The 72,089-nt window shown below is 31.3% G+C and overlaps 7 protein-coding genes, 1 long non-coding RNA gene, 1 other non-coding gene and 2 pseudogenes across 11 annotated transcripts; 6 read left to right on the top strand and 5 right to left on the bottom strand.

The window, feature by feature from the left end:
* Positions 1–767, top strand: part of LOC107954970 (cytochrome b561 and DOMON domain-containing protein At3g25290-like) — a 1,888-nt pseudogene extending 1,121 nt beyond the window's left edge.
* A 7,861-nt stretch (positions 768–8,628) lies between these two features.
* Positions 8,629–11,602, bottom strand: LOC107954968 (ras-related protein RABA5e). Of its 2 annotated transcripts, XM_041097848.1 has the most exons (3): positions 11,336–11,602; positions 9,943–11,068; positions 8,629–9,183 (listed from the first exon to the last, which is right to left on the bottom strand). In XM_041097848.1, exons 2-3 carry the CDS (start codon positions 10,280–10,282, stop codon positions 8,870–8,872), a joined length of 654 nt encoding a protein of 217 aa, XP_040953782.1. In that variant the 5' UTR covers positions 10,283–11,068; positions 11,336–11,602; the 3' UTR covers positions 8,629–8,869. The 2 variants fall into 2 exon arrangements, with proteins under 2 accessions (XP_040953782.1, XP_016746152.1); XM_016890663.2 differs by having other exon boundaries at positions 9,943–11,596.
* Positions 11,603–13,639: 2,037 nt separating this feature from the next.
* On the top strand, positions 13,640–15,075 carry LOC107954967 (cysteine-rich repeat secretory protein 55). The gene has a single exon (XM_016890662.2). It carries the CDS (start codon positions 14,002–14,004, stop codon positions 14,875–14,877), a length of 876 nt encoding a protein of 291 aa, XP_016746151.1. The 5' UTR covers positions 13,640–14,001; the 3' UTR covers positions 14,878–15,075.
* A 353-nt stretch (positions 15,076–15,428) lies between these two features.
* Positions 15,429–17,948, bottom strand: LOC121219548 (asparagine--tRNA ligase, cytoplasmic 2-like; the record flags this gene model as incomplete). The annotated part of the gene is made up of 6 exons (XM_041097847.1): positions 15,429–15,972; positions 16,146–16,204; positions 16,329–16,458; positions 16,566–16,630; positions 16,890–17,075; positions 17,259–17,948. Coding segments are annotated over 6 exons (1,314 nt in total), but the record flags the coding sequence as incomplete, so codon positions are not given.
* A 1,845-nt stretch (positions 17,949–19,793) lies between these two features.
* LOC107956869 (uncharacterized) lies at positions 19,794–21,014 on the top strand. The gene is made up of 3 exons (XM_016892357.2): positions 19,794–20,247; positions 20,426–20,493; positions 20,570–21,014. The coding sequence occupies exons 1-3, from the start codon at positions 20,184–20,186 to the stop codon at positions 20,762–20,764; spliced, it is 327 nt and encodes a 108-aa protein (XP_016747846.2). The 5' UTR covers positions 19,794–20,183; the 3' UTR covers positions 20,765–21,014.
* A 7,468-nt stretch (positions 21,015–28,482) lies between these two features.
* On the top strand, positions 28,483–29,398 carry LOC121219546 (dCTP pyrophosphatase 1-like; annotated as a pseudogene).
* A 414-nt stretch (positions 29,399–29,812) lies between these two features.
* LOC121219547 (uncharacterized) lies at positions 29,813–30,716 on the bottom strand. Its single transcript, XR_005916392.1, has 2 exons — positions 30,594–30,716; positions 29,813–30,233 (listed from the first exon to the last, which is right to left on the bottom strand). It is a non-coding gene; the product is annotated as an uncharacterized lncRNA (long non-coding RNA).
* Positions 30,717–32,335: 1,619 nt separating this feature from the next.
* LOC107955383 (uncharacterized) lies at positions 32,336–34,072 on the bottom strand. 2 transcript variants are annotated; one of them, XM_016891161.2, is made up of 4 exons: positions 33,636–34,050; positions 33,288–33,491; positions 32,869–33,042; positions 32,336–32,725 (listed from the first exon to the last, which is right to left on the bottom strand). In XM_016891161.2, the coding sequence occupies exons 1-4, from the start codon at positions 33,639–33,641 to the stop codon at positions 32,672–32,674; spliced, it is 438 nt and encodes a 145-aa protein (XP_016746650.2). In that variant the 5' UTR covers positions 33,642–34,050; the 3' UTR covers positions 32,336–32,671. The 2 variants fall into 2 exon arrangements, with proteins under 2 accessions (XP_016746650.2, XP_040953780.1); XM_041097846.1 differs by having other exon boundaries at positions 32,353–32,740; positions 33,636–34,072.
* Positions 34,073–43,043: 8,971 nt separating this feature from the next.
* Positions 43,044–43,116, top strand: TRNAK-UUU (transfer RNA lysine (anticodon UUU)). The gene has a single exon. It is a non-coding gene; the product is annotated as a tRNA-Lys (tRNA).
* Positions 43,117–59,051: 15,935 nt separating this feature from the next.
* Positions 59,052–59,549, top strand: LOC121219187 (transcription factor IBH1). Its single transcript, XM_041096883.1, has one exon. It carries the CDS (start codon positions 59,052–59,054, stop codon positions 59,547–59,549), a length of 498 nt encoding a protein of 165 aa, XP_040952817.1.
* A 6,222-nt stretch (positions 59,550–65,771) lies between these two features.
* LOC107954974 (probable sodium/metabolite cotransporter BASS3, chloroplastic) lies at positions 65,772–69,504 on the bottom strand. Its single transcript, XM_016890666.2, is given in 6 exon segments — positions 65,772–66,494; positions 67,544–67,791; positions 67,885–68,033; positions 68,036–68,190; positions 68,306–68,401; positions 68,954–69,504. Coding segments are annotated over 6 exon segments (1,275 nt in total). The 5' UTR covers positions 69,337–69,504; the 3' UTR covers positions 65,772–66,250.
* Positions 69,505–72,089: the final 2,585 nt, after the last annotated feature.

Here is a 72,089-nt window from a genome sequence, read left to right as displayed (position 1 = left end):
ACAGTGCAGGTATTTCTTCAATTACTAAATCTTTCATGCCCTTTTAACATTTTGGGTCATTCTTAGAATTGTGCGAATCAAGTTTAATTATGGTGGTGTGACACTGAAACTTGGGAACTTATTGTGTCTTTACTTGTTAGATTTTTGCCTTGTTTATAAGGCCCAAGAAAGATCACAAGTATAGATTCTACTGGAATGTTTACCACCACAGCTTTGGATACGCCATCCTTGTCCTTGGCATCTTCAATGTATTCAAGGGTATCAATATCTTGAAACCTGAAGACAAATGGAAAACAGCTTATATGATTGTGATTATTGCCTTGGGTGGTATTTCATTGCTGTTGGAAGCCATTACTTGGGTTGTCGTTTTGAAGAGAAAATCTAGAAAGTCCACCAAACCTTACGACGGATACAACAATGGCCAAAGTTGATGGCATCAGCAAGCCTCCAATTGCAGATTTTGTAACACCCTTGTCCTTTCTCATCCTTGTTGGGATGTTCTATTTCCAATTTTCAGTCTCTTGTATAATTGCTTGGTTCCAAATGTTGGTTTTTTTTAGCACTCGATCCTTAGTACGTGTTATATAGTTGTAGTATACCACTGAGTATTTCTGCCATCATTTTGTGTGTTTCTACTATTCGCCCAGACACCAATACGCACCATGTTCACCTAACCAAATTACAAGTCACCAAACCCTATTGTAACTGGAATTGAAAGATTGTTTTGACTTGAAGTGGTTTTAGACAGGGGACCCCCTCTTATTCCATGATTATAGGACTATACTGCTTTCGCTTTTTGGTCATTTTGGTTGCTTGCTTTGTGAGATACCCATGGGATGGGAGTGACCAAGTTTTAATTTCATTCCTTTACAACTTTATTATACAACCATTCCGATCAAAATCAATCACTACGACTATTTATCTAACTGACCTAAATAAGACTCGAACAACTTAAGATGTCGACATTTTCAAAACCTTAATCTTTACTATTCAACTACATATTTTCATATGATATAATAACCCAAAATAAAACTAAAATCAACGTGATTTTGACGCCAAGAATCAAAGATTGCATTCAAATCTAAAAAAACTTAATGCGACGGCCACGGTGGGGAAAATGAAAAGAGTTGGTAGGATATTGCTTGGATCATTGACGACGCTAAAAGTGGAAGATTAGCAAAACCGACAAAATAGACCCCCTAAAGATGTTCTTGATTATGACTCTTGACCCACACTTGGCCTGTCTTTTCTCCTTTGCACACAAAAATTAAATGCAAAAAGAAAAGAAAAAATAATAAGTTCATTGTATTAAGAATTAAGTATATGCTGTCGTCGCTAAAGCTGAGTTGACGTGCATGTGAACCGAATTGACAATGCACAACGCTTCTTTGAAGTTATTTAGAAAATGTTTGCCGTGTACAACTAAGCAAAGGCTAGGCAACAAAAATTAAATTTGTCGCTAAAGGGTCTGAGTTAGCGAGTTAGGGAAAGGTGTGTAAACGTGAATCTTGCCCAGCTATTTCTAGTCAACTCAGTCACATGGTACTAGCTGTATATATTGAAACGAACCCGTCTTTCATATTGTTTTTCTATTTTTAGCGACGAATACTTTGTTTTCATCGTTGAATTTTATAATAATAATAATTTGTTTTTGTAAACCAAAAATTTTCTCACAATGTAATTATTTTCTTAAAAGATTACATTTGTATAAATTAATTAGACAGTTTTCACGTATTGTCTCGACTTCCCATCAAAACATATTAAACAGTATTGATAATTAGACTTTTATTTTGAAGTCAAATAAAATAACTTTTAAAATACAAACATCAAATCTCAATTTTTATCAAAATTCAGAATCCAATTACATATTTTGATATAATTTTTAGACTACCATTTTCATAATGTTAGTGGATTGTAGAAAGAGTTAAAAGTCATCATTCTTGAAAGGGTTAATTAATTTTTCGCCATTCAACTTGATAATTAAATATGTTCTAATATTTGTATTTTTTATCCACTTTGATATTTGAACTTGACAATTAGATCCATCTCGATCTCTAAACTTAGGGTGGGTTTGGCTGGGCGGTGAGGTGCAGAGCGATGTGTTTAGCTTACATTTTTGTCTTACGCTACAGTATCGTTACAATATTTAATCTCACCGCCATCGTTGTTTTTATACTAACTGCAAATAAACGCACCACCTATCCAAACACACCTTTAGATTCTATCAAAAATTGATGATGTGTCAATTCGAGATTGTGTCATATTATCAAACTTTTATAATTTCGAAATTTAAAGATTAAAATGGAAGTATCAAAGAGAAATAAAAAAAAAATTAAAATAAACCTACTTATCAAGTTTAGAATAAAAATTTACGAAAACCCAAAACCCGAAAACAATTAAAAGAAAAAAAAATAAAATATGGAAAGAGGTAAGACCTAACCTAGGCGTTACGAATTGATTGATTGAAGAGAGAGGAGGAACCGCGACGGAAATTCAAAACCAAAGCGTTACTGTTTGTAGTCTTAAATGAAAGTGAAGTCATTATCTGTACTCCCAACAAGAAAAGTAAAATAAAATAGGGTAAATTCTACAGATAGTCACCAAATTATCAAAAATTTTCATTTTAGGTACTTAAAATAAAAGTTTACAATTTAAGCAGTCACGTTATATAGTTCAGTAATTTTAGTCACTCTCGTTAAAATCACAAATGACAAGCTGACATGGCAGTTAAAAAAATAGGGAGTGACCAAAATGGTCGAGCTATGTAACGTGAGTTCTTAAATTACAAATTTTTTATTTTGGGTGCCTAAGTTGAAACTTTTTTATAATTTGGTGACTCTTTGTGGAGTTTACCCAATAAAAGAAAAGAGGATGGGGCCATATGTCATAATGATGCCAGGATGACTACATAAATTATTACTTTTTTCTACTTTTATTGGCAAAAATATTTTAATATTACATCATAGCAGCGTCACTTTATTTTCATGATCATGAATCTATTTTGAGTGTTTCCTTTTCTTTATTTTTTTCAAATTGTATATATTTTACTTGATTTGTTAAGGTTTAATTCTGCTTTTAGTCCCTGTCTTCTACAAATGTTTGAAATTTAATCTCTTCTTTTTAAATCCAGAAATTTAGTCATCCTATTCTATTGATTTAATAATTAAAATTATTAACAAGCATCGGGTATAATGATCAAGTACATGTTATGATAGATGCCGATAATGACAATAGAATGACTGCAAAAATAAAGAAAAATAAAAACACACAAATTTTACTTGGAAATCTTTTTGGAAAAAACCACGAGCAGAGAAAAAAAAATTTACTAATGTTGAAAAACGTATGATACAAGAAGAGTTTCGACTACATCTATTTAAAAGGTTGAAAAAAATCCTATTCTAATCAATGTTAAATAGAAAAAGTGTAGTTCTATACGGATTCTACATCTATACAAATGATACAAGAGGAGTTTCGGCCCTCGGCCTTAAACCCTACACAAATCCCCTTATTTTGCCACTGTACTTTCTTTCTTTAACAAGGATTCAGGTTACACAACCCTAACAATATATTTCTCTCTTAAAAAGAAAACCCTTAATATTTCACTAACACTTTACTAAGCCACTATATTTAAGTAGGTTATTCTCTTTTATATGTTTGGATTCAATCATAACCGTAGCGATGAGATGATAATTAAAAATGACCATTAAAGATAATAAATTAAATTTATATATAAATAAATTGTATTAATGAATAATTAAAATTTTATAAAATATTTATTAATTATATTCATATCTATTTTTAATCACTCACACAGCTACTAATTGATGATTATTTCATTTAAGTTTAATGAAGATCAATTTCAGTTTCAGAAAATGAAAATATAGGTGAAAGATTAAGGACTAATTCGAATATAATTAAAGTTTAAGGATATATTTTGGATTTAAAAATGGTACAAGAGCTAAATTTAGGATGGATTTGATGTGAAATTACATATTTTATTCGAATTATTGTTTAATCGATAAAAATGTATTTTTAATTCATTAAATAATTAACTTCAATATATTTTAGGATGTACCAAACTGTTATGGATAAATTCGAATTAAGCAACAAGCAAAAACAAATAGAAAAAATTAGACACAACCAAGAGTACAATATGAAAAAATAAACTTAAATGTATTAAACGAACAAATCCAAATCCTGAAAACGAAGCCTGAACTCTCATAGAGTCCTTTCAAAAGGGGTACAAAATTCTCTCCATAGTTACCATGAAAACTCTCACCCAAACTCAACTACGACCACATCTTGTCACCCCCAAAAGAAAAGTTCTATAGTACTACATCTTTGATTGTCTCTTTGAAATAGGGATATAAAACCGCTTTAAATAAGCTAAGTTTAAGTTTTAGGGTTGATGAGTAGGATGCACAGAAAGTTATAAATTTGTATATAATTAAAGTGAATTTAACATGTTTTAAAATATGGGAAAATTTTAAAACCTACCAACCAGACCATGCATGAGATTTATTTGGGATGAATAAAATAATAAATTAATTCTTTTGATGTACTGCTTTTTCTTTTTAGTCATAGAATGGCAACGAAGGGGACAAAATTGTGCTACTTTACCACAACTTACTGTGTGGGATGGGAGACAAACATACATTTTTTTTAAAATTAAATTTGCTATCTTTTTCACCTAAAATATCTACTAAAAATTTTCAACTTACTTTTAAAAAATTAATATGAAATTCTCCATGTTCCAACTTGAGATATGATATCTGTAAAGATTTAAGTAACGCAACTCTCTTGACTACTTGACAAAAGTTGCTGGAATTGGTGAACGAGTTTTCTTGTTAATGGGGGAGGCTCAAAGATTCTTGCTGACTCTCCTAAAATGGTGGAAGTCTTGGATATCAACTTGGGTTTGAAGTAAGGATATCTAAGAATTATTTTGGCTACGGACTTACTGATTGTGTGTAAGCAGATTTTAAAGAGAGATAAGCGTAGTCGTTGAGAACTCAAGCCTATCTTGCAGAAATTGAACTCTTGTCCTGGCCAGAATTCCTTATGTGCATTTTGAGTTTGTAAGGAGATCTAGCTGATTGGGTGGCTTCTTATTATAGGAAGGAAATGTGTATTTTTGACTGATTGCATCAACCACCATCTTCTTGGGTCTATATTCTAGGCAAGAATGACGTACCAGTCCCGTCTGATTAAGTTTTCTAGTTTCTGTTATTTGTCTTGAATTAATGCTTGTTTGACCAAAACAAAATTAATAATCTAATTTTATCTCTCTTTGTTTAAACCATTTTAATACAAAAATTTTAACTTTTTAACTCCTAAAATTTTTGATTTTATCTCAATATCCCCATTACATGATACTTGATTTTGTCCCTTCGTATAGGTTAAAGTCTTGGCAACCTGGCAAAAAAGCAGAAGGAAAAAGGCAGACTTTAAAGTCATTAGAAGTAATTTGTTGGAGGTTGGTGGGAGTGGTAGTGTACATCTAGAACCAAACATGAAACTTCCCATGTTCTAATTTGATTTTGCCTTAAACTAAGAGTCAATGTCAATGGCGACTACTATAATGTAAGTGTGTTTTACACTTACCATTCAATGACTTCTTTCTTTCTATCTAATCCACCAAAAACACATGATGGTTGGCATTAGATTCTTTTGACCCACTTCCTACCTTTTTTTTTTCTTTTAATTGTGAACACATTGGATTAAATAAAATATTTGATTGGTATCGTTGCATATAGATATTTATCTATGTTACATTCACATGATTCCAAAACTCATCTTAACTGTTATTCTGGATTGTCGTTTGGGAGATAATATATTTTAACAGTAGAATGGCCATTTTATAATAAAACGATAATTTAAGTGATTAAAACATAACTTGAGACAAACAAAAGTGACTATTTTGCTAATTTACCCTGAAATAAAATGCTTGAAAAAAAAAATCTCTCTTTTACATTCACATGATTCTACCGAGAACCCTTTTATATACACTTTGAAAGACATGAAAAAAGGCAAAACTTTTGACCCTTCTCTCAATTAAACTTCTCATCTTTCAACTAATTCTCCAACTTCTTGGTCACATTTTTGTATGTAATCAGATAGACAAGGCTAAAGCTAAGGGCTCATCATTGCCCAAAATCAAAGATCCAGTTTACTCTTCACAAAGCCAACATTTGTATGCTGATTTCCCCCACCCAACTTGTTGTTTGTTTTATTGATTCGGCCTGCTGAAGCTATTGGGGGTGGAGGTGAAAGGACATTGACATAATTTGGGCTGAATCTAGATTTGTTTACTGATGAAAATGGGTTGGTTTTGTTATTATGTCAATTATTAATTGAGTTATTTAGTTTGTTTGTAATTTGTTCATAATTTCTTTTAAAAGAATTTTGGCACTACATCATAACAATAGGAAATTCTTGGCAAACATCTCTTATGAAGCGTTGTCCGTTGCGGTGGAAAATCACTTTTTACCTGAATGTGTTTTTCTGCCACAAAAGTAATGTACAACACTTGGTTTTTACAATTAAAAATGGGGTTAAAAAGTGTCTTTCTATCCAAATGTAAAAGCTTGAATTTTGGAAGTGAAAATTATATTAAAAAACACTTTTATTTATATTAACTATTTAAAAGGTATATGAAAAATTAGATTAATTTATATTTTATATATAATTATATTAAATTATTTAAAACGTATTTAAATTTTATATTTAATGTATCATTATGTTAAATTATTTAAATATTATATAATTTAACTAATTTTTTACTTTCTATTGCTACTATTATGTCTAAAAAGGGCATTTTAATTTTCAACTACAATTTTTTTGCAACAACGAAAAAAAACTAATTTTTTTTTAATTTCTACTACTACTATTATGTTTGTCAATTAAGTTTTAGCTCGACTGATATCGATATTGTTGCCAGTGTAAAAAAACGTAAATTTGAGTGCGCAGGAGCGCATTATCCTCCTATTTAAGGGTTGAGAAGGGGCTATGAATAATTATAAGCATTGTATCAAAAATAGTAGATATGATAAGAATCTATACCCAAGCTTAAATATTGGGTTGCTTCCTGTCTTATAGTGTTGTGTGACGGCCTATATAGTGATCTCTATATGGTTGTGCAGGTTGACCAAGTGTCAATGGTCAGGTGTCCAATGAGTACTATTGTTATAGATCAGTTGTCACCATGGTATGCATTGTGTATTCCTGTCTGTGTCGTAAATTATCCTTCTTTGACATCTTTATCCTTGAGATCATATAAACAATAAAACTTTATTGGTCCCTCAAGGGGTGCATCACAAGATGTGAGTTGCGGATTGTTTGCAAACTAGTCCAATGAAAGGTCTACAAGATTCATAATAATTTTTAGGGTATTTTATAATTTAATTCAAGAAATTGAAAATTTATTCCTTCTTTCATTTTCTTAATGGAAACAAACAAAAAGGAAAAGGAGTAAAACTACAAAAGCATTCATAGATGCCCATTGCAGAATTCAAAGCAACCATTGAACATAGGGTTTGCGATTAGGTACTGCAAAACATGGGAACTGGGCAGAGGCATAGTGGGGACTGGGGAGCTAAACCGAAGCACTCAAGTTTTAATTTAGGATCATGTGTTTTGGGGGCACGCCAGGCAGATGAGCTCTAAAAGAATCATACTCTGTTTTCCCCATTTCGCCAAAATGATGTTGCTTTCCTATCCAGTCATGAATCCACGCTTGTGGTCAGTGGACCAATTTATATTGAAACTGAAAACAATTTTTTGTACTCCATATGAAAGTGACCACTAACAATAAATAAAAATAATTATCAATTTAAATAAAAGGATAATGCGTTTTAACGCACTCAAACTCAAGTCTTCATGCATTGATAATTATGCCCATGCCAATTGAGCTTAGACTCCATTTGTTTTATTGAAAATGACTTCTCAAATGATTTCTGGAAAAACTAATATTTTTTAGTTTTTAGATGAATCTGTGTAAAATATTTTCTGTTGTTTAGTGGATTTCCTTAAAATATTTCGTAAAAATTGTTTTCAATGAAACAAACATACATTTGATATTTTATTAATCATGTTTTAGTTTTATTAAATCTTAATTTACTTAATTAAGCTTAATTATTAATTTTGTACGTTAGGGAATATAAATTTATATCTATAAATTTATGTTTAATTAAGTTGAAAATATTTATTTTGAATATTATTTGGATGAGTAAGTTGAAAAATGATTTAATTTCATAAAAAATTGAAGTAAGGACCAAATTGTAAAATTTTTAATTTTTTTAATTCTAAGGGTTTGAGTAGTGAAATATGAAAAATTGATGTAGTAACTAAATTATATGATTATGAAATATGAAAATTTGGAAAATTGAGCACAAAATAGTAATGTTTGAAACTATAGGGGTTAAATTGTAAAGATTTGAAAACTTGAGTTTTAGGACTAATTTACATTATGTAAGAACTTACAATTCTGAAAACTAGAATATGAAAGTGTAACTGTTAAAAAATCAAGGACTAAGTATGTTATGGATGTGAATTTAAGAACTCGACTGTGTTCAAGCCTGGTTCTGTTTTTGGTGTTCTTTAGAACATTTGTGTCTAAACACATTCGAATTCAGATATAAAAATATAATCCTTCAAATATATGTCATCAATGTCTGGGAAACATGGGCTCTACTTTATGGAAATCTTTTGGCTTGTAAAAGAGTATATATATATAAGAACATAAATGCAGTCTTATGTTTTAACTATAACAAACCTTAAAAAAGAAAATTTGAGAAAGCTCCAAAATTGACACACCAGGACTTAGAAGAGTGGAAACAGGTGGCTTCTCTGCAATACGGAGGACCAAAGATCATCTGGCACAGCAGGAGAAACCCGTCTTGGAAGCATTTGCCCCATCCTTGACCAGGGTGACTTTATTCCCAGACAACTCGCCTTTATATGAATCAGAGTTTAGGGCTTTTCGGCTTACATTGTTGTAGATTTCCCGGATAACGATCTCGAAAGCAGTCTGAACGTTAGTAGATTCGAGGGCAGACGTCTCCAGGAAGAACAAGCCTTCTTCCTCTGCGAGGCTTTTGCCTTCCTCCACACTTACATCTCTTATGTTCTCCAAATCACATTTGTTCCCCACCAGCATTCTTGTCAATGTAGTATCACAATGAGCTGCAAGGATTAATTACAATAAGGTTCAATTTTTTTTACTTGAATTAAACAAATGAATGCCATTTAGTTGAGTTTCCTAGAAAGTGAAAACTTTTCTGGGAACATATTTTTTCTCATAGCTTAAACAATTCCTCTTTTTCCTAGACCAAGAAGAACCATGGGCAGGTACTAACTTTTTGCATAGAATCTAAAAAAAAGAGCTTTTTGGTATAAAGATCTTAAATCTAAGAATAGATAAAGAAAATGTAAATACTAAAATTTTACATTTTAGGGATGATTGCACGAACCAACTGAATTAAAAGTCGTAAACTGAGAAAAGGGGCATTTACACAACAGACCCCACCAAAATGCGAAGGCACAATCACTCCAAAAAGAAACAATGGTGAGTATAACGCATTTTCCCAATCAAAAGAAAAGTAAGCTAGACATTAAGAAAAAGTTTATAACAGTCAGAACTCAAAAACACTGACAACCCTAAGAACTTTATGCCATTCTGAACACATTATGGAAATTTGGGTTTTGTCATCCATCCCCACTTGGATCTGCAATTTTAGAAATTTTCTCTAGTGGAGCCTTCCTATATGACAGCAAACATCCATTCCAGAGAAAAAAGATCTGAATTTTATTGACTTAAGCAGAGTCTCTCTATGATTACTATAATTCAATTCTACATTCTTGCCATGGCAGAAACAATGATTCAATAAAAAAACAATAAAGATTACAAAAACAGGAGGAAAGAAGATAAAGATTGAAACTTACTGGTAAGTTCATCAAGCCAACGTTTAATGCTGTCAAAGCTACTCCTCCTAGTAATATCATAAACAATAAGAGCACCAACAGCTCCTCTATAGTAAGCAGAAGTAACAGCTCGAAACCTTTCTTGACCAGCGGTGTCCCAGATCTGTGCTTTAACTTCTTTCCCATCAATTTCCACGCATTGGGTTTGGAACTCTACTCCAATAGTTGCCTTTGAGTTATTGTCGAACTCGTTCCTAGCAAAACGTGACAAAAGGTTCGATTTTCCCACAGCTGAGTCACCGATCAGCACGATCTTAAACAAGTACTCTTCACCTCCGGCTTCTTCTTCGTGGGCACCCATGTCTGTGGGATGTGGTTTGATGGTAGTGAAATGGGTATTTGTATTTCTCGTCTGAGATGTGTGAAATGGGATTTAACTTTAAAGCAGGGGGAGTGTATAAAAATGGTAGGCGACGGACAAGGTGCGTAATTGGCGGGGTTTTGATGGAACTTGCGGTGATTTTGGGATTTGTGGGCTTTTGTAGAAATAGTTGGGGGGGGGGGCTATGTGGGCTTTTAGTTAAGCGGATTTACTCAACATTATGGGGTTTGGTCGGGTAGGTAATTACATGGAGATTGGCAAATACTTAGTGTGATTTCCCTTTCTTAATCATTCAATTTAAACATATTACTTTCTTTTGTTGAGACCAAACGCTAGGTTTGGTCCAAGATTTTGCTAAGGTCGGTTCATTTATGGCCATCCTTATTAAATTTTGAGGGTCATCCAACAATACAAATCATTTATTACTATAATTTCTTAATGATATCACATTCAATAACTATAATTTTAAATTAGTATGGTGTATATATATACACACTGTACAAGCCCAAATTTGCCCGGGGCCCAAAAACCCAGCTACCCAAACCTTAAATCAAACCCAATACCCTAAAACAGACCTAACTCAAAATAATAAATTACAGCCCAAAAAAACTAAAGGCCCAACAAGCCCAAAACTAAAACATTTTCAAAAAACCCTAGCCTCTATTGCACCTAACCCTAGCGCCGCACCTACCCTCTGCCGCTCATCAACTCCTCTGCCACCGCCACTTGCACCGCCACGGTCACATCCGTCCTTACCTGCTCCACCTGCAAGAAATTAAGGCAGAAGTGACAAGCAAAATAGATAAAAAAAATAATGTAAAAATGGCTATAAAGCCATAGCAAATCACTTGTACCGGGGTTCTCCCCTCCCTTTTTTTTTCTTCACGAACATTAAATAAAAAAAACAAAAACAGAACAGATTTGAGAAGATTTTACTTTCTTGTTTCGAATCATTTTAATTTTTTTCTATTTTATTTTAATTTTTTTTCTTTTACATACTAAATAATAGAATAAAAAGGAAGAGGGACTCACCTAAAGGATCACGAGGCCTCGGCGCCGGAAGTCCCCTTTAGTCGCCGGAATCGAGTTAAAAAGGGTGGTGAAGGGTTTATTCTTTTGGGCTTTTTTCGGACTAAGAGGGCCTGGCCTTCGTGTGTGCTTTGAAACGGGGCTGAAACGCTCCTTTCGCGCAACGCCGGCCACCGTCCGCGGTGGCGCTACGGCCGGTAACCATGGCCGGATTACAAGCCTGAGAGAGAGAGCTTTTGCTCTCTGTTTTAAAAAAAATGAGATGAAACTGATTTTTTTTGGTTTTTTTTATATTTGGGGGTCTCAGCGCCAAAACGGCGCCGTTTTGCGCGACCCGCGCATGACCCGACCCATTACCAGGAGGATCCGCGTGTTTTCATTTGTTGGGCTATTTACGCCCTTAGTCCTCCCGTATTTTTTGTTTGTTTTAGTTTAGTCCTTTTTATTTCTATTGTTTTTATATGTTGGCCCCATAAATTTTATGCTTGTTTCGTTCTGGTCTGTGTTGGAACGCTGCACTTTAGGATTGGGGAATAATGCCTGATCGGTCCCTCGTACATTCAGCACGTTCTATTTCAGTCCCGAGCCACTCCCTTTTTTAATTTATTTGCGATTTAGACCCCAAAGTTCTGTTTTCAGTTTAAATTAGTCCCTTTTTGTTATATTTTTGCTATTAAATTAATTAATTTTAATAATGTTATCATTATTTTTACTATAATTATTATGTTTAATACTGTTATTTTTTTATTTTTTTTATTTTTACTACTACTATTATTTTATTATTATTATTTATCTATTTAATATTACTGTTCATTTATTAATGCACGATTATTTATTGTGTTTCTTATTTATTATTATCACCATGTATTTATGTTTACTTTTGATCCCAAGCTTCATTATATATACACGTACATACTTTCATAATTTACTTATATATATATACACATACACATACACGTACTTACATTTTTTTTTAATTTCATAACTTATATGCGTATCTTTATATATATCTATACACATTTTTTTAATTTTCATAAATATAATTTTTATATTTTATAATTTTATATATATATCTTTTTACATTTTTATATTTTATTCATTTTATTTATTTATTTATTTTCATTATTATTTTGAGAGAATGTTTTAATTTTATTTGTTTATATACTTATTATCTTGCACGATACTGATTTGTCCTTTTATTTATTTTATTTTTCTCATATTATTTATGCTCATATTATCGTATCCACAATTGTCATTTATTAATGTGGCATTTGTTCATATATCAAATTTAATATTGCATTAATTTTTTACCCAAATTCATAAAAAAAGAAAAAATTTTGAAAAATAAAAGTAATATTCGGTATTGGGATCTCCGAAAGAATCGAGTCTTAACGTGTTGTGATTTGATTTTTTTCGTTGAATCTAAATAATCGAGACTACTCTTTTATAAAAAGCATGAATAAAAGCTCGTTATCGAGAATTTAATATGTTATGTTCTAATGCGTTGGATATGACGTGATATTCTTTGGAGATGAGGATTTTCAAAAAATAATAATAAAATAAATAAAGGTAATATTTAATGTTTAGTATTTCGAGAAATCGTGCGTTAACATATTTGGTTGTGATTTTTTTTATATGACATAAACAATTGAATATTCTTTTAAATTTAATTGTGCGAGTTCTTAGATAAGCTCATTTTCGAAGAGGCAAAATATCGTGCCCTAACTCATTGGGTGTGACATTTTCTCATTCCGAAATGAGAGGATCTTAACGAGTATCTCTTTTCATATAAGTTTTTTTAAAACAAATGATCATATTTTAAATCTCTTTAAAGTTTTTAATTTTCGATATTAAGACATTAAGTAATCAACTAGGTATCAATTTTGGGCGTATTAAGGGTGCTAATTCTTTCTCGTGCGTAACCGACTCTCGAACTCATTTTTTTTGAATTTCGTAGACCAAATTTATTGTTTTAATAAAATTAAACCGTTTATTAAAAATAATTATTTTTTAAGGTAATTCAATTACATCCTATAAAAAAGGATTGGTGTCGACTCTCGTTTTATTTTTCAAAACTTAAGTCGACCCCATTTTCAATAAAAAAAAGCGGTGTCAACACACACATTACATACGTTATTAACAATAAAGTCCATTATTGACTTTCTTACGCCATGATTAATTCCACTAGCTAGTTTTTCATTCATTTAAATTTATTATCAGGGTTGACTAAAGCCTGGAAGTTTTACCAGTTTGGAAGTCAACAAAGCTATAAATTGTGGTCTTTCGAGGAATAGTTTACATGAAAGCTTGCGATCCTTCCTTTGTTTTCTTTTTCTCTTCATTATAGCCAATCAGAACTGTGGCTTAAATATCAACAAAAATGGCTTCAACTGTTTAATTCCACTAGCATGTTTAACTCCAAGATTCCGTATCTTATGCTGTTTTAGTGGAACATGATTAGATTCCCCATTGACCATTGTACAAGTTGTAGGAGGAAAATGATTATTGTTAATAATTTTATCCCATGAAGCACCTATCCAGATTATTATTAGTTTATGAAGCTTACCTGTTTGGTCACTGAGAAAAAATCAACCGGAAAGACTTTCTAGAAACAATGATCCATGGTTTCCACTTGTTGTGGTGACTTTGGAACACACATGTAGTCAAGAATGTCTGCCTCTTGTTTTCCCACATACTCAGCCTTTCCAATCCCAAGGGCCATTTATAAGAAAGCTGAACACCAAAAGGTAGCATCCAGTTTGCAAGGAAAAAAAATCATCATGAATTTGTTATATATGCTTCTTGTTTCATTGTTTGTAAGTAGTTGCAGGGCTGATCCTTTGGGGAACTTTTGCAATGAAAACACCAACATAAGTAGCAGTAGCCAAATATCTTTAAACATTGATCGATTGTTGGCTGAACTAGTCTCTAAAACTCCCTTAACTGGTTATGTTGTGAGTTCCTCAGGTAAAGACCCTGATAAAGTCTACGGTCTTGCTCAATGCAGAGGGGATGTTAGTAATAAAGATTGTTCAAGTTGCATACAAGACGCTGCGAAGGAAGTACGCCAACGCTGTTCGAATCAAGCTGATGCAAGGATTTGGTACGACTATTGCTTTCTACGGTACAGCAATGATAATTTTGTTGGAAAAGTTGACACCTCGTTTGGTATATTTTACTATAATGTTGAAAATGTTACGGACCCTCAAAGTTTCAACAAAGAACTTGGAGCTCTGATGGACAGAATTAGATCAGAAGCTGTCATGCCAAAGAATGAAGGGCTTGGAAAAGGTAAGACCAAACTGTCACAATTTTTGACCCTATATGCATTGGTGCAATGTACAAGGGACTTATCTCAGATAGATTGTGCTCAATGCCTTGCAATTGCTGTTGGAAATTTCCCAAACTTTTGTGACAGCAAGAAGGGCTGTCGGGTCCTATACAGTAGTTGTTATGTCCGGTACGAGCTTTACCCCTTTTTCTTCCCACTTGATTCCAACAATGGCACCTCATTTGGCAAAACAGTGAAGATAGTTCATCACTAGTGTTGTGGTATGCTAAAATCAGTTTGTTTTCATTTAATAAACTGTGTAATCAGTGTCAATAAGAGTGATCTTTAGCTGTAAGATTAAGATGTTTCTTGCATTTTGCATTTGGTATATCTGATGTTTACACAACTTTGTGTGGGATACAAGCAAGTTGAACCATATCACACGCCCTCTTGGACGTTTAATTGCCATACATATCTATTTTAATTTTCTTCTTCACTTCAATGGATTGTTTATAATCAAATGATTTTTAATTATTCATTAGTTCCATGAAGATCACAATTAAAGGTATATAGTAATTAAAAATATGAGAAAGAAACATCAACTTCAGTTTTAGACAATATCAAATGTTAAAGATTTACATAATTATGGGTTATAGTTGGATATATGTGAAAGTTTAAGGACTTATTCAAATATCAATTAAAGTTTTAAAAAGGTACAAGAGCTTATTTGGATGTAATAAAAATATAGAAGGCTTTATTTAAATAAAGGAACAAAGTTCAAGGGCTTATCTAATATATTAGCCAATTATAATCCTTAAGAAGAAAAAATTTCCTATTTTTTATACATTGGTCCTTGGTGGGGTGCCTCGTTAATTAATTAGATGGACCGCTTGCAGACCATGAATTTTGGCTCAATCTGGTATGCTCTTCTATTATATAATATTGTAATTTTTCTATGTATATATTTGATATAATGTCTACAACTATCAATAGCCTCTCTCAACTTTTATACATGAGGATAATATGCTTCAACACCTTAAATCCATGTTCTCTTACACTGACAATAATGCTGATACCAATCGATTTAAGACTCGATCAATAGGATCAGAACAACCTTACACAATATTCAATTTTGTAAATTCAGCTTTTAAGTTTTAGCCCCTAATCACACTACATTAAAGGACCTTAGCTGTTGGCTTTGCCGTGACTTCTAGGAAAAGGAATTACATCTCTGACATCAATGAGGCCGGTGGTAAGGAGAACCATCAGGTCAAACCGTAGGCTAAATCCAGAGTGCTTGACGGTTCCATGCCGGCGAAGATCTAGGTACCATTCATATTGATCTATTGACAAGTCAAATTCCGTGATCCTGAAATCACAAAACCATAGCTGAAAATAAGATATTGTTTTTGCATCAATGAGAAAATATCGAGAATAGTCAGTCTGCTAATAATTCTGCAAATAGTGTTTTGCTGTTTTGCCAATTTCATTTGGATCCACAATTTCCCAACATTTGTAGTAGACTAACGAGGATGACATTACCTTGTATTTAGCACGTTAAAGCTCTCTTCATTTTGGCTCCCTGTTATCACTGTTCCAATCTGCACATACAATTTTGGCTCCCTGTTATAATCTTTCTGAACCAGCACATAACTTTTTGGTGCTTGAAGATATTTGTTTTGACTTTTCAGATGTTCTTCACCTCTTAATAAAATTTAGACTTACCTTGGGTACAACCAGCTCAAAGGCCGCAACTGTTTTTCCATCTTCATTCAAGCATACATAAAATGGCTTAACTGCTTTTGGATAATCATAAATAATTACAGGCCTCTGATAGTGATCATCGGCCAAGTAGCTGCCATTGAGTAAATGGATAGTAGGAACCAAACTCATAGGAAATGTCTTCGTCCAATTATGATCTTGCATTTGGCATGTCTAGATCAATAGCCACATTATACATACCTTAGATGTTCGGCTGTCAAAGGGACGCCCCACTGTAGTTGTGTTTCAAAAGCCTTATCTGGGACCTGATGTTGAAGAATAAATTAAATTAAAACTAATTCAGTCAGATCGAAGTTGCTATAGATGTGATTGAAATGTTTAATGGTCTAATCTAATGTAATTCGGAATGCTTAAATTTTTAAAAGTTTTCTTATCTACTTGACCAATCATTGGAGGGATATATCCCTGTGCAACGAATGACAGACATGAGTATTTTAAGAAAATAGATAGTATGAGCAACATATGGGGGCTAAAATATAGGAAGTACATGGTGTCCAAGTTTACCTTTCTCAAAATTTCTACTGCCTCTCTATAGGAAATCTTGTCATAAGAACTTGTCGTCATGTATTCAAGACGAAGAGTAATAGTTTTGTCAATTCTTTTTGAGACAAACTTCATGTCTTCTGGACAGTTATCCAATATCCATTTGCAGAGAAATTTGAAATAGTCCTCTGCACATTTCATAGCGTCCTGGAAACTCCAATGGAGGATATCAATGAGACCTTAATATATGAAAATTCATTCAAGTTGAATATGTAATAAATATGTTTCAGTTTAGATATTTTAACACGTAAACATGAAGATCACTGCATTTTTATCATCAAAGATCTAATTTACATAACATACGTGAGCCTTGAGTATTCAAAGTCTTACCCCTAACTGTGAGAAAGCCATTTCTACCTCAACAGTCCACATTTCAGCCACATGTTTGGAGGACACTGTTTTATCAGCTTGAAATCTGGGTCCGAATGAGTAGACATTTCCAATATCAGATGCATAGCTCTCCAAATGAAAGTGACCAGAGACAGTTAAATAACTAGGGCGACCAAAGAAATCATCATTGAAGTTCAGTAAGTCAAGCTTCACTGCAGTTACTGGTTTGGATTTTTCTCTTGCTTCGATCTGTCGTGCTAATTCATTTGTTTTCTGCAGATCCTGAACTGCTACAATAAGTGACTCTCTATTGCTGTCACTTCTCTTGAGTTGTTTAACTACCCCTGATTTCTCCTTAATAGCTGCCTTAACAGTTTCAAGGCTAACAACATCAGCATCACTAACACCGACCGGCTTCTCTTCCTTGCTTGTTTTTCCCAAAAGAGTTGTAACCTGAAACTTTTCACTAAACCCTCCAGTGTCTGTAGCTGTGATGATTGGCACTTGCACATGTAGGAAACCATATTTCTGGAAGAATGTGTGGGTTGCAAAATCTAGGGTACTTCGAATTCGTGTAATAGATGACACCTGCAATGCATAGCATATGATATAAGGAGCATATTGGGTTGATTGACATGTTTTCTTGGGTACGTAATGAAAGAGGAATAAGGGAAAGAGTTGGCGGCAAAGTTAGGCATTCTTGTTGTGTTGGATATCCACGGGAACTTCCATTCCCCCAACTTCAACTCGGATTTCAATTATGAATGGTTAAATATCAATTAAAATGTTAAATTTTTAAATATATAATTATTTATGTATTTTTTTGAATTTTTAAGAATATTTTTGTAAATTCTTTTGAATTCTGATTTATTTTTTATTTTTATAATTTTTAAATAATATATTGACCTAACATATAAAATAAGTAGTGACATGTCAATGTTAAATTTTGACTAAACGATTGTTGAATCCTTGCGTTGGAATAAATAGAATAAAACGGATTTTTATTGGTACGATCTGACCTATTATCATAATTCAATTTTGAACCTGACAGATCATTTCGTTTTCTGATATAAAAAATATGAGATTTCACTAAGTCAATTCTCAAGAAATCTCGAATCAAACCATTTGTCCTTATTTCAACAAATGAAGCACAGACCTCTTCGACGAAAGAATTTTTGTTGTCTTGATCCCAACTCAACACTAAACAAGTTTGAACAAGTTGAATACTTGTGTCAGAAATTCTCCGAGTCGGTTTGCCATTTCTATGAAGGATATAATTGACAGCTCAAAGTTGCGTATTATTTTTTTCCCGAAATGGATCCTGGAGGACGAGTACTTCTAAATATAGACCGTTCGGTATTTCATATGGGGTTATAGGTCGAACCAAAACAAAATATTTTTTCTTGGTAGGTGTGATCCGTTGGACAAAGATCCAATTTTTCAAAAAGAATTAGTGTTTTAATAAATATTTTTGTTATAAAAATCGATTTAACTCTTATTAAAAAATTAATTATTAAATTTAACTAAAAAATTAAAAATCAATTTAATAAAAAAATATAAACTTCAAAGATTAAATTTATTATTAATTTGTGCTTACAGCCTACCTCCAAGATCCATAGTGTAGAGTTTAGACCCATGTTGGCCCAATGTTTTTAGATATGTACTCTTACAATGGTAGTGCACTAGTGCTACTGTTTTGGAATTTTTATTACATCTGTAATGCATAATATGCTCTCATTTCGTTTCATTTTATTATAAAAAAGAAAAACATTTTTTTATATATACACAAGAAGTCAAGAACACATATATATTATTTATATATACCCATTTTTACATTAAAATATTATTTTATTTATTTTATTAAAATATTATTTTTTAACTGGTGCGGCTGGCACCTATTTTTAGATTAAAACAATCATTGTCGTAAATAATTTATAACTTATGTATTTTTGTAATTAATTTTTTATATTATTTAGATAAAAAAAACATTTTAATATGCATTAAACTAAAGGAGATGCCCAGAAAAGACAAAGGAAAGAGAATCTGAGATGATGAGCAAAGGTAGGAAGAATATGAACAGGTGGCAGATGTGGGAGAGGATGTAGCATGAGAGGGTAAAGTGCAGTCACAACACATGGCTGCCAGCCTCCAATCCCCACCCATACTTCACCACGCTTGGCAACCCCTCTACATTGTTAGGCAACAGTTTTGACTATTGCACCAACTTCAAAAACCCATCTCATTTATAGCCTGAAAAAATATGTTCATCAGCTGCTTGGGATTTGTGGAACCAAGATCCTACGCTTTCATTCTTTAGCTAAATGAGTTTATTTCTTTAGGTTGGGGTGGGGGACAAGTTTCATCATTCCCCATGTATCAATATTTTTTATGAAAGTTATTGCTGCCACATATTTTCAACTGAGTTAACCAAATCTGTATTATTATTATTATTATTTGAACCCATATATAAATGTGTTGTTATGTAGTTAACAAGTGTTTGGAGCATACCAAATACGCTATTCAGTCATATGATCATTTCTATGGCTATTTTCTTCCCAGTAACCAAAGTTTGGAAGTCCAGGGTGGTTCATTTTGGTGGGTGAGTAGCTACCTTCATTCATCTTATGTGAACAAATGCTTTCCAAAATGTAGAATGTAGACCAAACGTCAATAGTTCCACCCCACACCCCCCAAGATATCAAACTCCCCCTTTTAGCTCCAACAAGCAATCTGTCTATTTGGGTGTTTTGGGGACCCCTTTTAGGTGTTGCAGTGTGCCCCTCTGAGTCACTGAATGATTTGACAGTCTATCGCTTATGGTCATTACTTGACCACAACTCTCTCTCACCCCTTCCTTCATATATGCTGCCCTAAAACTTCATATATATCACCTTCTTATGTGTACTTCCAATACAAAGTGGAGAAATGGCCAACATTAAACTGAGCTACTTACCTTTGCTACTCTTCACCTTCTTCCTTGTAGCACAAGGTCATATTCTTCTCCTTGCCTTGTAGCCATCTTTCTTTACCAGGCCTTTAATGTAGGAAATGCATAAATCAGGGATTTCCTTCCATTTTCTTGCTAAAAAAAGTAGCTTTTGTTTTGTTTTCATGTCATATTTTGGTTACTTGTTATTATATGCTTATGGATGGTTCCAATTTTGCAGGATCTAGAACTCAACTAATACTTCCATTCCAACAAGGGACCTATCAATCTCCTCCATTGCATATGCAAGTACGGGGATTAGGCTTATTAGCTTCATTTCGTGTATATCTAAAATGCCTGTATTTATTTGCTTTACTTCTTTCAGGCAACACAAGGCAGCAATGAAGCAAAAATGGATAGGAATTCAAGGAGATTGATGATTGGATCCACAGCCCCTACTTGCACTTTTAACGAATGTAGAGGATGCAAATACAAATGCAGAGCTGAGCAAGTTCCAGTTGAAGGAAACGACCCAATCAATAGTGCTTACCACTACAAATGTGTTTGCCATAGGACATGAAACCAGATATGGTTCTAAGTTTACTGGTTTAGAATCAAACAGCGTATTAGAAACTAGATTCCCTTCTATATTCAAATACTATTATTTCCTCTCAGTAGTTTTCTGGTTTACTTTTTTGGCACATCAAGAATTTCCTGCTATCATGAAAGAAAGCTGGAATGTGTATCATTAATTCCCTTTCTTGGCTTCTTGTTATGTAAAGGTTTATAAAGTTGATTTGAGAGCAAGTGCCTCAATATTCACCCCTTTAGGACTTGACTCAACCTTTGACCATGGCTTCAATACCAAAATATTCCATCTCAACTATTCAATTAACACTAGATAAACTTATCCTTTTCCTTTATTAGGAAAAGCTTATAATATAATAAAAAAATATAATTTAAGTAAAACTTGAGTCTCATAATTTAGTAAGACTTAGCCCATAAACACATGCTACGCTACTAAAGAACTGAAATCACATACCAAATGTAGACTCCAAATGAGAAGCATTATCTGCAATATCTTCGTATTGGGAACAAAAAAGAAGCAGACTGTGTAGGAGACACTAAGCAAAAATATGAGCTATGGTGTTAGGGTTTTGGAGAAGAGAGGGGGTTTAAGAGTTTTTGAAGTGAGGGGGGGTCAATGGGTCTGCAAGTTGGCATGTGGCAGTGGTCCCTAATATTAAAACATAAGCTAACAAAAAATTCACATGGGCACCTTCTTTTGAATCTATTCAATTTCAATTTAAACCAACAATGGCAGAAACTGAGTAATATACAGAAACAAGCAAGACCCACCAACATTTATATATGCTTGATTGCGTTTGGCTTTCTTGCAGTTTTGAGAATATTCTGGTGATCACCATTTTCACACACTAAAAGAGTTCCCAGTAATCAATACTCTAGTGCTTTTGTGGGGCTATGCTATGCCACCCGTTTTGTACGGTTCAGGCCTATAAAAAGTCCAAACCAGCATCACTAAAATGCAATGCAATTACTTTAACCCATGTATAAAGAAGTTAACCTGTATGGTACTCTGGTGTGTGCATATGTGAACAGTGAGTTTGGATAAATTTAATAAAAGAAATAAAGTTACATTTTTAAGATCAAAAAGTAAAGGAATTAAAATCTTTGAAATAAAAAGAAGGAATTTACATTCTAAATATACGAAGAGTACTTAGAGCATATGTTAACTTTAGTAGAAATATTTATAATATATTTGAGAATTTTGGATTTCATTTGCTATATATTTAGTATTTGTATCAAATATATATATATAAATTTTGTAATTATAATAATTCGTGCATTTTTTAAATTTAACAAAAGAACTTTAACAATGTTAACAAATAGAGTTACATTCGTAAGTCCAAAAAGTAGGACTAAAGGGACTGCATTCTAAATGTACGAAAAGTATAAGAACTTAGAGCATATATTAATCTTAGTAAAATTATTCATGCATGTATATTTTGAGATCAAATATTTGTAAATTTGGATTTCATTTGCTATTTTGGTTCGATTTGTTTCACTAAAAATGAAAAATGATTTTTGGAAAAACTAATATTATTTTTTGGTGTTTGGGTGAATCTATGTAAAATATTTTCTGTTATTTGGCAAATTTCTTGAAAATATTTCATAAAAACTGTTTTCAATAAAACAAACATACATTTAAGATATTCTTATCTTTGCATTATTTAATTGAGATTATTTTATGTCTATAAATTTATATTTTACATTGTTCTTTGTAAAACAAATACGACATAAATATATTTGTTATACAATATTATAGTGCAATTTTCTTTTAACAAATGAAATTTATTTTATAATAAGAAAATATTTTGTAATAATCAATGTCATATATAAACTTAATGATAAATAATACTTAATTAAAACTTAATTTGAATTACATATATTACATATATAAGAGTACATATTGACACATTAGGGTTGTAAGGGATAAATGGAGCTAAGCATTATTTAAACAAATACTCATATTTATATAATTAAAATATTCATATTTTTATACTAAGTTAAAATATGTCATAAGTCCTTGTACTCTTCGTAAATTTGAAATTTAGTTCATGTACTTTTATTTTTGGGTTAGCCTTATCTTTTAATATCAAAATTTAGGTTTAGATGTTAGCATTATTAAAAATATTTTTTAAATTCATGTTCATTATAATGTCATTTTTTTATTACATGAATACTGAGTATTTTTTATTTAAAAATTTGACATCAACAAAATTGACAAAAAATTTTAAGGATGTTAACAATTGGACTCGATTTTCAAATTTGAAAAGTAGATGAACTGAATTCTTGAAAATAAAAGTATAAGGACTAAATTCTAAATTTATGAAGAGTATATAGAGTTATGGCATATTTTAACATTTAGGGTCTGTTTGATTGCAAGTAAAATATTTTCCGTAAAATGATTTCAGGAAAATGTTTTACTTTTCTGTAAAATGATTTACTGGAAAATATTTTCTGGTGTTTGATTGAATCTGTGTAAAATATTTTCGGCTGTTTGGCAGATTTCCTGGAAATATTTTTCGAAAAAATTGTTTTTACATATATTGATATGTATTAATAAATTTTTATATTTTAAATTATTTTTACATATATTGCAATGATTTATTTATAATAATACTCAATTATTAAGCTACAATATTAATCGTTATAAATTGAAAAAAATTAATATCAAATAAATTATTTATAATTGTGTTAAAAAAACAAGTATTGAATAATTAAAAAAACAAGTTACTGGAAAATCGATAAACAGAAGCAATTTTCTACCGGAAATGAAGGAATGAATGAAGGAGGCGATAGAGAGTAGAACACGGAAAATGTCTTACGGAAATTGAAAGGGTAAGACATTTTCTCTAAAATGTAACCCATTTTCCCTTGTTTTGGAGTTCATTTTCCAAATGGAAAATGTTTTCCGCCAATCAAACGCTGGAAAAGTTGGAAATGATTTTCCAGAAAATCAATTCCTTCAATCAAACAGACCCTTATACTACAAAACATTTATTGTTTATATATTTATCATTTTAATAAATATTTGTTATTAAAATATTAATATTGAATCTTTTTCAATAAATATTGATTTGCAATTGAGTCTTGTAATTGTACCTTCAAAAAACCAATACTTAGCAATTTCAAATCCACTAATAAATAGACATCCACCAAATTTATAGGTTTAAGAAACAACCATTATTGCTACATTACTACATGTGTTATCATTCAATCCAAATTTAAATCCAAATTCAAAATTTGAAGGGTAAACTATAAAAATAGTCACTTTTGTTTAGTACTTCAGGTTACATTTTAGTTACTTATGTTTGAAATGTTACGTTTTTGTCACTTACGTTATCGTTTTGCTACAAAGTGGTCACTCTACCGTTAAGCTCCATTACCTCCCTAACGGCGGTCCTACGTGGCAGTCCTAATGGGTTTTAAATGCCAACTTGGATGTCCTACGTAGCAATCCAAATTAAATTTATTAAATTAAAAACTTATTTTCACCCCAGTAATTGAACATCCAAGTTGGTATTTAAAACTCATTTGGACTACCACATAGGACTGTCTTTAGGGAGGTAACAGGGTTTAATGGTAAAGTGACCACTTCGTAACAAAACGATTACGTGGGTGACTAAAACGTAACATTTCAAATATAAGTGACTAAAATATAATCTGAGACAAACAAAAGTGAATATGTTTATAATTTACCCAAATTTAAAATCCAAATTCCCAAAACTACCTCAGGAAAACCAAGTCTGTCTTTGGTTTCAAGAAATAGAAATCATTACAACTGTAATTTTCTTGTAAAATGGAAAATATTGAAAGAAGTTAGAAAAAATTAAAAATAATTTTTGAAAAACATATGAAAATAGAAAACAAAAGATGCATTGTAAACGGGGAAGGTTGAAAATAAGTTTTGTTTTAAGGGTATGTTTGTTTAACTGAAGATTATTTCTGGAAAATGATTTCTAAAAAATAATTTTTTTTCTTGAAAAAATTAATATTTTCTGGTGTTTGGATGATGTGTAAAATATTTTCTGTTGTTTGACAGATTTATTAAAAATATTTCATAAAAGTTGTTTTCAATGAAACAAACTACATTTGATATTTTCTTATCTTTTCATTGTTTAATTGAGTTTATTTTATATCTATAAATTTATATTTTACATTATTTTTGCATATATTAGAAATATTTTGTTAAATTCAGATTCATTACAACGTCATTTTTTAGTTACATGACTACTAAGTGAGTATTTTTTATTTAAAAATGTGACATCAACAAAATTGATAAAAAAATTTAATAATGTCAACTTGATTTGAAAATATGAAAAGTAGAGGGACTAAATTCTTAAAAATTAAAGTATAGAGACTAAATTGCAAATTTGTGAAGAGTACATAGACTTATGACATATTTTAACCTTTATACTACAAAACATTTATTATTAATATATTTATAATTTTAATAAATATTTATTATTAAAATAGTAACGTTGAATATTTTCAATAATATGTGAAGAATATTATTTAAAATTACTATTTTAAAATTTATTATTAAAATAAAATTAAAATATTAAATAATTTATTAATTATATTAATAATTTATTATATGAGTAAATATAAATAATTAATTATGTATGTTTAATAATATTGAAAAAAATAATATTTTATATTAATATTTTAAATATTTTTTAAAAATAAAAATAAAAATTATTTTTAATATAATAATATTAAACTTGATTTAGGTTAATTTTTATATAAAAATAAAATTACCTATAAAGGAGCTATTTTACGGAAAATAATTTACATTTTTCAAAAGGGTAAGTCATTTTACAGGAAAATTAGTTTATTTTACGTTGACATGTAATTTATTTTCCGTTAACCAAGTTGTTTTCTGTGAAACAAACACATGAAAATGCAAAAGCATTTTCCATAAAACCTTTTATACGTAAACAAACATATCCATTTTAAATCAATTTTCCTAAACTCAAAACTTATATAAAAGTTAAAATATTATCTTTATTTTTTATTTATTCATTTTGGAGAAGTTTTAAATATCAAATTTATTACCTTGAATTAAATCCATATAAATGTAGGATTTTTTTTTTAATTTCTAGTGTTTATAGGGAAATAGGTACTACATAAGCTTTCATTTTTTTTATTGTAAATTAATTTTATTTGTTTTCTAATTTACAAAAAAATAAAAAAATAAAATTTTTTAAAAAACCAAATAGAGCATAAATTTTTAATTTACCATTGTATTTAGGAGAAGTATTTGATATATTTTTAGTGAAAAATCGGGATTTTATAACAGAGTTCGAAGGATCACATATACTCTCTTTGGGATGTAGTAAAAATTAAATAAAATTTAAGTATTATAAAAGTGATATACATAGTATTTAAACCCTATTTATGAAATTAAGATTTCATTCTAAAAATTTATGAAATATTAATATATATATATATACCAAAGAAATTGCCATACTCTTATTTATTTATTTTAAAAATATTTTTTAAAGATATATTTTTAATCCCAAATGAGATTAGAATATGCACCAAAATATATAACCCATCAGCAGAGATCCTCCAAAACCCATGTAGACTAGGCTAATTATTAGTCCAATTCCAGCAGCGACGTCCAACTCCATCACTTCCCTACCATTTGGGTCTTACCAATGTATTTAACCTATTTAACATTCACCTTACGTTTCACTTTATTACATTCAATCGAGCCCGTATATCATTCCCGAATCAAAATCAAATCTACCATTATCATTCTATATCGGCCCTCGAACTAGTTTAATTAGTTCGCATGATCTTTCACATGCTATTTATAATTATATATCGTAAATACGTACCTATAATACAATTTCATAATATTGAATTCATTTTCAAATATCAATTAACTAATTTGCAATTTATATTCCCTAGTAACATTACTCATACTTGAATGGATATATGGATTCCAACCAACATGCCAATTTGGCACCTAATGTCTCATCGAAATGTACGAAAAAAATAGATAGCATCTAACGCTTATTGGTATAATCGAAATAAAGTTGTACACTGCACTCATTGAAATGTCCGCAAGAAAATGCACCTAGCGCTTATTGACATAGAGTTGAAATAACACTTACTTAATCTATCCTATGGCATGCTAACTATATCCGACTCTGCCCAAACAGTTATTAAGGTAACCAATTATCAAATTCATCATATAACTCAATTTACATTTCATCATTTTCAATTCACCAACCAATTCATCATTTCATTACATAACATAACATGATTCAACCAAATTCAAGGCCAATTTCATATTTTCATCAAGTTACACTATTTTCAATTCTATTCAATTTAGTCTTCTATTTCGACAACCAATCTCAATCATAAAAATTCAATTTAAACAATCATTTCCAACTCACCTCAATATCATACTATGAAAAACAATATGAATATGCAACAATTATAATGATTTGAACCATAGAAATACAAATCGAAGACTCGAGTTACTCGTCGTCGACTCTCGCGTTTCCTTTCCCTCTCAACGGCCTTGCGTTGTCTTTAGCTACTAATCATAATCCAACTATACACAATATCACATTTCATATCAAATTACATTCAATTACCAAGTCACACATAATTTGCAATTTATTAGTTTAGTTCCTAAACTTAGAACGAGAGACTTTTGATCTAGATCTTCGGATTAAAATCTAGTTTTACATATTCTCATTAGTGACTTTTTATTTCTTATTCCCATCAAAATTTCATAGCAATTTTGAATTTTATTCAATTTGATCCCTAATGTGCTAAACCATCAATTAAGCTTTACAATTTAGTCCTTTTCTAAAACTAAACTTAAGTTCTATCAATTTCACACCTAATTATTCAAGAAAACAACAATGAAAACTTTCTAAAACTTTAACAATTTTACATATTAATACATGGGCTAGCTAAATCAAGCTTGTCACGTCCCAAATTTCTAATTGATAATGTTTTTAAGTTATAATGAGAATGGGTTATTGGTCTAATGGTAAAAAGCTTGTGAATTAATCCTTGAAACCCGAGTTTGATTCCCCTCTCTTGTATAACTTTAATTTATTGAATTTTTACCCAATTTTTGCTTCATTGCAACGATGAGTGAGTTGGAAGAAAATTTTGTGCGGTTTTTAAGCATAAAGTGTCGGTCATGAAGCACATATATAGAAACCCTTTATTTGATTCTTACTGACTCTGAAATTCAGATAAAATCAATTTAAGTGGAAACAAGATCAAACACAATCCCAGGATCTTTGTGTTTCTAATTCTTCATGTCTTTTAGTTTGGAACTTGCGGTTTACTATATCTATTTTATTAACTAATAAAACAAAGAGCTAAGTATTAATTGGGTTTTGGAGAGCTAGAACAGGCTGATTGAGGATTATGAACCTTCAATAAGTTGGGTACTGTTCCCGATGGGATGGATTATGGAACTTAAAAAGGGCCAGCATTTGGCAGTGCGCACTAAGCCACTTTTATTGCCAAAATAAAACAAGGCAACAAGGTATGGAAGAAAAAATAATAATAAAGAACATGTGTTTCTACAAAGACACGAGGCTCCCCAGGATCAACGTGGGTTCTACCCATACACGTTTGTAAATTGTACTTTGAATGAGTAAAAGGTAAGATACATATATAGAAACCTATATTTGACCCTACTAAGACTCAAGACGAAAGGCAGCCTATTACTACTCCTAAAAGTATCCCCCTCCCCCAAGTTCTCCCTTTATATCTATCTACCTTGAAGATCCTTCTCTGAAAAAAGCTGCTCTTAATTAGCTCTCAAGTCACAGTCATGAGTGGGGTTGAGGAAGTTGATGAAAGAGTGAGTCTTGATTTTCTTAAGCACAAAATGGCTAAGTTTGCCAAGGAAAGGGACTGGGATCACTTTCACACCCCTAGAAATCTCCTTTTGGCCCTGGTATGCATACATACTTGCATCTTATTTCTAAATTTTCGTTTTTTATATACACACAATCAGTAAGTATAACTTGTGTATATTTAACCTTGTTTGTGATCAATAAAAAAAGGTTGGTGAAGTGGGAGAAGTGTCGGAGATATTTCAATGTAAAGGGGAGGTCCCAAAAGGATTGCCTGATTAGAAAGAAGAAGAAAGAATACATCTAGGCGAAGAGTTGTCCGATGTTCTACTCTACCTAGTCAGGCTGGCTGATATGTGTGGCATTGATCTTGGGAAAGCTGCTCTGCGCAAGCTTCAACTTAATGCTATCAAGTATAAGGCTTCTAACAAATGCACCCAACACCGTTAATATAATACTGAAATGGGTGAAAAGTTCTTTACATGACGACTCTCGGCGGAACTTCATTCGATGCTGGGTTGCAGCCTGCTACATGTACTCTTGTTAAGCCCATTGTAGTGTCTTTTTTTTTGTTTGAGCCTTTCTTAGGCCCATCCCTGTATCGAATCTTTTACTTGATGGATTTGGCATTTTGGATAAGTTCTATAAAAACAGTGGAATATCGATGCCCTTCCTAGAAATCAAAATTTTCTCCCAAAGAAAAACACACAACACAAAGGCCAGACAAAGGGAAGCATATGATGTGATTTATATGAAAACCAATTGCTATTGTTTAGGTAAAAGTTAAAATTTCAAAATTCAAAAAGTAAAAGGACTAAAATGGATCAGTTCAAAAAGTATAGGAACTAATAGCAGAATTTAACCTTTATTAAATCTATCCAAAAATGAGATCTGATTTGATTTGATGGTACTGTAGATACGTGTAGTTAGGATCCAAATAACTTGTACAACCTCATCAAGTTCGTCATTCTTTATTGTTAAATTCAAAGGACTCACTCAGGGTTTGCAGTAATGTCCTAAACCATGATGGAATTTGACTACGGCCTTGTGAGTCTCAGTTTTTGCCCCTTCTTTCAGATACAATCCCAAAGGACATTGATGATAAAAGCTTTTTTTTTCTTAAAAAAAGAGTTAGATTAGTTTATTATCTTACAAATACGTCCCCACTTCTTTATAAACATTAAAAAAAATAATTTAAAAAAGAAAGGGACCTTGTTCTTTTGCTATTTACAACCTGGAATAGAATGATGGTGACTTGAGAGAGAGAGAGAGAGAGAGAGGAGAGGCATTGTTTATTAAGGTGGCAGAGTGGTTTCTGAAATGGGTTTCAGTTTTAAAGACGAAGAAGCCCTACCCAACCTGGACAGAATAGGCTCCTCCTGACCACCCTGTGGCTTGGAATTTAACTTCTTGAAAGCAGCATTGGCCAGTGTGCCGATGCAGCAACTGGGTGAGTTTTGACTCAAAGTAGGAGCAGCAGTGGCTCGATGAAGGTGGCACCTGAAGGAACCAGCGTGGCTTGTTGGAGAACATATGCAGGATTTCTTAGATTCCATCACATTCTTCTTTGCCTTCATCGATTCATCTCCCTCACTTACTGGACTCCTCATTAAAGTGTGCCTATCAAACAACATGTTTTTGGTTTATATAAAAATGCTTCCACAAAATGATAACTCTTTGTACAATGGCATTTGTCAGGCTGCTATCCACTTAATTTGCATTAAATACTACAACAATAACACAAACAAGTCAATGCGTGATTAAGCATCCACGTGATATTGTTGCTCACAAATTTACTTCAAATACAACTGTTTTTCATAAAAACTTATAAGGTACATAAAATTGAATCTTGTAATTATTACCATATTCCCATAAATCTTTGGTTTTGTCCTCTTAAAAATAAGATAATTCGATTAGGAAAAATAATATGAAAGTTTCATCCTCATCTGCAGATACAAAATAGAAAGCTGAAAAGCTTACCAAGGTGCAGCCGCAGGGGTTTGACTTGAGTGACTCCACTCTTTGGATCAATAAAAGAAGTGAGGAAGATGAGCACAAGAATATAAATAAGGGTTAGCCGAAGAGTGAGGGTATTGAAGAAATGGAGATAGAGATGAGTAAAGATGATATATATATACGTTTATTAGCGTAAGAAACGTTCAAATTATCAACAAAATTTTGTTTCCTTTATCTACGAGAAAATTGAGGGATAAAATCAGTATATAATTCGGAGTTGTGAGTCATCCCGTAGCACTTATCTCTGAGAGAGAGGCAAGAGGAGGGCATGCATGCAAACTCTACGTACTTTAACCATAAATAATCCGGATAAATCTCAAAATTATAAATCAATTTTAATTTAATGTGTAATTAGATACATCAAATTTTGATTTAATCCAATTCTCATGAATTATTAACTCAATTATTGATATAACATCATTTTGTGTTTATATATTGCATACAACAATAATAATTATATTTATCAAATATAAAAATAAATTGATGTATTTATTTATTTAAATGTGTATGATTGAATCAAAATTAAAGTTTCATGTATCAGTTTGAACCACAGTCAAAATTTCATATGTATAATTGCACCAAATTAAAGTTCATGTATCAAATTGCACATTAAATCAGTTACAATTAATATTCCAATTAAATAGTAAGATAATCAGCAAAGGAAATATCTTCAGTGAGTCCAAGATAAGCTTCCAAGTTTATCCAAATCGATCCAATTCAACCTCTTCAAAGTTGAGAAGTCGGTTTCCATGATTCAATCAAAACAAATCTTCAAGATATGTTGTTATAATCAGTTTCAACATCATAGAAAAACTTGTAGTGTTTTCAATATAACAAATGCTTTGTTTATTAAGTGCATGTCCAACACATAAAGGCTATATTTTGATTAGGTTTATCTTTGATTCTTTGTTGGAGTTTCACTTTTTTGGTATATACCCTTTCTCTTTTTTTAAAAAAAATTATAAAGCAATCAAAGTCTTTTTAAAAAAAGAAAAAGAAAAAAGAAAAACAGTGCTTTTTCTTTCAATTTTATTAGATCCCTTGTATCATCAACAATTTTGAAAAAAAAAACGAAAAACAAGATCTAGAAAAGAAGGAAAAAAAAAGAGAAACCTTCTATGGAATTTTGTATTTTTGTTTTATTATTGGGTTTGATGGTTGAGAGGAGTGGATGTTTTTAAGGAAGCAGGGGTGTCGGATTGTGCAATTTTCATTAATGGGAGAGGAGAGGGAGAGGGAGAGGATCATAATTTGGGGAGGGATTGTGGGAAAGAATAAAAGAGATTAGAAAGTGGTAGGGGGAGGGGAGGAGGAGAGAAGGATGGAAAGTGGCAACTTCATTAAATCTATAAAGTTTAGTGATTGAATTAAAAGTTGAGTGGCTATTTTGTCACTAAAATAAAAATTTAGTGACTATTTGTGAAATTTACCCAAAAGAGTTATAATAAATAATAAATTTGAAGGACTCCATGCGTAGCCCGTGATGTTAGCAAAAACCAGAAGGGAGAAAAAGAAAGAAAAGCTGTCGAATTTATTTCAAGTTCCAAGTCTAAAACACTGTTCTTTTATCCCTGAATCTGCAAAACTGTTGAAAGAGTTTGCCCCATTCCTCCAAAAGTAATCTTTGGGAGTTCCAAATTTAAGTATAATCCATGAATTGTGTAATCATCATTCGTACCCTCAAATATACATACATAATCAAAACAAATCTCATCATGTTTCTCCAACGGCTTTGATTTTGTTTCTTAAAAAAGTGCAGCAGAATCCTTTTGCAAGATTGAGAACAAGAATCATTTTTTTCAATTTTAATTTCTATATAATAATTCATATCATCATGTTGTAACGAGCCATCAAAAGATTGTCTTACAAAGAAGAATATTGTGGTCCTAAGTAGTAACCTCACATAATAATTAGAAATCTTAACCCCAGTGATCCCCTCTAATATACAAAGGGAAGGGGGAAAGATCAAAACAGACCCCATGCCAACTTCTTCAAAAGCAATATTTACGTAATCCTCCTAATTATATAGGCTTTTTGCAGCTTCACGATAAACAACTTGGAACCAAGCAGCTTGAAAGTAACCCCAACCCTTTTTTCTGCATAAGCCACAACTTTAATGGGGTTATTAATAATTGCATAAGAAAGTTAAAAACACAATTATCACTAGCATGGGAGGGACAGTGGGGGAGAATTGTAAAGCTTTTTTAAGTTGAAAAAATTAATGGAAGAGTGGACCTACCTTTTTGGGTTTTGGGTAAAGGAGGTCAGGGGAGATTTTGTAAAGGTCTTCATCAACGGGTTTTGGAGTTGGCTTGGCCATAACAATGGGGCTTGTTGCTGCTGCTGCTTTCTCCTCGCTCGCCTCCCACCTTTGCTTTTTGCCTTCTTTAACATGCGACTCTCCTACTTTTTTCTGCAAAATTTCCATATGAATGCATGTTTAATAATTGTTTATCGATAATTGCACAAAGTCAGCTTCGTTTCCTTTCTTGACATTTTAGAACCTTTCTTGTATCCATGACGCATGAACAATTCAACGCATTTAGAAGAAATTAAGTGCCTTTCATAGGCATCAAGAGAAGTAAAGATTTTTCTGAAGAAGAATATAAGGTGGTTGTTTATATTAGTTGCTTAGTTCTTAGTTGACACTTGACATACCTTTTTACGAGGAACAACAATCATGGCAGGGGTAACAACATCGTTCTCATAGAGATCGCCGGCAACATATAAATCACGATCCTCGGCGTAGCTGTAACGAAGCAATCCAGTTTGCCTAACCGTTTCAAAACACTGAGTAAACGGAAGGTCATTGTTCCAATCCCAGCTACCAAAAGCTGGAACATGGCTCCTCCTGTAATAATCCTGAACACAAAAAGGTATCATCAGTTCATCACTTCACCGACAACAAATCCAAGTACCAAAAACAAAACCAAATATAGAACACATATGAAACTCAATTTGGAACATATATAAGGTATACAGGGAAAATGAGTACGCTTTACTTACATCCATATTGTGAGAGACAAGAGTGAAAGAGAGAGACAAACAAGCGTTTGAATATGTCGGGCAAATGACCTGACTTTATCAAAGAGACGAGGAATTGGGTGGTTGGAAGAGAGATATCGAAGTTTTGGTGTCGTCTTTCACTTGTTTCTTTGCTTGGGTGGGCGTGGGAAAGTGTGGCAATTTAAAGCGAGGAGGGGAGAGGGGGGGGGATCCAAAGCAATAAAACTTCTGTTGGGTAAAATGAACAAAAGTAACCACGGATAACGAAGTTTCACAGTAGCAGACACTTGGACAAAGAGGCAAAGTAAAGGTGAGAAAAAGGTAAAAGGCAGAGAGAGAGAGATTAGTAAACAAAGTTAATGGTTGCCTTTGATCAAATGTACATTCAAGTGCTTCACACTTTGGTTTCAAGCAAAGGCTATGGATTGGCCTTTGTTACTGCCTTTTAACTCCCCCACACGCGTAGGACCTGGTGGTCATTGCAGAAGAAAGTGGCTGAACCTAAGATTGGAGAAGGTAGAAAATTAAAGCAAAGAAAGAAAGAGATTTTTATTTTATTATGAAATGGGGTTAATGACGATGAAGTCAGTAAGAGGTCAACACTCAACAGTTTACAAAGGGTCTAATGGGATCTGAAATGGAACAGTGTTTAAAGTTGAAAGTTGCAGTGATATGGAATAAATTAGTATCTTTTTTATTTTAGTTTGCAGGTAGCAGTTCAATAGATAAGGGCATGTGCGACTGTGCACACAATCTCTTCCCTTTGCTCCTTTTGCTTAAAAATTGTTTCCAAACTGTAGTCTAATTTTTAGATCTATTTTTATAGAAATAATATTTAAACAATCCAAAAAATCAATGAATAAATTTTTAATTAATATTAGTGGCAAAAAAAAACTATTTAATTAATATTGTAAAGTTGATAATTTAGTATATTTTTTACAAGAAATAAAACTTTAAAGATCATAATTGAGATATAGATTAGGGACAATTTACTCTTTCAGAATTTTATAAATCAATTCTAATATGTATATATTATTAAATGTAAACTATCAAAATAGTCACTTTTGTTTGTCTCATGTTACATTCTAATTATTTATGTTTTTAATGTTACGTTTTAGTCCCTAAGCCGTTAATTGTCTTTAACAGTGTAACGGTAAGCTGACGTAGCACGTTAAATTATCGTTTTAAATACAAATTTTAGGTTAAATTATACAATTACTTGTTATATATTTTTTCGTTTTGAGCAATTTAATTCTTTTCTTTTATGTTCTTTTAACTTTCTTTCTTTTTTCTTTATTTTCTATTTTCTTATGCTTCTCCCTCTATTTTCCTCACTTCTCCATTTTTTAACATAGTTTTTCTATCATTTCCATTTGTTAAAACTAGTCCCTATAATTTTAGTTTTTATTTTTATTTCTTTATTTGTTAAAGTCACCTAACTAAAAAACCGATTGAACCGACAGCCGAACTAGTTGAACCGAAGTTTTTAATAATTTAGTTCACCCTATAAAATTTTACTTTTGAGATAAAAAAAATTAGATAAAATAGCATTGTAGGTCACTCAACTATAGTCCAATTTCTTTTTTGGTCACCCAACTATCAGATGTTTTAAATTTGCCCAAAAAAGTGGCCTGTCGACACCACACAGGCGTGTGGCTGTGTGGGTCACACGGGCTAGGCCGATTTGGGCGTGTGGGTCCTGTGTGACCCCAAAATTCTAAAATTTTTCCTAGGGTTACATCCGTCTTTTCGATCGACTGTGGGCCTTCTGTAGGGTCGGTAAGTGCAAAACAAACCCTAATGCATGAGATCTGCTATTCTGATAAATAGATTTGAGTTTAGGAAAAACCAGTGTGTATGTTTGATTGTTTTGTATATACGTGTATGATATTTGAATATGAGTATGCGAGTCATGTTAATTCTATTATGTCTGTATATTTGTATTCTGTATCTGTATATGGGGTGGGATCTGTTTATTGGAGGAAGTATCCTGTAAGGCGATATTTCGCCGTTATCCTGGCAGCACAACTACAAATTATTCTGATAAGTGTCGTACGGACACTATGTGGTGTGTAGGGCTAGGTGGGTGTTTTAAACCCCACGTGGTGTGTTGGGATAGACGAAGATGGTGTGTAGAGGATAGAGGTAGGACGTCGCATATATGTATGACTCTGTTGAACTGATTCTGTTAAGGACTTATGTTCGTATCTGTATCTGCTCTGTATGTGAAACATCTGAGTATATATGCATATATGTTTATGTTAAGTTACACACTGAGTTTTGAAAACTCACATCTATTTGTCTATTCTGTTCAGGTAATCTTCAGACATAGGCGGGTTGGTACGACAAAGGCACATCGATGACCACTAGTCCGAAAACTACTTTTAATTAGTGCTTTATTTAATTTTCTGGTTTCTTAAGAGTTTTGTAATTTTGAGACTCTCCAGATTTTTGGATTTCTTTAGGTTTTTCTTGTTGGTTTTTGTTTTGATTATGTTTCTGTGACGCACAACAAACGATTTTTTGAAAATAACGGTTTCACACAAACAAATGGTTTGGAAAATTACAAACGTGGTTTTCGACATATAATGACACTTAAGATTTTCGCTGCAAATTAAGTTTTTCTGAACGAACAAACTATCGACGGTTTTAGTAACAAAGATGTTAATTGATGTGTTTTATAAAATATGTACTCCTTTTTAGCGATAAATTATACGAGGTTTTAATATATTATGATTGAGTTCAAAACCCTTCTTTGTAACACTCCCAGATTCGGTCATAACGTCTAGGCCGAGTTTACGGTATCACACTTATACTAATCAAGCTAAGACTCAATCGGCACAATTTGGTTCAAGAAAAAAGTTATAACAAATTGGTGTGGTTAATATCAAAACTTTCTTAATTGTTTTTTTTCTTCTTTTTGTTCTAGATTAGGTTATGCAATTCAGGTCAGATTACTCAAATAAATCCTCATATTGCAAACAAATAAACAAAACACCACATGTCAATTATTTAATGGGCTAATGTACTACATCAGCAACCTATTAGTGGATTAATAGAATTTTTAACGGCAGTGATTAATTCAAACAATTATCTTAGTTAGAGTAATTAAATTAAAAAAAATTAAACGAGTAAAATAGGACAAACCCTATTTATTTTAAAGTGACCATAAATATAATTTACCCTTAAATCTAATAATAAATATAATAAGTGGTAATTTAGTAAATATCCTAAATAAGGCCTCGTAAGTTTATCTTAAATTTGACTTGATCTCCAACCATTTTTTCTTTTAAAATTAACCTAACCTAATTCCACTTTAATTTGATTTAGGGCTAATTTGGCAATACTTTTGAAAGTGCTTTTAAAAAGTGCTGTGGAAAAGTGCTTTTGAGAAGTGTTTTTGAAAAATTTGAGTGTTTGGTATTACTGTCAAAAAGTGTTTTTGAGAAATAAAATGTTCATTTTAGACATGATATTATAAAGTAACAAATATATATTTAAATAATGTTAAAATTAGTTAATATTATGATATTTTAGCAAAAATATAAAAATAATTTATTATAACTTATTGTTAATATTTTAATATATAATATTAATTTTAAATATTTCTAAGTAATTAATATTAATTATTTATTAAATTTAATTAGAATATATAAACTATATTTAAATATAATAATTAAATATTTATAATTAGATATTGACACAATTGTATTATTTTAAAAATTATTTTTTATTTTTAATTAATACTTTTAACCCATTTGTATTATTTTATTTTAAAAAAGTCTTCTAACGTCTATTTGGAAAAAGAAATAGTAAGGTTAAAAAAGTAAAATACCAGCTAAAAGCACTTTTGGGCTGAAAAAAGCTAAAAATTTCTGCTTTTTCATCTGTGAAAAAGCACTTAAAATAAGTTAAAACAATTTTTTACACTGACCTCTGTTCTTTATTGCTTTTTAGGGAAAAACACTTTTTAATGAAAAGTTCATCTGGGAAGCATTGGAGAACACAACCTTAAAAAGATATAATGACTTATTTAACCTTCCAATTTTATATATATATAAAAAAATTTTAGTCTTGCATTTAACCTTTCGTCTATTTTAATCCTTAAATTTGCACATTGTTTGTCAAATCACCTAAAAATAGATAGAAAAATTAAAGTTTGTTAATTTTACTAACATGTCAGTCCACATGTATGCACATTAGCAATTAATTATTTTTTAAAAAAACTTATATTTTTAGTACTCTTTAAATAATTTAACAAATTTTATTTTAAAAAATAAATTTCATAAAAAATTTGGATTTTTAAAATTTTTAAAAATGAATTAATATCTTATATGACATCGCAATCGATGTATATGTGGACATCAACAAATGTTATAAACATTAATTTTTCCATTCATTTTGGAGATTTGACAAACAACATAAGTTCAAAACTAAAAGAGGTGAAAGAAATAAATGAAAGGCTAAAATGATTTTTTTATAAAGCTGGAGGGTTAAATAAGTTATTATGCGGATTAAAAAATCAAACTTTGAGTTGAATTGAAACAGTTTCAGATTTTTTTTATCACCTCTAATCAAGGGTTGTTTAAAACAGTCTAGGAAGACAAAACTTTTGATTAGGAATGAGGAAAACTCAATTTGATTCGAAAAAATTAAATTTTTTTTCAAAAATTTAAAATATTAGGTTAAATTTTACAATTCGAATAACAGATTGATTAAATACCTTTTTGGTCACTGTCAATTTTAGAAATGAGCAAATTAGTCTCTCTTAACAAAAATTACAAAAAAATAAATAAATTAATTTTCAAAAATTCAAAATATTTTGAAAATTCAAAAAATTATATATCTTTTAAACAATTATAATAATTTTAAAAAATTCTAAATAATATATAAAGAAAGTTAAAAAAATTTAAAAATTTCTAACATAATAAATTTGAGAACTTAAATAAGTTAATTAATAATTTAAATTTATCATAGTAAAGTATCTTAGTTTTTATTATTTTGCTTTAAAAAAGTTTTCAAATATATATGATTTCAAATTTATGTGCTCTAACATAAAATTAGTTAGTCTGTAACAAGATTTTAATTTGACATGTTTAATTTTTTAATTTAACATGAATAATTTCACTCGATTAAAAAAATTTAAATTAAATTAAGATGACAAAATAAAACCGGTGAATTGAATTAATTCAAATTTGTTTTACTCGCACACTCCTTCCTACTTTTAACCTAACATGAGCGGGCAAAGAGTGGGATAAGTGGCTTCACGAGAGCCACATGAAGAGGCTGTAGTATTGAGATACTGCACCGTTTTCCTTCACACATGCTGTCAATCGCTTCCGCCACAACTAACCTATAGCTCTTCACACTTCCACCATATGAGAACCACTGCTGCCACCTCTTTATACCAACAATATAAATAAAGAGATAAAAACAGAAAACGGAAGAGCATGGTACGAGGTGGAGTAGTTAGTTGTCAATTTTCATGGAGATTCTAGCCCTGCCGTTTGTCCCAATATCATTTATTCATTCCCCCCTTTTTCATGATTTTGACCCTTTATATCTATTAAGTATTACTTAATTTTAATAACTCTATTTTAATTTAATTAAAATTAAGTAATACTTAATTAAAATAGTTGTAAAAGTTGTAATATTTTGGTATTACTTAAATTAAATTAAAATAGAGTTATTAAATAAAAAATTGAGTTGAAGGAGAATAAAAAGAAAATAATAAATAAGGAGGGCTTAGAAGGCAATTAGTCACATTTTAATTTTAGTGCGCAAGCAGCAGCAATTCACTTTCAAAATTCAAAATGGTAAATTTGCATGTCAGGTCCTTGAAACTGCAGATGGTCACTTAATTAGAATTCTCTCATTTAATAACTCTATTTTAATTTAAAAAAATTAAGTATTACTTAATAGTTTATTAAATTAAAATAGATTTATTAAATGAGAATAGTTTATTAAATTAAAATAGAGTTATTAAATAAAAAAATGAGTTGAAGGGGAATAAAAAGAAAATAATAAATAAGGAAGACTTAACAAGCAATTACACATTTTTTTTCCCTTTGGCACCATGGTGCCACCAATGACTTTGGCAACAATGGTGCCACCAATTTATTTGGCACCTTTGGTGCCGCCAATAATACCATTGGGGTAACCAGTACATTGTCAGATTTTTTTTTGCAGGTTTTGTTTTTTTTTTGATATATTTTGGTAAATAAAAAAAAGTTTATATATTTTGGTAAATAAAAAAAAGTTGCAATATTTTCGTAAATAAAAAAAAGTTGTAATATTTTGATAAATTTTTATTTTTTTTTAAATATTTTTGTAAAAAACCCTACCAGAAAAATGCTTCCAGCTGGAAGTATTTTTCCCATCTAACCGATAAAGCACTTTTAGCTCAGCGCGTTAAGTAAAAACGCATCCAGGTCAGCGCGTTTTTTCTCTTCCCCCCAACGGTCACTTCCAACTGGAAACATTTTTCTAATTTTTTTCCTGAAAACGACACCAACTAGACACGTTTTAACAAAATCATCTCATTTCCATCATCTTAAAAAAAATTGACCTATTTTCATAATTTAAAAAAATGGGTTTTATTTGGTAATTTAGTCTTTAATTTTAGTTTCAAATTCCATAGATGGGACGTTGAACTCATTTATAATATCACCCAAACAATGATGACATCATGAGGACGTGACTTGAATTAAGCCTTTTTTCCTTTTTAGGTTTCCAAAGAGCATTGTTTCGTCTTGTTTTATGTTCCTCGAAACGATGCATATCAGAGATTGGAAATTATGTTAGCCGGTTTTGGGTGGGCGATTGGGTCCGGTACGATACGATACGTTTAGCTTATTTTTTGTTTCACGTTACAGTATCGCTACAATATCTAATCTTATCGCCACCACTGTTTCATGCTTGGGTGGCATTAGGTTGCACTTAGGATGCATGTAAGGTACTTACACTAATTTTTTAAAATTCAGATTGATTCAGGTAAAAATAGGTTTATTTTTTTATCTAAATTCCGCTCAATTTAAGAAATGTATTTTTGGGTATATTTGTCTTTTTTTAATTAATTTTTATTTAAAATTTTATTTTATAAAAAATATAATACACTAAATGTACTAAAAAATATTAAAATAATTTTTTTAAACACATTAAAAAGTATTTATATTAAAAAACTCAAATAAATATAATAAATATTTTATTATATTAAATATAATTTTTAAAATTTTATATTTTGAGTTGGGTTATTTGGTTCGGTAGGTTTTTTTTTTAAGTTTTAGGTAATGAGTTTAATTATTACTGGATTAGTGATTTAATATATATATAAAGATATATATAATAATTATTTAACATATATAATTAATATAATTATTTTTTATAACATAATATATTTCGGCTAGCTCAGGCAAAAAATCCTTGCTCAGGACATAGCTTATATAAAAAAACAGGTCTTAAATTTTATCTAAACCCATTTTGGGGACTCATACTTTTGTACAAATATTCTTTTTTTCAGATAAGTGTTTGAGCCTAGCGAATAACCCAACCCATGAGTAAGGTAGAAATATCTACTATAAAAGAAAAGACAAAAGTTTGCGGAAAATGAACTTTCCAACCACCAAGTTATCTATGCTTGGGTTAACCTGTTTCATTTAGACCCATTGGGCCTATTTGTAGAACCATTGACTAACTATTTAAAGATTAAGATAATGAATAATTTGCACCTTATATTTATAATATTTGGATTATATTTATATTTATATTTTTATTTATAAATTTTAAAACTTAATTTTCGGATGAGATTTTTTTTTCAAAATTTAAATTATTTTTTATTAATATAATTAAAATATGACATTACAATTCAATGTTACTAGTTAGGTTGGTTGAACTGAAAACCGATTAAAGTATCAATATAAATCTTATCGACAATTCAATGTTATAATTCAAGTGGACTAAGTATGCTAAGGTAAGGCATTAAGTTTTGATTGATGGTTCGATTCCTCGTAGGTGTAGATCTTATTGACATCAATCAAGGTGTTCTCTAAACTCCGTGAACCTTTCGGCCTATCCTCGAAGTACGAGAGACAACTCTCGAGTGAGACAATACCTTCTATTTGGGGTCTGAGACCTAACTCCTCTCAACACATAATTTGGTACTTGAGTTCAACACTTCTAATATGGTATTTGTGTTATTTTTTAATCCAATATAATACATATGTTTGACAAAAGTTATACATTTTGGTACCTAAAGGTAACAATATCAACTTTTTTATATTTAATTCAAGTTTTGGAGTTGATCTGATGAAAATTCATAACTAGCAAATAATATTAGTAATTAAATTTCATCAAACCAATAACGAACTAAATCACATCCATCAGATTATATTTAACAAATTAAATGTAAAATTAAACAAATTCACAATTAACACAAAATTCACCCTATTAATAAAATAAAAGAACATTCAAATATAATAATATCTTTTTTTGTGCCATGAGAATATAATATATCTATTTTTAAAACACAAGATTCATAATAATCACACTTGTAAAAATAATTTCTAAATAAAAATGTTAAATTTCTAATCGATATTCAAGAAATTCAAGATTATAAGTACAATCAAACCTAATTTCTTCAATGATTTGTATTAATCAATCTCTAAAAATTATTACTCGATCACGATATTAGGAATATCATACAATAACACCCCCGAACCATTCAATAAATAAATAATTAAATCTTGCATAAAAACCCTAATCTATCACAAGAAAAGCTAAATGTCTAATTTTCTAAAGATTAATCAATAATAGTTGAAAAAAATTATTACCAAATTAGGGAGACCCGTTTGAAAATATTGAAACTTTTAACATCTATTTTGTAAAAATTCAGGAGAGAGTGAGAGAGAATAAGAGATTTGAAAAGAAGAAGAAGAAGAAGATAAGTGTGGAAAGGAAATAAAAGAATTAGGTATTTTGAGGTTTTAGTGAATAAAGAGAGATCCAATTTTTTTATATAAAAAATAATTATTATTCAAAAATATTAGTAGGAGCTTTTCAATTTTTTTCCCGTCAATTTCTTTATGAAATTATTTTAATTTTTTAATAGAAACAATACATCAATTATATAATTTTTTTAAATAAATTATATATATTTTTATGATAGTAAAAATATAATTTCATCATTTTAATAACTTATATATTTATAATTTTTAAAGGATTAAATTAAAATTTTATTATTTTTAAGAGATTTAGTACAATTTTATAATTACTAATTTAAAATTTTATAAATTATAAATAGATAAAAAAATTATTTGAGAGTGATCCACCGCCAGCCCCCAGCTTTAAGTAAACATAAAAATGTCATATCAATCAAAACACCTAATTTACTTTGCGTTAAGTTGACAACAAGCCGTCTTAGCTCAGCCGGTAGAGCGCATGGCTTTTAACCATGTGGTCGTGGGTTCGATTCCCACAGACGGCGTTATTCAATGTAGATTTCGCAGAGCGGTGATGGTTTCTAAACAATGTTTTTATGCTCCCAATTCTTCTGATTTTATCACTATTATTTTCAGAACCTATTGGTTTAATTGGCAATTTGGCATTTCTCCAGAAATTTTCAAAGCTATATGCTATATATGTATAAACACAAAGTAGGCCACAGCCTTTGACGAATTTAGTGTATCGTTTAGGGTGGTAACCTTCTATATTCGATGTCACTTACGACTGCATTCATCTAAACATAAGAATTTCAAACCCCAAATTTTATAAACCAGTTAAAATGAATCTTGAGTTCCATTCACTGCTTTTTTCATGTAGTCGTTAGAATTTTGAAAAGCTGAATCCAGTCAATGATTCATGCAAGTTAGGTGCTTTATGTTGCCTTTAGGATTTGGAATGTATACACTAATCTGATTAAGTGTACAAAAGATTCAATATTAAAAGGACACCTATCTTGGAGTGATAAACCAAAACAAAGTGGTCCTAAAATAAAAAATTAAGAAAAGCAAACCATGCATGTGGATGCTGCTTATCTCAAACCAAGCATAATTATGAGGTGGTTAAAGAGTCTAATCCTAAAGCTTTGATGTTTATCAAACCATAAGCAAGCCTTGCCCCACCATGTTCTTCTTTCCCTCACATAAAATACAGTAAAACCTCTCATTCAGCCTCCTCATGCATTTTCAAATGCTTACATGTCTGCCACTTTTTGTTCTTTATTTCCACCTTTTTAATTAATTAACTTATGACGACTTTCAACTTTTATTCATAAATTACAATTTCTTTTGTAAAAAAAATTACAACAACCTTACAATATATTTATTGTTTATCTTGTAATATGTTATCCACCAATGATCACCAACTCGAAACTCGGATGAGATCTAGGTCGTCTACCTACGACCCGACCAAGAACCACTAGATGGATATGCGCGAGCCGTGCAATGAAAGGATAGCTAGGGGAGCTTGCGATATTAGCTTGCACAAGCCGAGGGGAGTTTGTGATCCCAACTCGCATATACCCAAGGAGTTCGCGTGTAGGGGGGGCCGTGAGGTCTAGCAGGCAACCCAAAGCAGTACACGTGTTCAACATGCTGGAGGCCTGCTCAGAATGTCAGTCTTATAAAGAGTAGGGTCAAGTCCGTTAACAGTGAAGTCAAATCGTGAAAAATAATAATATGTATAAATATCTGAATGTTCCCTTTAATGAGACGTATAGAAAATTAATCAACACAATCATAACCATTTTTAAATTGCAAGAATTATTTTTAATTACATAAATACTTAAATATTATCATATAATTATTTGTAATATCTTTTACATAAAAACATAATGATGAAAATGGAAACTAAACTAAACTCTAACAGGAAAAAAAGATTGGGCTCTAAAACTAATATACTTTTATATATCAATGATCAATAACCAACAACATCTATGATGATATAATATATTTTATTAATATAAAATAACAATAAATATATTTTTATTTTATTATTAGTGTCTTTATATAAAAACATAAACTAATTTTATTTATATTTATTTTATTAAAAACTCATTTTTTGTATAACAATTATTATCACTTTAAATTTAAATTTATTACCATTATAGCTATAATATTGATAATATTAAATCACCTTAGTAGCATAATATTTTTATTCAAGTAGCATTTAAAGAATCAAGAAAAATAGCTTTGAGTCATTTAATAGGTTTTGTTTTCACCAAAAATGTTCAAATTTGATTATATTATTATTTTATATTTTGTAATATTAGTATTATTTCTTTCTTATGAAGTTGAATGAAGGAAGGAAATCAAAATACAATTAATTTTTGTAATATTATTAAAAAAAATAAGATGTTAGAGTGAAGAAGAAGATCAATATTTTTTTAATATTATTAACATTTTTTAAATTAAAATTTGTTTTTTTTATTGTTTTGAGGAAATTGAATGTTTTAATTTATCTTAATATAATTTTATTTCAATTGTTTTTAGTAAGATGAACTTTTATTTATTATTGTTGGAGATAAACGCGATTAAGTAACGAACAACTAAAATAATGAAGAAATTGAAAAGATAGACCATAAATATTTTACGTGAAAAAATCCCTCCGAAGAGGATAAAAAATAACGGGTAAAGATAATTTCACTAAAACAGCAAAAACGAAAAGTACAAAAGATGGAGATAAAACTAAACCCCGAAACCCGAAATAAGAACCCTCAAAATATAAACATAAATAGCTAAATGTGTAATGGGTTATTTTTCTAGGGTGAAAAATGACCTATTTATAGGCTAAATTTATAGGCCAAATAATAATAAAATAACCTACACTAATCAGAGTTTAAGTATAAAACTAAAAACATAGTTTAACTGAGAGAAGAAAAACCGAAAAATAAGAGGCATACCTCCACAATTATTTAATTTAATTTTTATCGATAATTGTTTAAATTTTATTAAATGATAATGTTTTCATATTAAATTTGAAAATTAATAGTTTTTTTTATGAACTCTTTAACCTATATTACAATGTATTGAATAATTTAAATTTATAATTTTATTTTTGATAATAATTATAATATTATTTGAATATGATATAGCAATTCATTTTTATCAAAAGCTATAAGCGACCAATTGACAGTTAAATCTTTGCTTTTCTTTTTAATAAATTTGATTGTTGTCCAGGAAAAGAAAAGTGACAAATCCACGGTTAATATTATTTATCATATAAATTTTACATCTTTTTAAAATATTTTATTTTTTATTAATTATTAAAATTTTTAATACACAAAATTGTTAAATGTATTTAACATAAAAGAAAAAAAAAAGTAAGTATAATTCGATAGATTTTAAAATAATAAAAATTAAATTTCAATATTTTTCTCTTGAAAGATACTAGTTTTCTACCAATACTCTTGATTTGCATAGGTCTAATGAATTCCGTGCGGAGTAGCACAAGAGGTGCAATGGTTTGGATCGGTTACTGTTGATGACTCTCCTTGTGTCGCTTCCTTTTTAAGCATCCACCACAGGCTTTAGGAATGACACCATTCAGCTTTGCAATTACCCTAGCAACATCATATTCAACCTGTCGTTGAAATCCTTTGTAAAGAATATGACCAAGTTTCTCATGCCAGACCTCCAATTTAAACACACAAGCTTTGCTACATGTGATGGATTGAACTACTTTATAGTAGTTGCCAAAAGTGTGAGCACCTATCATGATCTTCTCTTTTGACTTTGATGAAACCATGCGTTTGTATTTGTTAAAGTTAACAAGCATGCCTTGATCACATAATTGACTTATACTCGCCGAATTTGTTTTCAGGGCATCAACAAGAACCACATTCTTTAAATTTGGCAATCCAGGAACATTGAAAGTTCCTTTCCCAAGGATATGACCTTTCTTCCCATCACCAAAAGTGACTTGATCAGCATGATGTTCTTCAAAATCAAGCAAGAATGATTGGTTACTTGTTATGTGACGAGAGCAACCACTATCAAAATACCAAACTGATGCAAAAATTAGTTTGAAAACAATGAAACTATGCACAACGGGAGTTTAAATTTTTTTCTTTAAAACCTATAATTGTGATGTTTATAGAAATAAACCTATTACACGAATTAAACTTGTGTTTTCGGATTAGGTGGACGTTGTCGTTCCTAGCTTTCAACCACTCGATCTTCACCAGTAATCTCGACCTCAATTTGCTATAGTGTGGATTCTATTTGCAAATCGGTGAAAACTATAGTGAAACTTTCAAGGTCTGGAAACAAAAGACAAAAACGATTCCTACAAAGAGTGTATATGAAAGAGTGGTGTGTAACATCTCGTTTTTCAGTGGTACCAGAATCGGTGGTTTTGAAACCTCGATTTTTGATGATCGAGTTAGTAAATATTATTTTATAATATTTACGAGTCTATTATAAAATTATAATTGATTAGTTAATTAAGGAAAAAGGACTAAATCGTAAAAGACATAAAACTTAGTCACTATTGATTTTTATTAGCTAAGATGCATTATTAATGTTTTTTAAGGATCTAAGTGGTAATTAGACCCTTTTTAATGTTGGTGGACGATTTATGTCATTATTTTAGATAAAATTTGATGTAAATTAATTAAATATTAAACAATAGTTAAAACATAAGAAACATAAACATCTTCTTCCTCATTTTGCTTTTTACAACTGAAATCATCATTTTTGAAGGGTTGAGGATCAACCAAGCTTAATTATCTTGCATGTAAGTCCAAATCAAGCCCATTTTTCGTACTTTTTATATTTTTAGATCGTTATAGCTTAATTTAGCTAACCTAGGGACTATTTATAAAATTCTTAAAGGTTTTGGAACTTTCCATAAATAATTTTTAGTTGTTCACGAGGTTAAATGATAGATTTATGAGTTTGGTTGTTAAATAAGACTATTTATAAAGGAATTTTTGTTAGTTTTGAGCTTAGGGACTAATATGCAAATATGTTATTCTTAACATGATATTTCTCAAAATTTTAGTATTTGAAGATGGATTGGGGATGGAAATGTGATCGATTTTAAGTTTGGGGGTTTAAATGTAAAAGTTATAATAGTTTAGGTTTTAGGGACTAAATTGAAAAAATGTAAAAGTTTATGGAAATGTTGTAAAATGAAGTTAATGGAAATGCAAATGAGATTGATAAATTGAATTTAACTATTATATAGACCAAGGATTGAAACGTACGGAGGAAAATTTGGGAAAAGGGAAAATTACAGAATAGTCCATACGAATCAACTCGTTAGCCAAATATAATAGGTAAGTTCATAGTATAGATGAATATATACAACTTGTGCCATTATGAATTGGTTTTAATTGAATTGTGAATGAATCTTTGATACTAGATTGAAGTTATAAATTGTTTACAATTAAGTATAAGGTGAGAAAGTACTTATTTGGAAATTGTTGAATATTTGTGAAACACGATTTATATGATTTCAAAATGAACATAACTTGTTTACAGCACATGTACGGATATCATGGAAGTGCCTCAGATTTATGAAAGTTACGAATCCTGTTTAAATGTCCGATTGAATGTAGTAAACAATTAGGATACAATTGGCATGCCAATAGGGTTAAAATGCGCACTTGTACGGGTTTGCACTTTGGTGCCTCTGTTCACACTTTAGTGTCTCTGTTTGCACTTTAATGCCTCTGACTGCACAATTATGCCTCTGTTTGCACTACGATGCCTCTGTATAACATTACGATGCTACCTGGTGTGGTGTGGTGAAGTTACTCGAGTATCCTAATTAATTTGCTATAGTTTCATTGGGCTAGTAAAACTTGTGATTGATCATCAAATGACTTGTTAAGATCTATGAATGCATATGAATGATTTGGATTTAATTCATGAAGCACATGTAATTATCTTGTGATTTGAACTCGTGTAAATCTTACATGTTTCTCGTATATTAAATGTCATGTTGATATTTTTATATTACTTGTTTAAATTTCAATTACATGATTGAGGTAAGTTGATTTAAGATTTAACTATGAACTTACTAAGCTATATATGCTTACTCTATTTCATTTCATGTTTCCTGTAGTTGATGTTTTGCGGAACTAGGTAGTCAGATCAACTTCACGGCTTGCACTATCAAGCCCAAAATCTTTCTTTTATAAATTGCCAATTATAAATATCATAAGCAACAAGGTTTATCATAATGTTAGCTGTAATGGTCAATACCATTGACACTTTGACAGCCATATCAAAAACAATTGTCCCAACATATTTCATTATTAATCTTTTTTTTTGAAAATGCCAGCTGATGCTATTAATGGGAAAAGAAAGCCAATTAGTTATAGGCCTTAAAGACTAATGACCCTACAAATGTCCCTCCCTAATTGATCACCAAAACGGTGCTTTGAAACTCACAAAAACAAAACAAAAAGTAATGGAAAGCACACAGAATAGACAGAAACTTGAAAATGAAAACAAACAAATTCAAACTTAACAAAGAAAAAAACCAGGCCTGGAATTCCATTCCTCTTTAGTAGTTTAAGCAACATCTTTTGTGCATCAGCAACTCAAGAGACCGATTACCCATGAACAACCAATTTCTGACCTTTCAAGCTCCAGTCTTTGTCAAAATCCTCGAGTTCATCGGACAGACCTAGCGTCACAAAGTCTGGACTCAACTAATCCAATTATCTGTATCATATTTGCCACTCCTATTGTAGTTCACCAGTTCTTCCACCACATTCGGTACTTCTTTCATCCAATATTGGGGGTTATCATAACTCCATCCTTCCAGCGCCATACCATGTGCCGTTTTATTGGCTTCCCTTGGTATAAATCTAAACCACATTCTTTTAAATTTGGGTGCTCTCCCATCGATTTCTTAAATCAGACTGCTAATACATGATCTATCTTCTTCTGCGGAGTTTAGTTTTCTGATTACAGTTAGGGCGTCTCCTTTAACACATATATCTCGAAAACCATTTCCTTTGCCATAGTAACATCCTACAAACACGCCCTTACCTCAGCCATAATCGGGTCTAAAATATTCTCCTATGGGTAAGAACACGATGCCATCACCAATCCTTTTTTATTCCGAACACTAATTCCTGAACATGAACTTCGAGAATGTTGATTAAAAGAAGCACACAAATCTTTTAGTCTCTTTCATATTCTTCAATATCTTACCCATTTGCGTTATTTTTGAATAATAAGCATTGATAAAACCCACAATTTCGTGTGCTCGCTGCCTTATCCCTTCATGGTAAATTCTGTTGCGATTGCACCAAAGAGCCCAGAAAGAAATAACTCTGATTTTACATGCTTCATTACTATAATTCTTAAACTCAATGCTAACCATTTTTTCCAATTGGAATCTTTGTTGGTTGTTGAGTGAGTCACCTCAAACTCCCGCAATACTTGTTGAGTAAAAGTGCAATCCTGAAAAAGGTGGCTCACCGTTTTCTTTTTTGCTTGGCATACTGGATAAAGCGTATTCACCACAAGCTTACGAGCTATCAGGTTATACAACATGGACACAAATTCATTAGCAACCCTCCACATATGTATACGAATCTTGCTTGGCACATTAAGAGCCCACATTTTTGTAAAGAACTAATATAGATATTCATGTTGTATCATAGAATCCTCTACTGTAATTAGTCCTTTATATCTACTTTTGACTGTATAAATCACTGTATTATTACCTTTCCAAATTAACGCGTCCTGTGGTTCACTACTCGCCAACGGGATTAAGAGAATTCTCTTCAGCTACTCCTCTCCAAATAATAAATGAATAACATATTGCTTCTAGGTAATAGATTCCCTCTCGATTAAATCAGACACCTTAGAATATCGAATATCAATATTTTGACATTACACCCTACCATTTCCAGGCTCTGGAACCTAGGCATCATTCCAAATATTTACTTCAGTACCATCCCCAATTCTTCACCCTACCCCCTCCTTAAGGAGTCATCTAGTTCCCTAGATATTTCGCCAGGTATGTGAAGGGTAAGAACCTAATCCTGCACTCATAAAGTCCTCTATTGGGAAATATTTTGCCTTTATTACTAGTGTAAATAAAAAATTAGGCTGTGTAATAATTTTCCACCCCTGCTTCGCCAATAGGGCCATATTAAACGTCGATAGATCTTTAAAACCCAGCCCTCCTTTCGCTTTAGAGACACATGTATCACTCCACTTGCCCCAATGAATGTCTTTATTAGTTTTTGAATTACGCCACCAAAACTTACACATTATATTCTAAAGTTCACGGCAAAACGAAATTGGCAACATAAAACATTGCATCGTGTAGATTGGAATAGCTTGTAAAATGAACTTTAGAAATACTTCCTTACCCCCAGCCAATAAATAATGCACACTCCAATTATTCATCATCTTAATAAAACATTCTTTAATTCCAACAAAAGCATGCTTTTTCCTATGTCCAACCATTGTTGGCAATCCCAAATACCTCTCTAGATTATTAGAAATCTAAACTCTTAAGATTCTCCCCACCTGATCCTGCATTTCTTGTCCAATGTTACCACTGAAATAGATTAGAGACTTGTCATAAGTAACCAACTGTCCTAACACCGCTTCATACTCATTGATCACGTTTTTCATAATATTTGTACCCTCAATTGATGCCTCTCCAAATAGCACATTATCATCAGCAAAAAACAAAGGCGCCACTGAAATACCACTTCTCCCCAGCCTTGCCCCAAAGAGCCTCCCCTCCCTCCTAGCCATGTTAAGTAATCGTGAAAACCCTTCAACACAAATTATGAACAAATATAGACTTAGGGGGACTCTTTGCCTCAACCCTCTTGTAGGCTGAAACTCATCCCCATGTGCCCCATTAATCACCACTGTATATGATACACTAGTGACGCACATCATTATAAGTGAAATCTAACCCTAAAAAAAACCCATACTATGCATCATTTTCTCCAAAAAGCACCACTCAACTCTATCATACGCTTTGTTCATATCGAGTTTTAAAGTAAAACCACCATTCAAAGTCCATTTTCTTCTTTTGAAAGAGTACAAGTTTTTATATGCCACAAAAATATTGTCTGTGATTTGCCTTCCTCATACGAATGCCCCGTGAGTGTCATCGATACAATAGTTAAGCACCCAACAAAACCTATTGACTAACACATTCGAAATAATTTTATATATCATAGTACAAAGGCTAATAGGTCGAAACTAACTCATAATTTTTGGCGAATTAACCTTAGGGATAAGTACAATGTTTGTATGGTTCACCTCATCTACATTTCATCGACCATTTAGCATATCCAAACAATACCTAGTAACATCATCTCCTACCACATGCCAATAATTGTGAAAAAATATTATAGAAAAGCCATCCTTACCCGAAGTTTTAAGAAGAGCCATGGTTTTCATTGTCTCAACAACCTCTTTTGCTTTAAATTCCACCATTAATTACTCATTAAGCCGTTCCATAATACATAGTGATATTGCCGAGAGTAATGTATCACAGTTGCTAACCTCTTTTGACAAAAACAAACCTTTAAAATAATTTGTAGCAATTTTAGATATCTTATCAAAATCATTAACCCAATTCCCACAATCACTCTCCAACTCCCTAATCATGCTCTTTTTATTTTGGTGAGAGGTGCTCCTATGAAAAAATGTCGTGTTTCGATCCCCCATCCTAAGCCAGTTGATTTTCACTTTTTGTTCCCAAAATAATTCCTCCCTATCAGCTTCAAAATTCAACATTAGTTTAACCTCTGTAATCTCCGCTAAAACTATATCACTAATATCACCAACACTTAATTCAAGCAATCTAGAATTTAAATTTTTCGTTCGTCGCTCCCTTAATACTTTCATCTGGTTTGCCTAATAGCTCAAGCTTACACCCATCTCCTTCAGCTTCATTAAAATATCCTTCCCATTCGAGTTCCAACCACGTTTAACTCGCTCATTGAAGCCATTATCCAATATCAAATCGACATTGAAAGAAAATTGATATTGTATTTCTGTAATTCGTAAGCTCTTATCCCCATTTGTATCCACAACCACCGTCCAATGATTAGAAAAGCTATGTTACAAGTGGTTCACCGAATACCCTGTAAAAAGATTCCACCATTCTGGATTAGCAACCTCTTTGTCTAGTCTTTCCCTTATATTATTTCCAGGCAACCTACCTCTCTCCTAATGTGTACCACTGCCTAGAAAATCCCAAATCGCTCATCTCACAATCTTCTAGAACTTCTCGAAAAGTAACTATCTGTCTTTCCTCACAGATTCTGCCCCCTTATTTTTCAAAACAGAACAAAATTTCATTAAAATCTCGCAGAATCAACCATGGCTTATTATTCTCGCGCTTCAGATACCTTAATAACTCCCACAAATCCTTTCTAGCATGCTCCACAGGCTCTCCATAAAAACTCGTGAATCTCCATATTGCCATATCATTCCCCTCATCCACCTCCACATCAATGTGGAACTTCAAAAAATTTTTTAAAGATATATTCAACCCTTCCCTCCACCTTAACGATAAACCCCCTCTCGTCCCTTCCGTATCAACATCAATTCCATACTAAAACCACACTGCCGTCTAGTTTTCTCCATACGTTTACCAGTAACCTTTGTTTCCATAAGAAACAAATATTTGAGGTTGAATGTGTCTCAACTTATTTTTGAGACGTTTGATGGTCTGTGGCTGCCTCAATCCACGAACGTTCTAACTGAAGGTTTTCATTGTATTCGATTGGCATGTTTGCTAACGGCCGTCGATATTTAATTTCCTATTCCCATCTTCAATAACCCCCTAAGGTTAGCAAAATCACCCACTTCTGTATGAAACCTCTGCCTTTTCTTCCCATCAACAAACTCTACAGGCAAATCTTCCAACTTTGGTCCATCTCCCCTTTCCTCAAATTGCCCCACCCTATCTTCAAACCTCTTATCCATAGGCTTTCTTATATGTCGAACAAAATACCCCTCTGAACCCTTTCCTCCTATATGATCACTTCGATTGGTTACATCTGCACCAAATCTCATCTCTCTGCTCTCCCCTTCAATTTTCATTCTTGCCTACCTATTAGTTTCCAATTCCTCCCGCAACCATTTACTCACCAACTGATTCCTTGGTGCAGCCCTCAAAGACAGATCCCGGCCAAATTCTACCTGCTGTTTCCTTAAGTTTAATCGAATCGGATAGAAGCTCTCCCAGTGAGCTAGACGACCACATAAAAAACAAAACAACCACAATTTTTCATATTGAAACAACGTAAATATGAATTTATCCTACTCGATTACGATTCATTTCTTCCTTTTAATCGGGAGACGAATATCAATTACAACCTTAATCTGCATAAATTTTCTTACCCCCTCATTACCAGCGACGCATCATACTCCAAGAATATCCTAATAAAGTCCCTGAATTGTCGCGCCATCCCCTCCGTTAGAAATCCAATCGATAAGTTCCTAGAAAATAGTAGTCTAAAGAAGAACTTGAATTGGGTCCTTGCCCTATGGAACACAATAATATGTTGGTTAAAAAACCATGGCATACCATCCATAACTCACTTCAAATCAATCTCGCTATAAAATCGGAATAAAATACACTTGTCGTCAATCTCCATGATAGACACCTCTCTCAATAGATGCCACAAGTCAGCTAGAGTATTTTTTTAAAGACAAAAAATTTACAATACTGTCCATAAGAACTCGCCCTACCAGAGACAATCCATACTCTTGATCAACAACGATATTGTCCCCTACCACTATCATGGGGTCTTCCTTTTCATCCATAATATTAAGATTGGCCAAATCTTCATCCACGGTATTGAGATTAGCCATGACGCACCCACAAACCTAAAACCAAATCTCCACAAACGACAAAAACCCTAGCAAATAAAAAACCCTAAAGCGAAACTTGTGCAACAAGGCAGGCGGAGAAAAAACAAACTCGTGTTACTAGGCAGACGTTTCTTTACTTAACCTTAATTGTTAGTTATTTTAATATTCATTATTAATGTTTTCTAAAGTAAATAATTGTTTTTTTCATTTAACTTTTTAATATCGTTACATGTTTTTGTATTTTATTTTTTATATTAACTCATATTTTAAATATTTTATTATGTTTAAGATTTATATTATAATGTAATATATAATATTTAAATATCTTTTTGTTATATTAAAATTTTTAACAATAATTGATAAATAAAAAACATTAGTCTTAAATTCTTTTAAAATAATCTAAATTTTTAATTTTTAATTAGTTAAATATTTTTATATAAACATATATTAACTATATAAGAAAATCACATCACATTAAAGCAAATCAAATCAAAGTCGTTAATTTGCTTCCTCTTTCCTCAGAAATATTTTAATTGATCATCTCTCGTGACTTGAAATCCTAGCTAGTAGTTAGATTGGTCCAAGTACCTACTCGAACCAACCCTCTTCTTGGTTAGAGAGGCGAATGTGAACCAAACCCTAGACACCCCAAAAAAAAAAACCTAGCCATCATCCTCTTCCTCCCCCTTAGCTTTTGTTGAGACCATAGGTTTATGTGGGGGCGAATGTAGGCCGTGTTGTTGAGTTATCCATCCCTCTCACACGTACGCACCTTAATTTATTTGAAGGATTGAGTGAGGCTAATGATATATATTAAATTAAAAGGAGACAATGATATAATAAAAGAAGAAGAAAAAAAAAGTTGATGAAATTAAATTGAAAGTTACAATGAGTTCCAAGTTGTCATGAACAGAAATCAAGCTTGCAAGTTGTCACTTTCCTCACACATGTATGCACCCACTTGATTGTGGTCCAGGTAGAACCATCATCCTTTACCCCTCATCATCAATGGACACACACACACACATTTTTAGATATTGATGAGATTGTGAGAATTCCAATTCGCCTAATGGTTGAGTTTTTCATTACCTTATAAGATGATAAAAGCCCTACCTTCTCTCTTATTTAATGAAAGTAGATTTCATATATATTAAAGTCTCTACATTCTTCCTAGTGATAAAAAAAGTTGCCCCTTTTTTCTTCCTTCCTTCTTTCTCTTCATCTTTATCCTCTATGTGTGTGTGTGTATGTATATGCTTGTTTCATGTACAAAACTGTCTTTTTTTTTTTTCATGACAATTTATCTGCTGTAAATCTTATTAAATTTTTGTTTCAAGTATAACTTTTTGTTAGGGTTGGTTGCATTAATCGAAGAAGAAGAAGAGAAAGGAAGAAAATACAACATACAGTGGAGAAAGGTGGGAGGGGACCATACACTATAGCTAGCTTAGAGTTTGATCCTCTCTCATGCTCTTCAGAATTTTGAATATCATTACTTATTTTAAAAACTATTATAATTGATATATCATAATCATCCTAATGTGGTATTTAAGAAAAATAAAAATATATATATTTTTAATTTAATTACGGAGTTAAATTTTTCCGATGTTTCAAATAATAATATTGTTATACATACAGAATACATAGTCAATACAAGTTTTTCCTAAAAAGAGGCCTACTGAATTTTTAATGTGTTAAAAAATTTCACCACCAAATATATCAAATAAATTATTCATATACATATATATATATACACGAAGTTGCTTCATCTTCACACTCATTCATAATATATATATTGATACATTACAATTTGAGGGAGAAGATTACATTAACAAAGCTTGAAAGCTAGTTATTGGGGGTGCCAAACAAATAGTTTAGCCATGGATCCTTGTTGACTAAGAAAGTTATATTTGGTAGTATATAAATATTTATATATTATTGGTATATTAGTTGCGAAATTCATAAATAGGAGGATAATGTGCTTCAATGTAAGCACACTTGAACTCACATCCTTCTATATTGACAACAATGTTCATGCTAAGTGAACTAAAACTTAACCGGTAACTTAAATCCTAATTAAATAAAAAAATGTAAATCCCATATTTTAAAAAATCCCCTAGATGATATAAATGGATAAAATTAAAATCAAATCATGAAGAAAAGAAAATTACATCCTTTTTGAATGAATAGGGTATTTGAAAAACAACAAGAGCACCATAACAACTATAATTAACAACAAAAATAATAATTTTGATTGAATGGTCAAACATCTTTATGGAAGAAAAAAGAAGAAAAAAGAAGCTTTATAGTTAATGAGGACAAACTTGAGTTTTCATTTCCTTCAATCGATGAATGGAATATTGAGAAATATATAGTGAAGAAACTGATTTATCATTATGATAATTTATCTCTTTGTGTTTTATTTGAGTCTTGTTGCTGCTACCGACAAAACATCACTCCAACGTAAAAGCAAAATTAAGGCATTCAAACTTATAATTACTTGAGTTAAACAAAAGTAAAAAAAATATTTAGTGATTTTGGTTGAAATGGTAAAATTGAAATAATGAATATGATGATGTTTTGGATTTTAACATTATGATTCCCGTTATACATGTATTTTCTAGACTTATCAACATAAATACCCTCAAAATAGTATTTGATGCTTTGTAAAACGAATGGGTTTTGGGTAATTTTTTAACTGAGTTGAGATCTAGTTAATGAGTGACACCGATTTAGTAAAAAATTTATTTAATAATAAATATAGATAGAGGGGTAACAAACTTGTATCTTAATACTATTGAACGTGTTCAATCATTGGATTTGTAATTTGTAATTATTTTGTTTAAAGATGATATAAAAATAAGAAAAAAACAAAAGTGTTATCATAATAATATTAATTATAATTTAAAAGAATATTATAACTGAGGTGGTGACTCGATTAAGAGTAACACCAACTCAATAAAGTACTTAAATATAAGCATATAGGTATAGATTAACTTAACAGGTGGAATTAAAATATTATCCAATGATCAACTTTGAGATTGGTGTGAATTGAAGACTTGAACATATGTGTTTTGCTATTTAACCGTAATCAAATGTAAGGTAAAACAATTATATTAAGTTGCAATAGCGATCAAAATTAATTATTATAAGTATTGAATGAAATAACTAACAAAATTCAAACGAATTATCTTGTATTTTTTCTAGAAAGAGATCAAATATAGAGTGAGACTCAGGGTGTATTTGGTTGGATGGAAAAGTGGAGGAACGAAGAATACATATCCTCTACCACTTTTGATGCCCCTCCAACCGTTTTATCTCTTCAATTTTCCATTCTTCCACTTTTCTTTCCACTCTACCAAACAAAGCCTAAACTCTAAATCTCAATATTTCAAAATTCTCAACATTGCCATCAAATTTAAATTTAAGATAAAAAATGATAAACTATAAAAATAGTCACTTATGTTATCGTTTTGTTATGAAGTAGTCGCTCTGTCGTTAAGCTTCGTTACCTCCCTAACGGCAATCCTACTTGACAGTCCAAATGAGTTTTAAATGCCAACTTGGATGAGAATATTTTTTTCAGTCAAAATGGAAAAGAAAACTAAAGGAAAAAATGAGACGAACGTTTTTTTTCCAATTCAAAGTGTAATTAATTTAAAATTTTCAATTAATTAAAATCCTATTATTGTCCCAGTTGAACATTTAAGTTGGCATTTAAAATCTATTTGGACTGCCACATAAGATTATTGTTAGAGGGATAACGGAACTTAATGATAGAATGACCACTTTGTAACAAAACGGTAGTACAAATAACTAAAATGTAATATTTAAAACACAAATAATTAAAATATAATGAGAGAGATAAAAATTGCCGTAGAAGAACCAATTGAAAATAAATAGGGAGAAGAGAGAACATTAAATATTAAACAAAATAAATGGAGGAGAGAGGGGAGAGGAAAGGAAAACAGAGAGGCCCCCACAATCCAAGTGGGAAAATGGAACCATGTGCGCTCATATGGTAGTTGGCTATTTCAGCCCCCACTTCACTCGCTTTTCTCACCTCTATTACCCAATCTGATAACGAAAGCAACGCCTTCACTTCTATTACCATTTTTTTATAATTTATTTTATTATCTCATAAAAACTTAAATACAAATAAAATAATAATTTCCCACTTAAAAACTTACGTTTTTATTTTTCCCTAAAAAAAAAAAGAATAATAAATTGGTATATATCCAAATCAAAGATTGATTCCCAACTCTCCTTCCTCTTTACTACACCTCCCATTTCCAATCCCTTGCTTTTTCTTAATTCTGGTCACATGTTTTTGTTCTTATAAGTCCCCCTAACCACATCTTTGTCTTTCTTTCTTCCTGTCTGGTTGGTCTATTTAGATACTATGTCAGAGACTTAGTCAGCTTTTGTCCCTGCGAACCAACCGTGTCTGAACTACTCCTCTTCCATCCCTTAAAAGGGCAATACCCTTATTAGATATTTGCTTGATCTCATAACCCAACACCCCACCCCCAAAAAAACCCTAATTTGTTATCAACTTTCGTATCTCAATAAATCATATAGCATATCCCCCCTCCCCATGAATAACCCTCACCATCTGAACCCTACTTCTCTAAAATCCAGGTTCACCACGAGGTTCCTCCGGGCCCTGACTAAAATCCGTGCTCAAAAACCTATCTCCTCATCTTCTCCCACAGAGATCTTCCGACGGTATCGAAGGATCAAGGTTGCAGCTGACAAGTCCATGGCTTACTCCGTTAGGTCGAGGAGAATTTGGAGTAGGGCAATGCTTTGGAAGCTTCGAAGCCGATCTTATCGTCGTCAAGACCCTTGTTCAGGCAGAAGATCTGGGAAGACTAGTCAAGCCATCATGAAAAAATCAAGTAACGAGAATACTACAACAAGAAGGGAAGATGGGGTTGGGTTTGTTGAAGAGGCAGATGAACTAAGACAGCTTGTTCCAGGAGGTGAAACCATGAATTTATGCAACTTGTTGGATGAGACTGCACATTACATAAAGTGTCTTACCACCCAGGTACAGGTGATGAAAAAAATTGCAGATTTCTACTCTTTCTGAGTAATTATATATAAATATATTCTTATCACTTCAATATATATAAATAAATCCAAGGAACATAATTAAAAAAAAAGAAAAAGAAGAGGATAAATTTGGTCTATACAGAGATGGGTGAGTATTTTATTTCTGTAGAAAGCATATATAGATATATAGCCAGCTGAAACAGTTCCTAAACAGAAAGTGATGATCAGTAGTACTAAGTGAAGAAACTTGCAAAATCTGTGTCATGGAATTATAAAGTATTTGCATAGTTAATGTTGGTGATTTCTATTCCTATATATATGCATCTATTTTACATACAATTTGGAGTCATTTCCTGTTAACTGAGTGATTCTTTTATTACCCTTTCTTGTTCTTGGGTGTCTAAAGCTTTTGGTTGATCAACTATCATTTTCCACCTCTCTCTCTCTCTCTAATTTTAATTGTTTTTAGTTATATTATTATATTGGAAGAAGTATGCATCAAGATAATTATATCAAGGTGAGAAAATTGTAGTTTAAGGGTATCTTTATATATAAAATTATCAACCACACAAAATTAAACAAGGATTATTATCCATTAAACAATGCCAAGACTCAATAAATAAACACACTTCAAAGCAGAATGTTTTTTCTTCCCAATAATGCCAAAACAATCAATCATAATCAATAATTCTTAATTTTTGTCAAGAATATATATATATGTGTGTGTGTTTTTTCCTTTGCTTTAACACTGATTAACTATTCAGCTAATGCCTTATCAATCTTAATAGCATGCATATTATTATTATTATTATTATTATTATTACAAATATAGCAGCCTCTCATTTCCACTTAAATATCGAATCTTATATATAGTATATTTTAGTTGCTGTGTTTGTTGTAAATTTTGACACTTTAAAGTTTAAACCCTAATGCTTGTCAACCATATTTTTCTTTTCTTTTTTCTTTTCAATTAATAAAGTAATTACCTTTATAGAAGAAGCTTTCATCCTCAGATCCTCCATTTCCCACCTTCAGTATTAACCAAAACTTGTTCAAACTTCAAGGTCGTGTATAATATATACAGTGTAGGGTTAACTAGCTTTTAAAGCTAAAGCATTTTTATAAAAAATATTAAGTCTATAACTCATCACTGGCTGACTAGATGTATATTGAAATATCTAATTATTAAGGATCTATTGCTTTAAAGAACTGTAAGATGGTATAGCTTTTATTTTTTTTCCTTTTCACAAAACATATTCAGATTATATTTATGCTAAAATCATGGTCTGTAAAAAAACTTGTAAAATGAAAGCTAAATTGATAATCAAAGTGATACAGGGTATAAAGTATTATAAAAAATATTTGAGCCAAAATATGATACTGTTTTTGCATATAGAAAATCTAATTTTAAATAGAAAGGCTGTACATATAGAACTCCGTGTTAGTCTAATGATCGTCTCAAGTGTAGTCTGAGTTTGAGTCGTTAGAGTTCTTTTGATGAACTATTAGCAAAATTGGAAGCTCTCTGAAATCATGTAAATTATATACTATAATCTATTAAAATAATTCACTCAAATCTTAGCATTACCTTAATTACTCCCTTACTACTTAAGTTTGAATTTATAGCTAGCATATAGAAATTAATTAAGTGATTTATTTTGAGTATATATTATTAATTTTCTTTTTCTTTTATTTTTTTGAGTAGATGCACTGTCATGTAATATACAAGCATGCTTTGAATGCTATGTGAGTAGAAAAAATAGCCTATTTCATTGGTTTTGGTCCTTTGTCGAATAGAGAAAGGATTGTATGAAACTGTAATTCCATGTTATCCTTATTCCTTTTCAATTGGAGAATGACAAATTAAATTTTTCCTCTTGATTCTCAGCTTTTTTCTCCTATTGGAAAGGGATGAGGATCATATGGAATCACAATTTCATACAATCCTTTTTCTTGTGGATTAACCTTCTTGGTTAAAGGTAACTAATCACAATGTCGATAAAGAATTTAAAGGATGAAGGAATAAGAAATAATTAATGGTTTTATTTGAAAACCCAACTCTATTGATTATTATTCCAAAAAAAAAAACATTGATTCTTAGATAAAGTAAAGACTTGTTTGGTTAATTAGCTACTAATGTAATGATAAATTATTTGTTATCATTGAATCTCAAGTTTAAATCTAGACAACTCATTCCTATACCCTTACGTAAAAAATGTATAAAATTTTTCATGAATTGAGTCGAGTCTAAATTTCTTTTATTCCTTCGTATTGTAGAAGTTAGTGGTTCCTCAAGCAAATTAGGTGGTTTATGTTTACATGAGAAGGGGATCCATTAGGTATTTATGAAATTCATTAAAATAATATTTCTTTGATTTAATTTCTGTTTTATTTCTTAACAAATTTATAGTTTTTTCTTTAATAAATTAGTCCATGTATCCATGATTTTAATGCATTTTTCATTTTCATTCATGATTTTAAAAGGGTAAATTGCACAATTGGTCACACAACTTTCAGAAGTTTTTATTTTGGGCACTGAAAATAAAAAAAATTTGCAAATTGGACACTACCGTTAATAAACCATTTTCATTTAGTCACCCAACTCTAAACATTTTCATTTTGGTCACTCATTTTCTCTTTCTAAAACTTTATTTTCTTATTTTATTTTTTTAAAATTAATTTTAATTTTTTTCTAGTAAAAGGGAAAATTTGATGTTTTATAGGGAATTACTTAGGTTTTTAAAGGAAAAACTTGAATTTTTACAGGAAAAACCTGAAGTTTGATAGAAAAAACCATTATATCTTTTTAATTTCCTTAATTATTTCACTTTTTTAGAATTAATTTTAATTTTTTCAGTAAAAGGGAAAAACATGGTATTTTACAAGGATTTATCTGGATTGTTATAGGAAAAATCAATTTATCTTTTTAATTTCATTTATTATTTTTTAGAATTAATTTTAGTTTTTCCTAGTAAGAATGAAAAAACCTAAGGTTTTATAGAAAATTACTTAGATTTTTTTTAGGAAAAACCATTTTATTTTTTAATTTTCTTTATTTATTTTCATTTTTTAGAATTAATGTATAGGTTTTTCCCGTAAAAAGGAAAAAAAAAACTTGGGTTTCTTCAAGGAGAAATATAGGGTTTTACAAAACATAAAAAAAAGAGAGAGTTTTTACAAATAATTTGAGTTAAAGGGAAAACTTGGGTTTCATCTTCATAGCCTAATAGCTTAATTTCTTATTTAAACAAAAGTTTTTTTGGAAAAAAATAAAAGGTTAAAATGTGCCAAAAGTCTTTATACTTTTTAAAAATTGGAAATTTAGTCCCTATACTTTTATTTCATGGAATTTAGTCCATCTACTTTTCTAATTTTAAAATTTAGGTCAAATTGTTAACACTGTTATATCATTTTTGTGAAATTCAAATTAATTACAAAGTCATTTTTTTTAATTACATGACTACCAAGTGAATATTTCTTTTATTTAAGAAATGTCACAGCAACAAATTTAACAAAATGAATTTAGTTGTGCTAACGGTTGGACCTGGATTTTGGAATCTGAAAAGTAAATGGACTAAATTTCATGAAATAAAAGTATAGGGACCAAATTCCTACTTTTTGAAAAGTACAGTGATTTCTGGGACATTTTAACCAAAACAAAATTAATATTTTTAAAAGCAAATGAGTGACCAAAATAAAACTTATTAAAATTGGGTGACTAAAATGAGTATACAATAAAATTGAATTAATGAAAGCAACGAAAAATAAAAATAGTTGTTAACAATAATGCTCAATTTGCAATTTTTATTTTATTTTTGATACCCAAAATGAAAACTTATGAAAATTAGGCGGCCAATTTTATATATTGTGGCTTACATTTTTAAAATTCATTTTTCTAGATGTTGATTTTATTTTATCAATTTTATCAACATAAATAAGTTTTGTCTATCTAGTGAAAAAAAAGGGTAAATAAGTAAATATGAATGAGTTTTTTTAATCTAAAATTTATCATACAGATATTTTCATCCGTCTATTTATATTATATTTAAGTGGTCAATACTAAATTGGTAAATGTTATTAAAAGTGTGTTTTTGCCTTTTACACAAAATAAATCTAGAAAAACACCACACAAGGTATAGGACTTTAACCTAAGACATTATGGTCTTCAAAAAGTCAACTTTACCGTTTCAATCAAAACTTTATATATTATTTACACATTTTTTTCTCTAATATTATGGATGTGCCTTAATCTAATATTATATTAAAATTCTAACATAGTTTACTTATATTTTATTAAAAAAAAAAGTGTTCTTACTTTTAGTTTAAAAAGAGGTTTCATGCATAAAAAAAAAACAAAGAATAAGGGTTTATTTTATTAAAATAAGGACTTACTTGAACAAAGTATGCTAGTTTATGGGATTTTTAATGTATTAGCCAAAAATAAATGGATTTCTAAAAACTATGACTTATGAAGGAATATTACTCAAAAATCATATGAAGGTCTAAACACATATTACTCACATTTCTTTTAAATATATATAAGGATTTATATTTAATGAAAATGATTTAATGTATAAATTTAAATTTTGATATTATGCATTTTTTAACCATTCAAAAAAGTTAATTATATGTATTTGTTTTAAAAGAGGTATAACATACCAAATACAAATTCTGTATAAAATTACTTGGTAGAAACTTTTAAACCTCAAATTTAATACCTTCAATGTTAAAGATGCGCAGTTAATCTTTTTTATACCGGTCTTATTTATTTGTCAAAATTTTGAATGTTATGGAAACGTGGTTATTCTACATCTATAACAACATTTGAGATTTATATCGAAACTTTAATTAAATTTTTACAAAATTTGATTAATATATTTTTATACAAAATTTAAAGAAATAATATCTTAACTAAAATTTATTATTTTTATTTCAGTTTTAGTAAAATATAAAACAAGAGACTAATGTAGAGAACTGAATTAGTAGAGCGTAGTTCAAAAATTACAATTGTTGTTGTTATAAAATACAAAAATAAAACATAGAAATCAGTACTACACTGTTATTAGAAAAGGTTACTACAACGGATTGGGAGAGAAGTAAAAGTTTTGGGGGAAAGTAAAGAGGTTTGGGTGTTTGGGGTAAAAATGTAAAATATTATAGTTTGTTATTCAGTTTATTCGAATTATTCAAATTTGAAAACCAAACTCGAAATTCAAAAAAAAATTCGAGTTGACTCGATTAATTCGAATAACTCGAAATTCGATTTTTTTTAGTCGAATCGAGTTTTGCTCACCCCTATCAATAACTAAAATATTACAACACAATAACGAATTGACTAAAACGTAGCATTTCAAACATAAGTGACTATTTTGGTAGTTTACCCATTTTTATACAACAAGTGTTAACCTTGCTCGACCCTTTGTCCCGTTTTATTTGGGAAGATAGCAATATGATGAAAACTTTGTAATGATCAAAGGAAGAAGCAAATACTTACCAGTCTACAAGATTGCCACCTCTGCAAGCGCCATACCTTAGTTTCCGATCTGACATTTACCCTAAGATACAGTGCGTTATAGTAAAAACACCAATGAAGAAAATGCATGCCACTCATAATATCTAATCATCTAAACAGGTTTTTTTGGTAAAGAGAAGGAATATATGTACTTATAAGTCTTGGAATCATCGTGTCTTTTCATTACCAGCAACCCCGTGGCGGAATTGGTGGCAAAAATCACTGAAAACTGGATTTGTCCGGTGCATATTCCTTATGGAATGTGATATGACCAAAAATAAAATTCATGGAAGAATAAAAGAGAAGATGGGTACAGGGATTGATCTTTCTAGATCAACAAATCGGAAGGAATATTTTGAACAGCTTAACAAAACAATCATGTCCATGCAATGCGCATATAAAGTAAACAAAGACAGGGATATATGTCAAACTCATGACCAAATCAACTTGTCTTTTTACATGAAAACATGGGTTGAAGGTCGGTAGAATGAAATCGCAATCTTGTAGCCCATAATTGCGGTACAAAATTGGAATAATTTTCCGTGTTAGGGTCCACCATATTTACATATTCCCTTTTGCTTGACTGAACTCCTCGAAAGGCTAAGGCTTTAACCAGGTGTTGGACATATGTAGCTTGGTAAAAAATTCTTTTCAAACATCATAACCTGCACTTTGATAGTTAATCTATGGGGCTGTGGATTGATTGAATGGAAAAGTGCAAGGATGGAAAGAAAGAGCAAAAATATGTAAAAGGAAATAAATTCTGAATGTACTTGATTGAGAAGAAAAATGAAAGATAGCATATCTAACTATATTTTGTTATTCATATGCATCTTTCTTTCTATTTTTTCATCTTTCTAATTTTTTTCCCACCTTACTAAGTAAAACCTAAGAGCAACAGAATGCACATCTAACGATCTTTTGTTATATATATGCATCTTTATCTACAGTATACATATGTTAGAGACTTTCAGGTGAAGCTCGAGAAAGCACTTTTTCAAACTATAATAACTGAACCCCCTAGGTACAGTCATTTTTCTCTGCTCTGATTTCGGTACTGTACAGTATCTTCACTTTTGACAAACTTGTGCTCGACTGCCACTGCTGTTTTATTGTGAGGAGGAACATGTTCATGTGAGGATCAGTTAAAAAACATGACCATCTCTCTCTCTCTGAATATTAAAGCTAACTTGATTCATTCCTCTAAGATGTCTAATGTGTTTATTTCATTGAGCCTGGAAAGCAGAGCCAGTGTGAGGGATGAGTTGAGATGGTAGGTCTCTAATACGGAAACCATTGCCCCAGAAAGAGGCAAGAGAAAGACCCATAATAGCCATGGCGACGACAGAGCATGCAGGTGGAACTGCTTGACTACTGCTCCCGAGAAATTGGGTTGCAAGTAGACCTGCCATGGTGGAGCTTTGCATTCCAGTGCACAATGAAACTGTCCGACTAACTTCTTCTCTTTGTCTGCACATTAACAGCATGGTATCAGTCTATCAGAAGATCCGAATTAAATCAGCCAGTAAAAGCCAAAAATACTAATCAGATCATCCCGTATATAAATTGTACTCAGCATATGAAAAATCTTTTGCAAATCACTCTTCATTTCAAGCATTCCCCTACAGACAGTACTTAAAAGAGGAATAACAAAATGCTTAAAATTGCAACGAGATTCAGGAGACATGCAATTAGAGGAAGGTTCAAGAAAACCGGGGAACATTGAATACTTGAAACGGCAACTCCTCTGCCTGATTAGTACACATTTCTTATTTAGGTTAAAAACAAAGTACCTCAGAGGTCAAAAGAAAACTTGAAAAGGCGTAAAGCAGGCAGATAAGAAAAGATTCCAGGGCTACCAAAAATGGTATTATTTACCATGCTCCAATAATCATGATGTGGTGATGTACTAAATGTTCTACTACGCTTGATCAAAGCCATTCCTCCACTAGAAGTTTATGAATTTCTTATGCTTCCGCAAAGTCGGAAAATTTAAACTCTTATGAGGGAATAGATATCATAGATGATAATCGGATGGGAAAAAATATTGTGGATAGTGGTCACAGCTCATATTTTGGTTTTAAAGGTGACATTTTCTATCCTAACACTCTTGTCAGTCTATATTTTATGATCATGGTATCATAACCACAAGGATGGATAGGTTAGCATACAGAATTCTAATTTTCTCCCAAACCTTGTATAACAAATGACCTGCAACTGTTATATTCTGATTCTGTTCTAAGGATATGCAACCTGTTATTTCTCAGGAAAAAAAAGAGCTTGATTTGGCAAAAGAAAAAGAAGCACGTTATCTATAGAGGCCAAAGTACGGGAAAGATCACAATCTGATATAGAAAAATAATATCACCATCCTTACAGAGGACTTATCTCAAGTTCTAGTAAGTGTTAAGCCCCTAGTCTTCTGTCAAGTAAACCAGGTGATATGAATGCTTAAAGCATAAGACCAAGTAGGACTATTTCTAACATACATCAGACGTAGTACACAAGTTCTAAATTACCTGAAAGCAGGAACTTTTGAGATCCAATATCCCACAGCAAATGCCACAGCATGAAATGTCAAAACAGGAAGAACCAACTGAAGACCCTCTTTAGATAAAATTTGACTCCTATTCAATGCAAGAGGGCTACCAATGCACAAGGAAGTACAGATCATAGCAACAAAGGGCATCACAGGTTGAAGGATAGTGACGACTGGTTTTGCATAGGTATTGAGCACAAGCCCAATAGTGATAGGAACAAGAACAACCTAACAAGAAAAACCAAGCAAAACATTTTACATTTCACCAAGAAACAACAATGCTTACTTGAGAATATTATATATGTTGAATCACCACATTACCTGTAAAATCGACTTCGACATAGCAACAGCATCAACTGGAACGACAGACCCTATGAGAAGGCCGGTTAAAAGAGGGGTGACTATCACTGATGCAATGGTGGTAAAGCTAGTGAGAAGTATACTCACTGCCACATCTCCTTTGCTCAAAAGCTAGCATAGCTAGACAGTTGAGCCCCTGCAACACAAGATGTGAGGATAAAGCCTGCATAGAATGTCGGAGACAAACAAAATGCCTTTGCAACTAAAACCCCAAGTGCCGGTTTGAGCAAATACTGTGCAATAAATCCAACAGATAGCGGTAAAGGTCTGCAATGAAACAAAATCATACAAAGGAGCACCTTTCAAATTGGGCAAACAAAATAACATAATTAGCAGCCATATGAAACTGCACATGATATAAAGAGAAATGAGATACTTTTACCTTTTGAATGCAAGTGTGAAATCATCAAATGAAAGTCTAATTCCAATGGACAACATGATCCCACCAAGTGCAGGAGCATACAAGTCCTTAGATACCCTACATGAAAAATCGTGTTTTATAATTGTTTTTCTTCCTTGAACAAAACTTATGGAAAAGAAAACCGTTGTAGTCATACAAAAGAAGGAGCAAATACAACAATCTAAGAACTGTTCTCTCTCCTAATATATTAAATTAAAAATTGTTCAAGGGGTATCGATTTTCATTTGTTATTTCCTGAATCTTTCTCAATTGTGTAACAAACCATTGACATTTCAGGTTTGAAAAAGAGAAACAGAGCTTTGAAGATAAAAACAAACATAATATAAAAAGGTGAAAGGAAAAGATATCATAAACAAAACTACAAAGCTTGAAGGAAACAGAAAAACCAGTCAACTAAAAGCCAACATGAGTGAACATTTAAAACTCACAAAAAGCCAGAAACTGATATAAGTGACCACCATATGTAAAAGAGCAAAGTAAAAACTGAATTTTCACACACATACACACACACAAAAAAAACCGAAAACCCAGAAAGAATTAAGAATTTGATTATTAAAAACTGATTAAGATGCAAAAAAATAAAAGGACTAACCAAATAAAGAAGTTTACCAGGTGAAAGTGGAAGGTTGAACAAGAGCAGCAACAGCGGTAATAGCGACAACAAAAGGAAGCATTGCTGACAAAACCTGAGACAAATCAACCTTCTTAGATACTTGGGTAGCGCCACCACCTGCGTTACTCCCAAACGAAAGTCTCCGCGACCCAACTCTCCGGACATACGGCGTCGTCGAACAGGCAAATACAAACAACCCTCCTCTAGTACTTTTAGTAATTTCACAGTAACCCTTCCTCCCACTCAGCTTCAATCCATATCTCGAATAAGAACAACAAACTGGCGACGTCGCCGGTTTGGGAGAGATCGAGAGCTTCTTGGCTTTCGAAGTGAAGGCGCTTGTGGTGGGGAGAGAAAGATAGGGAGTAAGTGAGATCATTTTTATCGTATTCGGCAGGGAATTGAAGTTGCTTTTGCCTTCCTTTGGCCGGCGCCGGAGAGAGGGATGGCCGGCAACAAAGGTATTAGCAGTGGTGGAAACAAAATGAGAGGAGGTGAAGGGAGATAAAGGGATATATATGTTTCTTAGGGAAGTTCCACAGTAGTTGATAGGACAGTTTAAGTTGGTTGTACTCTAATTTTCATCTGTCAGGAAATGGACGGTAATGGTAAGGTTAACAACCCGTGTTAAAATCTTTCAAGGATATTTGCAACGCGTATCCTTATAACATATTTGTATCATCTACCCTAGAATAACAACAATTAGTCACCTAGGCTCTAGGTTATTCTAGAGGTTTTATATCTACCTACTTGACTAATTCACAAAGAGTGTCTCATGGAGGTCAATTAATTAAATGAGACTCATTTAACCTACTTGAAGAATTGGCTTGATTCGTGGAACATGTGGAGAAGCTTATCTACTTAAAGTCTTGGTGGTCCGGTGAAGCACTTAAGAAAAATTAGGGCTAGCATGGAAGATATGAAAACTAATCTTATAAGAAAGATTTGTAATCTTATAATATTTGATTTTGCAATCTTAGAGGATTGTGTAAATCCCATAAGAATCTTAATTTTAAATAGGTTTTAATCTCAATCGTCGATGTAAGTAAACTATACTGTTGCATCTAGGGGACCTCAATTATAAATATAGGTCTTCCCCCTCATTTGTGATAACTCAGTTGTAATCCTTCAAAGTAATAAAGTACTTTTGAGAGTATTTACTCAAACACTTGACGTGCTTTTGCTTTATTATGGTTTTTCTGTTCTTTCATTGTTATTTTGTCTTTGAGTTGCTTCCACTTTATTTCCGATGCCTTGGAGAATTTCATTTGTGAATTCTCACTTTGTGAGAGTTAGGCTGACTGAGTCAAATTTGAAATCAAGAAATCGCCTAAGGTCACACGGTTTACTAGACTTAAGTTCTAGCCCCGTGACACTAGTGGAAGCTATTTCAAGTTTGTTCCCTAATACAGAGGTAAGGAATTGTGTAAGACATCTTTACAAAAATTTCAATAACAATGTAAATCACAAAAGGAATGCCTTGAAAAATGCTTTGTGGAAAGTTGTTAGGTCAAATGATGTGTGGAATTTAAAGAATTTGGGGTTGAGTTAAAGCCACTATCAACTACAACTTTTAATTGGTTGAAGCAAAAAGTTCTTTCTTAGTGGTCTGGGGCACACATCTCCACCAAGAGAAAATGTGACATGCTCTTTGGCAACCTATGCGAGTGCTTCAACAAGGTATGATTTGGTTCTGGTATTTGCAATTCTATCTTAACTAACACTATTTATGAGATTATACCATTACTAACTATTTATTAATTACTTCTTTTCATTTTAGATTATTTTGGAAGGTGATAAATCAATTTTGACCATGATGAAGATCATCAAAAAAAAGATTGAGGAGATTGGTAAACAAAAAAGATATTGTTGAGAAATACTTTGGACCTTTGTGTCCAAAGATCTATAGGAAGCTTGAACAAATTGTCAAACATGCTAATAAGTAAATGAGTGAAACTTTCCCTCCATTCTTTATCTATTTCCTTTAATGATTCTATATTAGGGCTTACTTTAAATTTAATATATATTTTTCATATATGTAGGTGTTGGCCTACTTATGTTAGTAATGATAAGTATGAGATTGAATGTGGACCAGGCCATAAGTGTCATAGGGCTAGAATGATATGCGGCTCGTGACACAAGCATGTAGTTGATTTAGGGTCCCATTCATGTTCATACAGAAAATGAGACCTATTTGGTATTCTATGTGCTCATGCTATAACCTGTATGCAAATGAATAAAGTGAGACCAAAAAACTATGTCCACTCTTACTACACAATGAATACTTAACTCAAAGTATACTCCAAACTAATTAAACTTGTCAAAGGTAGCATTTCCTAAACCTTAATCCTATCAGATTGGTTCTTATGTTGTTAATATCTTTTTACTTTTTATGTGTGCAAGTACAATGTAATGGGAACATGTCCCTAGTATGGAACTTATTCTACCTTTTGCATTAAGAAGGTCTGCAAGAAAACATTTTAAAGAAAAAAAAGGAAAGAAGTTGATGAAGCCACCAATAGTAGTCTAAATGTCACATCCCAAAATTGGGTCTAGAAGTTTTCAGGGAAATTTTGAAATTTTAGCTTAAGATGAATTCAAAAATTCAGAAATGTGGTAACCCGAAAGTGTCTTCATCCATGGCTTTTTGAAAACTAAATCAATTTGTGAATATACAGTGGTAAAGACTTTTAATTTTGAAAAGATGACTATTTTGTAAAAGGTTTTAATTTAAAAGTAGCTTTAAAGCAAATAAACCAAGTTTTAAAATCATCCCATTTATCCCCTTTTCACCCTAATAGTGACGTGAAAAAAAAGAGAGAAAAAAACATTCCTTTCCCCTTCTTGCCATCAATTGAATCCCTAAAACCCCATTCACCGGTTTTGATTCTCAAAACTCGAATTCCTTTGATTTTTACCATCTTCCATATAACAGCCCGTTTTCAGTGAAATTAGAACAATGGTTTCGGGAACACAAATTCGAGTCTAGAAGAAAAATCATTTTAATATTATTTTATAGTCTATAGTATGATAGGAATATCATATGAAAATTTCGTTAAGAAATTTTACCGATTACATGTCTAATTTGATAAAAAAGAACTAAATTGAAAAATGTGCAAAACTTGCTAATTA

This window comes from Gossypium hirsutum, chromosome D07 (genome assembly GCF_007990345.1).
Source record: "Gossypium hirsutum isolate 1008001.06 chromosome D07, Gossypium_hirsutum_v2.1, whole genome shotgun sequence".
Lineage (NCBI taxonomy): Eukaryota > Viridiplantae > Streptophyta > Magnoliopsida > Malvales > Malvaceae > Gossypium > Gossypium hirsutum.
This window is presented reverse-complemented; position numbering and strand designations above follow the sequence as displayed.

What these genes read in the sequence shown, in the direction of transcription:
- LOC107954968 (XM_041097848.1), bottom strand. Translation starts at nt 10,282, where the DNA reads ATGGGTGCCCACGAAGAAGAAGCCGGAGGTGAAGAGTACTTGTTTAAG. An exon ending in TTGGCTTGATGAACTTACCA is followed by an intron (nt 9,184 to 9,942) that starts GTAAGTTTCAAT and finishes TAATCCTTGCAG; the next exon opens with CTCATTGTGATACTACATTG.
- LOC107954967 (XM_016890662.2), top strand. Translation starts at nt 14,002, where the DNA reads ATGTCTGCCTCTTGTTTTCCCACATACTCAGCCTTTCCAATCCCAAGG.
- LOC107956869 (XM_016892357.2), top strand. Translation starts at nt 20,184, where the DNA reads ATGGCCAACATTAAACTGAGCTACTTACCTTTGCTACTCTTCACCTTC. An exon ending in CTTCTTCCTTGTAGCACAAG is followed by an intron (nt 20,248 to 20,425) that starts GTCATATTCTTC and finishes CCAATTTTGCAG; the next exon opens with GATCTAGAACTCAACTAATA. An exon ending in CTCCTCCATTGCATATGCAA is followed by an intron (nt 20,494 to 20,569) that starts GTACGGGGATTA and finishes TACTTCTTTCAG; the next exon opens with GCAACACAAGGCAGCAATGA.
- LOC107955383 (XM_041097846.1), bottom strand. An exon ending in TTGTTGTTCCTCGTAAAAAG is followed by an intron (nt 33,043 to 33,287) that starts GTATGTCAAGTG and finishes GAAATTTTGCAG; the next exon opens with AAAAAAGTAGGAGAGTCGCA. An exon ending in TTTACCCAAAACCCAAAAAG is followed by an intron (nt 32,741 to 32,868) that starts GTAGGTCCACTC and finishes ACCCCATTAAAG; the next exon opens with TTGTGGCTTATGCAGAAAAA.
- LOC121219187 (XM_041096883.1), top strand. Translation starts at nt 59,052, where the DNA reads ATGAATAACCCTCACCATCTGAACCCTACTTCTCTAAAATCCAGGTTC.